Source organism: Boleophthalmus pectinirostris, unplaced genomic scaffold, assembly GCF_026225935.1.
Source record: "Boleophthalmus pectinirostris isolate CB_2022bp ecotype Guang Dong unplaced genomic scaffold, ASM2622593v1 HiC_scaffold_21, whole genome shotgun sequence".
In the NCBI taxonomy this organism is placed as follows: Eukaryota; Metazoa; Chordata; class Actinopteri; order Gobiiformes; family Gobiidae; genus Boleophthalmus; species Boleophthalmus pectinirostris.
Genome location: NW_026571175.1, coordinates 24,207,983 through 24,280,071, shown reverse-complemented (window position 1 = coordinate 24,280,071; position 72,089 = coordinate 24,207,983). Strand labels below are relative to the sequence as shown.

The 72,089-nt window shown below is 37.8% G+C and overlaps 1 protein-coding gene and 3 non-coding genes across 4 annotated transcripts; 1 reads left to right on the top strand and 3 right to left on the bottom strand.

Moving 5' to 3' along the window:
- Positions 1 to 20,427: 20,427 nt before the first annotated feature.
- On the bottom strand, positions 20,428 to 20,499 carry trnah-gug (transfer RNA histidin (anticodon GUG)). Its single transcript has one exon. It is a non-coding gene; the product is annotated as a tRNA-His (tRNA).
- Positions 20,500 to 21,064: 565 nt separating this feature from the next.
- Positions 21,065 to 21,136, bottom strand: trnah-gug (transfer RNA histidin (anticodon GUG)). The gene has a single exon. It is a non-coding gene; the product is annotated as a tRNA-His (tRNA).
- A 628-nt stretch (positions 21,137 to 21,764) lies between these two features.
- Positions 21,765 to 21,836, bottom strand: trnah-gug (transfer RNA histidin (anticodon GUG)). The gene has a single exon. It is a non-coding gene; the product is annotated as a tRNA-His (tRNA).
- Positions 21,837 to 22,165: 329 nt separating this feature from the next.
- On the top strand, positions 22,166 to 66,803 carry dennd3a (DENN/MADD domain containing 3a). Its single transcript, XM_055157494.1, has 30 exons — positions 22,166 to 22,350; positions 27,689 to 27,776; positions 28,822 to 28,968; positions 31,558 to 31,690; positions 32,320 to 32,435; positions 32,837 to 32,955; positions 33,031 to 33,142; positions 33,763 to 33,882; positions 34,609 to 34,707; positions 34,804 to 34,923; positions 37,326 to 37,441; positions 39,958 to 40,113; positions 40,208 to 40,304; positions 42,478 to 42,581; positions 43,817 to 44,025; positions 45,469 to 45,628; positions 47,427 to 47,583; positions 48,742 to 48,964; positions 51,327 to 51,406; positions 52,407 to 52,586; positions 52,676 to 52,846; positions 54,775 to 54,904; positions 55,958 to 56,065; positions 60,682 to 60,779; positions 62,992 to 63,146; positions 63,833 to 63,899; positions 64,038 to 64,110; positions 64,191 to 64,309; positions 64,830 to 64,967; positions 65,536 to 66,803. Exons 2-30 carry the CDS (start codon positions 27,699 to 27,701, stop codon positions 65,728 to 65,730), a joined length of 3,780 nt encoding a protein of 1,259 aa, XP_055013469.1. The 5' UTR covers positions 22,166 to 22,350; positions 27,689 to 27,698; the 3' UTR covers positions 65,731 to 66,803.
- Positions 66,804 to 72,089: the final 5,286 nt, after the last annotated feature.

The window sequence follows — 72,089 nt, the reverse complement described above, 5'->3', positions numbered from 1 at the left end:
GTTTATACTGTTTTAACTTGAGGTAAGTCTCAGGAGCTCAGTCAAATATTGATGCACATTTGATTTAACATAACATTAAAAAGATGCATTTTTGTCACAGTTGTGTATGTCTTAATAAACAGTGCTCTGATGATCATAGAAGCAGGACAACAACTAAAACAAGCTTGTAAAAAACTTTTAAACCTTTTTTCAGTTTAGGACATTGGGGTTTTATTTATTCTCTTTCTTTGTTACAATCTGCTAAATAATTAATATATCAATTCTGTAGTCTTAGCTTTAGTCCAATTATTGACATGCTTTAGATTTATGGTACTTGTAAGGATAAATATTTTTAAATGGTATGTGGCGTGAAATTAAAATGTTATAAAATGAGCATTAGTTTGAAAAAAGCAATAGGAACCGGACCTGAAGTTGATGATTTATACACCGATACGATACTGGCATAAAATATCAGCGCTGATCTTGAAAATTTTTCTGGATCGGATATCCGCTTCCAAATATTTGTTCAGTCAATATCCTGGTTGGGCCTATAAACTGATGTGATGACTAGGGGTGTGGAAAAATATTGAAGTATTGATATATCCATACAGTGCATACATACAGTATCAATATCGGAGACTGCTGTATCGCTATATCACCAAGAGTATTTTTTGATATATTTTACTAATTTATTTTGTTACAGCGCTACAGTCTTGTTGTTTGTGTAGAGGAATGAAATTCGTTTATGCAACACATCTGACATTTTCACTGTTTTGATGATTAAAATGTTTGTGTTTCATATGAACTTTGCACAAGAAGTGGTATAACAAAGACATTTAGTATCACAACCATGATGTAGCCTTTATTTTTTATTGAACCGCATTGAATTGATTTGAAATAAAGCTCACTGAACCGAAAATGCACTGGATTGAGATATGTATCGTATGTATCGAGCAACTTGTCAATGATACTCAGCCCTACTATTTACTGGTTGCAGATTTAATTTCTATTTACAAAGCGGTTCTTGTCTGTAACAGCGACATTTGGATCAGTTTTGTCTTATTTTACACTGGTACTGGCAGATATCTAAATCCATACTATAGCAATCTTTATCAGAACAGAAAAAGCTGGATCCAGGGAAGCGTGCAACCCTAGATTTTATTGAAAAATACAGTTCAAGTGGCTGAGAAAGTGTCTGTGAGTGGTTGGCAGATAATGTGAATTTGTTGAATCATAAAACCTCTTGGGTTTGCTGAGGAGCACATGTGAAGACAATAGGATGGGAGGCCACAGACAGGCAGCAGACCGGTCTTGAATTAAACTTTTGTTGCTGCAGAGCGCTGGCTGCTGAGTCGTCCCAGCTCTGTGACCTCTGCAGCTCAGTCCAGTGTGAATGATGATGTGTGATGTCATCTGTGTGGCTCCAGTCCAGGTGCCTGCCTCACTATCGCTACGGGCTGCTGTACTCTGTGTGTGTGTGTGTGTGTGCATGTCGGGAGATAGAGTGAGCTCATATTACCACAAAGGACTGTCCCAGGCCCATTATCTTCCCCTGTCTGCATTAAACACCTGCAGCTTTGTAAATTTATTCCATTGTAATTTGATATCACACTTTGCAAACCAGACCGTTTTCAAAGTGCTCCACATGGTTTTCCTGTTAAACGCAGCCTTCAGAATAAAATCAAACTTCTTGGCATTTAGTGTTTTACTCATCGATTTTGCAGAAGTCAGCAGTGTTTTTCAGTTCTCTGCTATTTCTTTTCTTTCCTTTCATTTTCATCCATTAGTAACTCAAACTTTTTACTTGCCTTAGGGGATACTTTTAAGTTCACAAACTCGCAAAAATCCAACCTGAGAGACCAATCACGAGTCAGATTTCCTCACATCCTCATCTGACATTTCTATCATCAACATTTCAGCTTGTGACAAAATTAGAGAGCGAGAGAGAAAACTCAGCACATGCGATCTATAGATGTCACGATAATCAAAACATTGTGATGTCGTATTGACAAAGGTCTCACAATAAGTTCGTGGATCATCACAATATATCAAGTAGCAGTTATGGTGCACCAGTAGCTAAAAACAAAAAAAAAAACAGAGACAACTACAATGACCATGATCCTTTGCTCCGTTATAGTGCAGACGAGAAGACGAAATAACTGTTATTAAGCACTTTTAAATCTGAGTTATTTGGATTATGACAGAACCAAAGTTTTGTCAGCATTTTAAGAGGAAAAGGCAGCATATTCAGAATTCTGTTAGCCTCTACAAAATATCACAATAAATATCATATTGTGACATGCATATCGTGAAAATATCGTACCGAGAGATTTGGACATTGTTACATCTTTAGTAGGACTGGGTTACCAATACATACCTCGATACACAGGCCACGATACAATACATCTCTCGATACAGTGAACTTTCCATTTGATACGTTATATTTCAAATCGATTCGATACAGTTCAGGAACAAATAAAGGCTAAATCATGGCTATGATACTAAAAGTCTTTGTTAAGCCACTTCTTGTGCAAAGTTAATATAGCACACCCATTTTAATCATCAAAACAGTGAATATGTCAAATGTGTTGCTTAAACAAGTTTCAAGCAACAAAACTGTAGCGCTGTAACAAAATAATTTTGTAAAATATACCAGAAAATACTCTTGGTGATATATATCGATACAGCATCTCACGATACCCATACTGTATCATAACATTAAACAAAATGATATATTGGTATTTCGATATTTTTGCACACCCCTAATCCCTGGTGATCTGTTGTGTTCACGACTGCAATCATTAAAAACTTTAAAACTGTATACAAACAAAAAACCCACAATGGGCCACATACTCTGCAGTGAGAACGTAGCTAAAGAGAAATGGAGAAATAAAAAAAGAAGACAAAAAAGATGTGGCTTCAAGTAAAGGAACCAGTAAGTTTTAGAAGGTGCTCTTGAAAAAAAGAAATATGTAAACCCATGAACTAAAATGACACATAAGTAATAAATGAATAAAAAAAATAAAAGAATCACAAATTAACAAACACAAAAATAATGGGGAGTGGGAAAACAAACAAAAAAAAACTACTGTAAACATTCATAAAGTAGGAAAAAGGAGCTCACCTAAGATTAAGCGATACCATTACTAAAACTTTCCATATCAGAGCCATTATGTCTCTGTCCCGTCCGCACAAAAGCACACAAAAGATGAATGATTTTGAAGTCCACACCGCAGAAGCAGCTAACGGCGCTGGCTGACTCACACTTTAATCAGTTTAAGCTGCGTTAAGCCATGCTTCTTGACCACAGCCAAAATTACATTGCACAATATTTCACTCCTTCTTGGCTTTCACAAACTCTCAATGTGTAATAGCAGACGTTCAATGCCAGGCTCGTTTTTAAGGGCTAATCACACAGTCAGCAAAATTTCCCATTTGTCAAACTGTAATTTCTCCTTCTTATTAAAGATCTTGTATTCACTGGGGGGTGTGAAGCTAACTGAAAGCACTATTCTGTCTGAAGCTCTGTTAGAATATAATCTGAGTTTTATTTTAACATAATCTGACCAGAATGAACCAAACAAAATCTTACCAAATCTCAAAATTTACAGTCATTTTTTCAGACTTTTTTGTCCGAGATTGCTAATATAGTAACTGCAAAACATACCACCAGGAGAGACGGATGTAGAACACCCCCAGCATGATGTCACTGCAAAGTATCAGTATAAGGTGCAAACAGCATTCAAACCCATTGTGGTCAAACGCCTGTTGTCATGTCTGAGCTGTATCCTGTCATATAAAAACTGTTGGGCAGCTGGATAAGAAAGAGCTCAGTGGGATTTGTAAACAATAGTGATATCCTGCTTATGAAGCTAAAACGAGATGCAATCACACGAGGCAAAGCAATGACCCATTTACTACAAACAGCACAGGGGCAGGGTGGTCTGATGTGGACTTGGAACTGGGATTTTCCAATTCAGGGGTAAAAGCCTTAGCCATTGTGTTATGAAGCAGTTAGTTTACTTTTTGTATTCATCTCATTGATAAATAACACAAAAGAATCAACACAAAAGAACAAAACTGGACCTTTCTTTAGTAGTTTTGGATCTATATCTCTGATCAGTCTAGAACTCGAATAAGACTACATATTAAAGAATAGGGATGCACCAATCCAGTATACATACTGAAAATATTATCTTTCATACTGAGTCATCCAATATCCTCACTGGACAGAAAGATTGATGTAATAAGACTATTTACTGGTTGTAAATAGCCCAGAAAGTCTCATAATGTTTGAAGGACATAAGTGATGTCTTCAGTCTCTGCACTGGTATCGGTCAATATCGGGCAGAGGTGGGACCGAGTCTTTGTTTTGCAAGTCTCAAGTAAGTCTCAAGTCTTTGATCTCAAGTCCGAGTCAAGTCCCAAGTCAAAGACAAGCAAGTCAAAGTGCAGTCTCGAGTCACTGGCACATAAGTCCAAGTCAAATCCAAGTCATCTGCTTTGAGCTTTAAAACAAATATAGCTTAGATTTTTTTTTAATTTATATGAATTTTAAACTAAATTGTACTTAAAAAGTCATAATATATTTATATGAGTATTTATAAAGTATATAAGAATTGTAGAAATGCAAATTTTTCCTTTTTAAATGTCTTGACAAGATCTTAGAGTGAATCATTACAGTCAGAATAGAAAGAATTGAGACTTAAAAGTGCTTCTCAAGTCTTCTAAAGTCACAGGCCTGAAGTCCGATTCAAGTCCTAAGTCACTGACCTTCAAGTCCAAGTCGAGTCCAAGTCTTAGTCCATTTTATCAAATCAAGTCTCAAGTCCTAAAAATAGTGGCTCAAGTCTGACTCGAGTTCAAGTCACGACTAGCAAGTCCCCACCTCTGATGTCGGGGGTCAGCAGATACTTAAAACTATTGTATCGAAATCAGTATCAGAACTGAAAAAGCTGGATCGGTGTATCGCTATTAAAGAAAATACTATTCTTTTTTATTGACAATTACTGTATATTCTATAAACACTGTATATTATTTCTCTATTGAGCATCGAAATCAGTATCAAGTAATAAGACTTTCCTTAAAAAAAAAATCAAGTTCAACATTTTTTAAACATGAATGCATACAGAAATTGAGAATTTGTTGTCATAAGGTCACGTGAACTTTACAGTAACACTAACTGACTCAATGTGGCTGGAGTTTGAGAGTAAACAGATTAACAAGCAGCTCCTAAACTATGAGTTAGGACGAGGACCGTGATATTGCCGGGTTTCAAATAGCATCACAACATTCTATAGGACAATATTATGTAATACAGACGGGGGATTTTTGTTGTAATACAGCATGGTCTTGGGTCTGGTCATTAATAGAATCACATCACAACACTCAATAGAGCAATCTGATTTAATACAAATGGGGACTGCTAAAATGAATATTGTTAAAATGCAGAGAACTTGGGTCTAGACACTGATGGAAATTATCAGGTTCAATATTTGTGCATTTACCTTTTGTATATTTTATGGCAAAGTACTTGAAAACTGTCTCTTGCCTCCATCTGGGAGTTTGACGTCATCACATTGCAGAATCTGAAAACTACCAACAGTGAGAATTCAAAAGAGCATAGACATAACGCAGAAAAACGTCAATTTAAGTCAAATCAACAACTTAAATAAAATAATGAATGCGTATTGTATTTTTTTCTTCAGTAGATGGATTTTAAAATGATCTTGAAACAAATATATATTGATTTAGACATTGCAGAAAAGTAAACAACACTTGAACTAATGCATAAACTTGGAATAGCCTACACCATACTATTTCTCATGTTTTCCTCCTCTGCATGTCTTCCTCTACTTCTCAAAATGACAGTGCTCAACAATGCCTGCTTTCTCCGTGTCCCTCTGTGACTCAGTGTAATGACGCTCCGAGGTCCTCACAAACCCTGGGATCTGTGAGAAACCAGGAAACCAGCCACTGCAAAAACAGCCCATATCTGCTCAAAAACACATTTCATTTCCATCTTATATCTTAAATCTTTTTTCAACAATTATTACAATATAGAAAACAAATTTAATAGGCAATATGTTTACATCAAGAACCATCATCAAACCTGTGCAGCGTGATAGCCAAGGGTACGGTTTTGATTTGTTTTTATTATGATTTTAATGTATTTCTTATTCTGTAAAGCACTTTGAATTACTTTGTGTACGAACTGTGCTATACAAATAGCCTTGCCTTGCCTTGCCTACGGTGGCTGCAAATGCGATTGGCTCAGAGCATTTACTGTCTCGTTCTTTTAAATCTATCTATGTATTTTGTCCTGAAAGCCAATTGATGCCAACTATATTTAAAGTGAAGCTATTAAATCAGATACAGCAATATTTCTTCTCACAATAATCAAAATTTGTATCAGTAATGTTTTAAATTGTGACATCCCTGCCACAAGAACTGCTCAGTCCTCCTCCCTCTTCTGTCATTCACTCATCCCTCCTTTCTCTTGCTCTCGCTCTTCTCTTCTTCGCCATCCTCCGCTCTCTCCCTCTTCATCCCTCCTCGCGGTGCAGAGCAGGGAGTCTCCTCACTCCTCCCCCCTGCTGTCTTCTCTCCTCTTTCTCCCTTTCCTACTCTTTCTAACCTTATCACCCTTCTCTTTCTCCCTCCTGCTCTCTCTTCCTCCTCTTTTTCTCCTTATTCCCCCTCCTCCTCCTCCTCCCCTCCTCACAGCGCAGAGCAGGGAGTCCCCTCACTTTTTTTCTCCCCTTATTTCCCCTCTCTCTCCCTCTTTCTCTCTCCTCCTTTCTCTCTCCTCTCTGACTCTACTCCTCTTTCTCTTCTTTTTTCCACTCTCTCCCTCCTCCTCCTCTCCTTACAGTGCAGAGCAAGGAGTCCCCTCACTCCTCCCCCTGCTCTCTCCTCTTCTTTCTCCCTTTCCTCCTCTTTCTCTTTTAATTCCCACTCTCTATCCTTCCCCTCCTCAAAGTGCAGAGCAAGTAGTCCCTTCACTCCTCCCTGCTGCTCTCTTCTCTTTCTTGCTCTCCTCTTCTTTCGCTTCTTATTCCTCCCTTCTCTCTCTTTCCTCCTTCCCCTCCTCAGAGTGCAGAGCACGGAGTCCCCTCACTTCTCCCCCCTGCTGTCTCCCCTCCTCTTTCTCCCTCTCCACCTCTTTCTACCCTTATTACCCTTGTCTTTCTCCCTCTTGCTCTCTCCTCCTTCTCTTTCTCTTCTTATTCCCCCTCCTCCTTCTCCCCTCCTCACCGTGCAGAGCAGGGAGTCCCTTCTCTCCACATTCATTCATCACTGACATTGCACCACTGGCCTGTGTGACAGAGGAGCTGCTCTGAGCTCAGGCCCTAAGGAAAGACCTGTCGCCCCATGATGTCACATCCTGCTTTTCCTTCCTCTTCAGCAGGACAGCTCAATTCTTTAGAGTTTGGAGTTTTTCTACTAAAGCAATAACATAGATTTTACAGTTTCAATGGGAGTGCAAAATACATTGTTTATAAAGAGATTTGTTAGATTTTCAAATTGTCAAAAAGTAATACATATCTAAAAATGTTGGGAATCTCATGGTGCAGAATTGCCCTGGTTTGAGCCCAGTTTAGACCTGATGTAGACGTGGTTTGGTCCTCCTCTAGTCCTGGTTTAGTTCTGAGGCAGTCCAAGTTTAATCTCAATCTACACAAAAGGAGACTGCTTTAAGATTGCTTTGTAAATTCAAAGCCATGTTCTATCTAAACTGACCTTGCACAAAGGAGCCAAGGCAAAAAAATATCTTCTACAGATTTTGTATCTGTTTGTACTGAACACTGCTCATATCTGATGCAGCTCAGTAAAGTCTGTACCACTGCAGGCCATAAAAATCTAAAATACATTTACACTTGGTCAAGAGAGTTAACAAAAGCTTGAGTTACCTTCATAATAAAATGTATTTATTTATTTATAAACTCTGACTTTTCTGCTGGTTCCGAATGACAACTATTAAAGAGCTCATATTACGCTATTCTCTGATCTATGTTATAATGTTGATCCAGCATCAAAAACATACCTGGAGTTGTGTTTTGTTAAATGTACACGTTTTAACACACAAACCTTGCAGTTCTTGTGATATCATGTGTGTTTTTAAACTCCATACGTCTTCACTAGAATTATTTGGATGATTTTATCCCTAGAATTGCCTATCTCTACTGAACACAAGGTAAAAGTTAGCTGTTAACATGAAAACTACGGCATCATAACATCACAAGAGCATTTTTAGCTTTGGAGAAGTAGAAAAACTAATAACAAAGCATTACTCAAACATGTGTGAATGACACAAGACACAACTCCGGGGTACATTTTTGATGAGATAACAGCATTATAACATGGCTTATTGGTCACAAAAGTCAGTTTTGTGTAATCTAGGACCTTTAAAAACAATAAAGCCTTTTGCTAATAATACTAAGTGGTAATCACATAAAAGTTTTAAACCAAATCTCAGTCAGCTACCGTCTACAATTTTTTTTTGTTCTTTGTTGTGAAATTATAATGCGTGAGTTACTGTGACAAAGTAGTTTTCCTAGTGGATCAATACAATTTGTCTAAATCTAAGATAAAAGTCCTTCTTTATTCTCCAAATGTGATCTGTCTTCTCACGTCCTACTTTATCTCCATCAGATCCACAGGAAGCTCTTAACTCATCGGCTCATCCTGCCACTTCCTCTCAAGATCTGGACAACACAGCAGTCTTAGTAACTGTAACAACAACATTAGTACTATTCCCATTTAATCAGTGTTTTATTGACAAATCAGTGTTCATAGTATTTGAAATATCAATTAACCCAAACCACGAATGGCCCCATTAGTAAATTGTAAAAAGGAGCACGAGTTTAGGTAATGCTGTATAATGACCTTTGCTGTGAAATTTATCCTCTGTCCTTGGGTCTTATTACAAAACTGTTTTCAGCCTGTAGTCTTGATCCCACATTATGTATAACAACTAGGAATGTAACAATATCCATATTTCTCGGTAAGATATTATCACAATATGCATCTCATGGTACGATATTTATTGCGATATTTTGAAGAAGCTTATGCAATTTTAGATAGGAGTTTTGCTTTTTGCTTTTAAAATACCTTGACAAGATTTCGGTGTGAATTATTTCCATCATAATCTCAAGAATTCAAGTCAAAAATATATTTCTTCGTGTTTTCTGCACTGAAATGAATCATGGGATATGTAGTTCCTGATGTTTATAAGCTGTTGCTACCATAAAACCATGCATTTAAGCAAAGGAGCTTGTGATTAGATATATTGCGACAGCCCACGCTATTATTGAGACTTTTGATGATACTATATTGCAATATTTTGGTTATTGTTACATTCCTAATAACAACTGATTCAAAGACGAGTTTAGCAATTTTACTTCAGTTTTTACTTCAGTTTTCTCTCAAATCTCGATGCTCCTTGACATAAACAGTAGATTTTAAATTCAGTCTGATTTATTTAAAGCTGCACTGTGTAACATCTCTAGTGGAGAGTCCGTCCCTTGCTTATCTCCATGTAAATGTTCCACAGTATAGATTAAACTTATCTGTCACTAGGGAGACAAGCAGGTTACAGCACTACGCTTCATTACAGTTCAGATCTGTGGAGAGTTGCCTCTATTCACAGAAGGAATTATTGTATTTTTGAGCAATAGAAACAACCATAATGAATAAATACTAAATGGATATTTTTAATGTGATAGGCAAAGCAATAACAAACTCCAAACTCCACAAGCAGGTAGCAGACCCTCTACAAGAAAAGTTACACAGTGCAGCTTTAAATTCATTATATCGAAAGTCAAATCAAATCTGCTCTATCTTCTAATGCATTCTCAAGTAAAACTCTCCAAATGTGTTTACTTTTATACTATTTCATCTCTTGTAAACAAATCTTTATCACCGCCGAGAGAAGATGTTTTAGCTAAGTGTTGCTTGAATCCAGAGGAAGAGGGCGTTTCCGTGACGATCCCAGGGGCCCGTGGTGTTTTAGGATGTACTGTAAGCGCAGGGGCCGCTTCCTGAAATCCTTCGCTCTTAATAAGCATGTGGGAGGATGCAGGGGAATGTGAGGTCCACTGTGAATTCATATAGGCAGGATGACAAAATAATACACACACCACTCAATTACAGGCCCGCACACTGAATCAAAATCACAAGTTCAGTGGCCACAGTTATCAATCAAAGAACATGACAAGAAAAATAAGAAAGTATTTGGTCTTCCAGTATACTTTCCAAAGAAAACTTCTTTATTTCAAGTTTTTCAAGTCTTTCTCAAGATGTACGTGTAAACACGGCACTGGTCTGTCAAAAAGAGCCTTTATTTGGAAAAGATATACCGTATTTTCCGGACTATAAGTCACACTTTTTTTCATGGTTTGGGTGGTCCTGCAACTTATACTCTAGTGTGACTTATATATTAAAATTTTCAGAATGACAGCCATGAGAGGGTGCTCTAGACTCGTGTGTCAGTTTTCTGCGTACGTCTCCTGCAGAAAAAACTGCTGTCCTGCTGCAAGTAGAGAAATATGGAGCCGAAAATAGTCATCAAGCAGCAGAAAGAAAGTTTGGAGTGATCGAGAAACTTCTGAGGGACTGGCAGAAAGCGGAGATGGAGAGTACAGCTTCACTGTATACGGGAGGATGCGCCATGTAACATTCCTTGAAGTCACTAGATGGATTGACAAAGTCTGAAGGACTTCAGTGACAACCGAAACCATCCTGTCAGGATTCAGAAAGGCCGGAATAATTCTAACTGGAACTGATGCCGAGTCTGACGACAGCTATGCAGAAGAAGAACTGGTGCTCCATTTACCTCCGGAGGTCGCAGAGTTGCTCAGAAGTGACACAGAGGATGAAGAATTCAATGGATTTAGTGATTTAGAGTGAGATGGAGAGTTTGGTAAATTTGTTCTTTTCTGTTGTTTATGATATAGTGATCTGAAGAACTGTTCATATGTGATGTTAACAGTCTGTTGTTCTCTAGTCTATTGTTGTTACTATCACTTGTCTGTCAAGATGAAATGTCGGTTCCTGGTCTCTGATTTTATAAAATAAATTTCTCACAAAAAGTTATAAAAACGTATACACGCTTTTTTCATCTTCATTACGCATTTTTTAGCTGGTGCAACTTACGGGTACAAATCTTGTTGTACCCGTCATCAGATCTATACAGAAAATTCTGAAATGTTTGTATTAATTTATGAGTATACACAGTTTCAGTTCTGTTTTCTCTTGAATGCACTTTTTGGGGGTCCGTCACCCTGGCATTCTGAGTGTGAGCGGGGTTGCCTCTCCACAGATCTGACCTGTAATTTACTGTGAAACATTCCAGGCAAAGCGATAACATCTCCACAGAGAAAAGCACTTGACGGACACTCCATCAGAAAAGTTACAATGCACCCTTAAAATGTGCACAAATCATGAAACAGAATCTGAACAGAATCCTACTTTTTAAACATCACAAATCTAATCGCAAACACACACAGTCCTTGTCAGAAAAAAAATATTTCTTCCAAAAATGCAGCTCTACTCTATAAGTCATATTGCCAGAAGTTACCGAGTCAATACAAAGAAGCCAGTCAGCAACTCACAACTGTGCATTCATGTTTTTCCCTCCCTGAAGTTAAGTCTGCAAATATATTTATGCAAGATGTGAGCTCATTTACAGTTGGAACAAATGCACCAGTCACCGAGCAAAGCACTATATTTACATAGAAAACAAGCACACATGGTGAACGTTAGGGATGCCCCCACACTAACACTACCACACTGGAATCAAATATTTGTGCCAGTAATGAAAAATCAGCTGTATCGGGTATCGGTGTCCTGATATCGGTTCAGCAGATATCCTGGTTGGCCCTTGATTAGATGTAACAAGAATATTTAAAGGTGCACTGTGTAACTTTTTGATTGGGGGTCAGTCACCTGCTTGTTTCTACGGAGATGTCATTGCTCTGCCTAGAATGTTCCACACTATGACATTAACCAGATCTACCTTACATTTATTAAATTACAGGTGGTTTTATAGCTCAAAATACCTAGAAAAACAGACATTCTGACTGTGAGCGGGGTTTCCTCTCCACAGATCTGACCTGTAACTTGGTCTGGTTTGATCTCATTCCAAACAAAGCAATAACATCTCCATGAAGTAAAGCATTTGACAGAACCTCCATCAAAAAAGTTACACAATGCACTTTGCGAGGCTGATTTTGGCCAAGAATATCTCATATTTTTAAAAACTTTTATTTATATGAAGGGGCTCTAAATAACAGTTGCATAACACAGTTGGATCTCTTGTGTAAATGGTACAATTTTCTGTCCCTACGGATGTAATCGGTGAATCGGATATCAAACTCGGATATGTAACTTTTTGGCTGAGGATCCGTCACCTTCTTGGTTCTATGGATATGTCATTGCTCTGCCTGGAATGTTCCACTGTATGACATTAAACAGCTCTAATTTACATTTATTAAAAGACAGATGGTTTTATAGCTCAAAAATATCTAGAAAAAAACAGCATTCTGACTGTGAGTGGTGTTGCCTCTCCACAGATCTGACCTGTAAGTTGGTCTGGTTTGGTCTCCATGAAGATAGAAAGGTTTAATACCATACTGTGAAATATTCCAGACAAAGCAATAACATCTCCATGAAGTAAAGCACCTGACAAACCCTCCACCAGAAAAGTTATACAATGCAGAACTTTTAACTTTTATTCAGTATGAAGGGGCTAAAAATAACTAAATCTCTTGTGTAAATGGTACCATTTTCTGTCCCTACAGAAGTAAACGGTGAATCAGATATTAGCAGATACTTAAAGGTGCACTATATAACTTTTTGGTTGCGAGTCCATCACCTGCTTGTTTCAATGGAGATGCCATTGCTTTGCCTGGAATGTTCCACAGTATGACATTAAACAGCTCTACCTTACATTTATTCAATTACAGGTAGTTTTATGGCTCAAAAATATCTAGAAAACAGGTATTTTGACTGTGAGTGGTGTTGCCTCTCAACAGATCTGACCTGTAACTTGGTCTGGTTGGGTCGCCATGAAGATAGAAAGGTTTAATATACTGTGAAACATTCCAAATAAAGCCATAACGTCACCATGAAGTAAAGCACTTGACAGAACCTCCATCTGAAAGGTGACACAATGCACCTTTAAAGTCAGATATCTGTAATGGAACTGAAAAAGCTGGATCGGTGCATCCCTACTAAAAATGCTAATTGGATAAAAGTAGCAACAGAGTGTAAAGAACATTTTGCCAATGCTTATTTTTTAAAGATGTTTTCTCTCAAAATCAGTGGAAAATTAAATGACATACAGATTAAAAAGTAAAAATATTGTCAATTTCCAATTTTGTAATTAATCTGTAAATGCTACATCTACTCTATTGTATAAACATAACAACAAGTATCTCACAAAAGTAAAAATAGATCCAAAACTTTCAACTAATTTCTTACCCGAATGTTTTACTTTGAACTCAACGGGAAACAGGTAGCATTTAGATTCAATTAATCTTTCATAATCTGCTGTCCAAAGTTGTTACGCTTTGAGCACTTTTACATTTCCATAATCCAATCTCCCCACTCCACTAAAAAGCAAAAGCAGACGGAGCAGACATCGTAAGTGCCGTGCATCATATAGGCTTGTCTATAACATGAAAAGACAATGCGGCTCACTGGGTTCTCTGTAATGTGGTAAGCTCCTTCTGTAAGAGCCCAGTCAAGTGATTCTATAAATACAGGCCTCCTGCGCTGCTCTGCAATTTAAACACACAGAAACCCCAACACACACATATCCGCACATACACACACACACGTACGCACACAAGGCAAGGCAAGTTTATTTGTATAGCACAATTCATATACAAAGTAGTTCAAAGTGATTTACAGAATAAGAAAGATCATTAAAACCACAAGACAATCAAATCAAAACATAAATAATCATCATAAAATTAACACGAAAATAGAAGAGAGAAGGCTTCGTAATGAAAGCGGACACACAGAGACACACATATATACACACTCATATACTGCTGCAATGCCTGCCCTGTATTAGCCCAGGCAGGTTCAGTCAGGTGCAGTCTGTTGCTGTCAATGAACTGTGTATGAGGGTGGCAAAGGGAAGTGCATGTCTCCTCGGCTTTGACACTGTGAGATAAACTGTGCGCCCAGGGGCATGTTTTTAGTGGTGCAGAGCTGTACGTTTGAAGTCAACCTCAAAAGACTTTGGAAGAATTTTGGAAGAACAGAAAACAGAATGTATTGTATTGAATGTATCTGAATTTGTGTTAGGGTCACGTTAATGGAGGAAAAACCATGGCAGCATAGCAGTGTTTCCTCATCAAGGGGTCATTCACAGTTGTATTTTGATTTTGATTCATACATCTGTGAGTAATCCTGTATTGTCCTGCATCTGGGACTTAAGCACTCAGAAACATTTGTTTCAACTACCCCCTATCCCCACCCATTTTCGTGTATGAACTTGTGTTTGTACAAAATGCTACACTCTGGGTCATCCATATAGGATGCAAAATGATGTATAGTGAAGAAAAAAAAGAAAAAAAAACATCATAAAATATGTATTTTTTGCTGTTGTTGTAATGCAACTTGTTTAGGGGTGTGCAAAAATATTGAAATATTGATATATCGTATCATTTATCATTCTCCAGCTAAGTTAGTCCTGACCAAGCCTAGTAACAAGATCACGGAGATGGGTCCTCGGGCGTCTCATGTGCTGCCCACTGCTCCGGAAGGATGGATGAAATGCTTGAAGACAATTTCCCAACAGGGATAATAAAGTACAACAAAACCAAAAAACCAAAGACCCTATAATTAAAAAAACAACAACAAATAAATAAAAAAATGAACCAATAATTAGCCATAGAAGTCAATTATTCCACTCCTTACAGCTCAAATTTTATCGTATTACAATAAAAATACAAAAATCTCTCCATTTTAACAAAGAAACTGTACCCATGATAAATATTGAGTAATGTAATGTATTGTTCCAGCTTTTATATATTGCATGGTAAGTCAATATAAGTGGATCTAGTAATTATCATGACAGACCTACTATCAACATTTTAGATACGTGCAAATTTTCATCACAATGAAAAGGATTTCTTCAAATGCCAGCCTTCTTTAAGTGCCTATGGCAGATTGGAAAACTTGTTTCACCAAACCATAGTTAAGATCATTATATTTAGAATTTTACTAAATATTATACTTTTCTTTTCACAATTCTACTTTTTTTTTTTTTCATTTAAAATTTGCTTCCTTGATGAATAAAAATGTAAAAAAACCATGTTTGTTTTGTTGATATAAAGTTTTACAGTATCATATATATATATATATATATATATATATATATATATATATATAAATATTCCTTACCTTTAAATTGTGTCAAACTTTTGGACAGAATTCTTCCAGTATAATGTCATCAGTGTGGGACTAAAATAGAACTCTCTACTTCCTGTAATTTGCAACATATTTTTCAAGATTTCTTCAGAAATTGCTTCTTGATTAATGGAAATCTATAATTTATATTTACAACGGGTATTGTTCAAACAAATGTAGTCAAAATTTGAGAAATCATCAGAACCTGTCATACGCGCTTTAATATTTGAAAGAAGAGCAGTGATTTCTCCCCTCTAATCTCAAGCGTACTTAAGGACTCATTTATGCAAAGCAACAGCAGAGGAGGGTGTAACTGGCCGCAGAGCCTGGTCAAATCCTGATGATTAAAAGCAGTTATTCATGTGGCGGTGTAGCGTTTGGTCACAGCGAGCGAGCTGGAGACGAGCAGCTGGAGCGGAACGAAACACAAACTCCACACAAATGAATACGAAGTGATTAGCCACGTCTCCTTCGTATACACTCAATAAGAAACACGACGGCAGGCCTGTCAGGAATTAATGATTTTACTGTCAATGCCATACTTCAAGAGTCCATGTTACGCTGTTTTCTGATCTATGTTATAATGTTGTTTCCTCATCAAAAACATACAGGTACTTTGAGTTGGGTTTGTTTCATTCACACATTTTGAGCTTTGGAGATGTAGATAGACTAATAATGCAGAATACTCAAACATGTGTGAATGAAACAAAACACAACTCTAGATCTGTTTTTGAGGAGGTAACAACATTATAATGTGGCTTTACCTTTGAGATTCTGAGTGGTGCAAAGATGGAAATGACCTTAGTGAATGCTATATTTCCTTTACATACTATCTGAACTTGAAGTGACAGAAAACAAAATTTTAAACATGATTTCAATTATTGTCTTTACTCATATTTGTGGAGAAGTCAGATAATAATTTCTGTGTACATTTGAGGAGTTTTGCTCATTTTGACCATTTCCTAGTCAAGCTAGCGCCACCTAGTGCCTCCGCTCAGGAATCGGAATACACTAGACGATTTGCAAGAACCCCAGAAGTTGTAGACCGGCCAATCAGCAGAGAGGTGTGTGGTACAGCACAACAGTAAACAAAGCGGTCGAGATGGATGTAGACGAAGCCATACATTCTGTGCTGGCAACACTTCCCGAGATCGAGGATTTAAAGCCGAAATAAAGAGAATGTTTGGTGAATTTTATCAAGGGGAAAGACGATATTGCCCTTCTTCCTACGGGATTTGGAAAAGCTCAATATACCAGTTAGCCCCATTAGTGGCGCATTACATACGTCACGACCAAATAGCAGCGATTGGTTAAATAAAAACCTACCGTCGAGCAAATAAATCCTAATACTGTGAGGTCAGCTGGTTTCCACAAAGTGAAACTGGCTGATGAATCAGGCTAATGATTTCCAACCGAGAAGTCAAATTTTAAACCTAAAAACTGCAGACTGTGAATGTTTTTTTTGTTTGTTTGTTTTTTTGCTGAAATCTTAATTATAATTATCTTAACTGCGTTTTAGCCAAATGAATAGTCTATCTTGTCATAGGCACTTTAACCATGCATTCTGAAACTTTTCCAATGAAGGAACCATTACAAGTTTGTTCCCTTAGAGACAACTTGGCAAAGCTACTTAAGTTTAATGCCCTTCAGGGGATTCATTCCAACATTCCAGGCAAAGGGATAACATCTCCTTGGAGACAAACAGGTAGCACACCCCCCACCAGAAAAATTACATTGTACACCTTTAAACCTTTATAACTCATCCATAAATATAAAGCACACCACAGGATGATTTGGGTTAGTTTTGTTTAATGTAAGTGTATTACAGCAATTCCTCAAACTCTATCATCCTCTTGCCAATTTCAAGCCTCTTATAATCTTGCAGAAGGAAGGGCATCCAACTTAGAACCTATTCCAAATCAATCTGCAAATTACGACCGCATATTAGAAGTTTTACAATGAAGCAAAGAAGATAGATCTATTGAAACTTCTTCTTCCAATTTACTTGCAGGGTTTACTATTCAAAAAGTCTCAAAGTCTCTCTTGCATCTTAATTTAAAAAACAGCAGACCTCGTTAGAGTCACGATAATTACTATATCGATTTATCAATCAGTATATGAAAGCTGGACCAATATATTTTGAGGATCAGTAGTTATCATGTGTTTTTGCAATACTGGAAATTTTTTAATTCTTTGTTGGCTATGCAATAAGATTTGACATGCAGAATGTTAAATACATAACTTCTATGACTCATTACAGATGCAAACTAAGTACTAAAATGTGTAATTCTAAGAAGTTTAGAAATGTGTTCTGTGGTTTAAAGGTGCATTGTGTAACTTTCCTGGTGGAGGGTCTATCAAATACTTTTCTCCATTGAGATGTCATAGCTTTGTCTTGAAGTTTCTACCTTCATGGAGACCAAACCAGATCAAGTTACAGGGTCAGATCTGTGGAGAAGCAACCCTGCTCACAGTCAGAATGCCTGTTTTTCTAGGGATTTATTAGCTATAAAACCACCTGTAATTTAATAAATATAAGGTAGAGCTGTTTAATGTCATACTGTGGAACATTTGAGGCAGAGCAATGACATATCCATAAACAAGCAGGTGAAAAGTTGCATAGTGCACCTTTAAATCTTCTATATTTACTTCTGCAATATATCACACTTGAAATGTTGTTATTGTGAAAGGACAAATAAACAGCAGCATAAGAAACGACATGTCAGTTTAAACAAGTTATTATGACCACGCGTCGTGACCTTACATGAGTCAATTACGGCCCAAATGAACACTCCAGGCTCGGTTTGTCTTTGAAGTAGGCACATAAGCATTCTACATCACTCCTGCTGGGCCACTGTAGGCCCTGATCACTTCACTGACCTCAGGATACTGCAGTTCATTAGCATTTTCTTTGCTCCATGCATACAAAACACAATTTCAACTGCACCCATACCGTGTTAGAAAATGCAGATAATCATAAATTAAATATACAGTGAGGTGTATGGGGTATGGTTTTACTATGCTGAACAGGTAAGCTTTGAAGCATCAAGATATAGATAATGAATGAGTGAACCAAAGCTGGATATAAGTGCCCAAGGTGAAGTTATTTTGTCTATCCCTGCTTGAGAACTAGATATACTAAAGTCAAAACATAGATAGATAGCATTTAACTAAATAAATAATATCCACAGTGTTGTAAATGATAGATTATGGGTAAGGTGTAATGTTAAGGGGCCCATATTGAACTGTTTTCTGATATACTCTATGTTTTAATGTTGTTTCCTCATCACAAATATCTGCTGGAGCTGTGTTTTGTTCCATTAACACACAAACTATTCATATTTACGCTGAGTTCTTCTCTCATGTCATAATACATAAAGCGTTCCTCTGTGTTTTTAAATTCCATATGCCTTCACTAGCGTCATATGGATAATTTCAGCCCTGGACGTGCCAATCTTGACTGAATTAAAGGTAAAAGGTAGCTGTTAACGTGAAAACTACCATTACATGACATCACAAGGTGGACTATTTTGAGCTTTGTAGACAAACGAATAATAAAGAGTTACTCAAAAATGGATGAATGAAACAAAACTCAGTTTCAGGTATGTTTTTTGATAAAATAGAAACATTATAACATGACTTAAAGCTCACAAGAGTTAATTTTAAGTAATGTAGGACCTTTAAATGTGTATTCTACTAGACAAAATTAAGTCTTAGTTGTCTGAACAGTAAAATTTCCAAAAAATAAGAGTCAAGTTGAGGTAGCAAGTTCACTCCTGAGTCGTGTCACAAGTAGAATAGACAAACGCATGGTAGAGAGATTTGTGAGTTAATGTAGGTTAATCCGACGCTTTTAAGAGTTCAAGATACTCCACAAACTGCATTGCTTCTCCATGTGACTGGATTGGCTACGACTTCTGTGCCAGTGGGTCACTTTCTTCGCGCATATTCCAAGTTGCTGAGTCAAAATTACGCATACAATAATTTCCGACAAACATAGAAAACTTAACTTAAAGTGAAAACTGTTCTAACCATGAGTATGTAGGTTGTAAACCTGCGATGATATTACAGAGGAAACAGCCATCCTTGCGCCAGCCAGGAGTACGCAAACCTTCTATATTTTGGTGGAGCGCACGAATAACGTCAAAAACATGTTATTACTTACAGTGTCTAGGTTGTGGTCACTTCCAAGTGGTTTGTGAAGGCTTTCCCGCTGAGTTGAAGAGTTGGTAATCGATATATAGTCCTCTGGTGGTAGTTAGGGGGCTGGGAATAGCGGTATATGGTCTTTTTTCGTTCCCGTCTATCCCACTCTCTGCGCTCGGCTGTTCCTGCTTCCCTTCCTCTCTCTCTCTCCACATCCAGCATTCCAATATGGCCGCCCCTTCGGTCCACACAGAGCAGAGCCAGAGCGCACACACCGGACACACCGCAGAGAGCTCCCGGAGAGAGGAGGTCTGCCCCGGGCACAGCCGACCAAGCACCAGTCATGAATGAATAAGTGTGGGTACTTTACAGGGTGTTATTTGAGAGTTTTAAAGGGAGGTGGTTCCAGTCTTTAGATTCTTTTAGATTCACTAATGTAGCCTAAAATGTTTCTTCTTTGAAGCCTGGCTCCGTTAGGCTTTTTGAAGTTTTGTCGCTTCTTTGGTTATTAAACCTGTACACTACACTGGCTCTTTGATGTTGTCTTGTTGTTGTATATGTGTAAAGAGTTGGCCAAATAAGCTGAATACTAATGTTAATATAAAATTTGATATTGTAGACAATATTACTTAAGTTGAGATTTCTGTTTGAAACTGAAATCACTCCACATTACTCCACTTGATCGTAATAAACAGCTCTGATGCGACATCTGGCGGTGCGCGCCTCTCATTGCGAGTAACACAGGAGCAAGTGGATGATAAGATAAGGATTTGCGGTAATTACGGTTAGTGTAACTGTAACACACAATGCTACTTAAATGTAGGTCAAGATTTACCGTATACTGCGCTGTAATGAGTTCAAAACAGGGCATTGTCCTGCCGTGACCCGGATTCGAACCGGGGTTGCTGCGGCCACAACGCAGAGTACTAACCACTATACGATCACGGCGCGCCACTGACCCATGAAAAGTCTGTCTTAGCTCCAGAAGGTCCATCGTTTTTATGCATCAATACAAAGATTATAAGATTTCAAAATCAGATTTTCATCCCCAGTTCTCCCGATTTGGTCGTCAGTTAACCTCCAACTTTACACCCAACCTATTCTTCAGCAGCAGTTGACTACAGATGTAATCAGATGTAATGTAGAGGTCATGGTGCAGAGGACCCTGGGTTGAAATGACTCTGAATCATCCCTTTAAATGCGGTATAAAAATAAAAATGACTTGAATTACTTTCATTTTGAGAAACATCTTAGAAATAATAACTTAAAAAATTAAATTAAATAAATAATACATTTAAAAAACAGGGCTGAGGGAACATAGGGCTGACCCCATTGTGTGCATGACTTGTACATGAGGATTTGTGGAAAAGAACCTGGTTGAGTGGCCAGTTTTACAGTGATATGAATACTTTGAGACATTTTGATATGCTGAGTTCTCAACTTCTGTGGTAACATAACTTTTTGGGATACCACGGCCTTAATTTTTTAATTGTCCCATCAAAATTGTCCTCGATGCCGTGACCCGGATTCGAACCGGGGTTGCTGCGGCCACAACGCAGAGTACTAACCACTATACGATCACGGCTCGCTTATCATGCTGTTTTATCTCCAAAAGGTCCATCAATTTTATGCATCAACACAAAGATGAGAAGATTTCGGGATGACATTTACACATTATTTTATTAATCTTCAAAGAAACAATTTTAAAACCTGAAGATTTTTTGACCAGTATGCATCATCCTGTTGAGAATGTTTGTGACATAACCCTGTGTTCCCTCAGCCTTATGTTCCCTCATTTCCTTTACCATCAATTTGCATCAGATTTTATCCCCATTTTTCCCAGTTTGGTAGTCAATTACACCCAACCTATTATACAGCAGCAGTTGACTACAGATGTAATGTAGAAGTCATGGTGCAAAGGACCCTAGGTTAAAATGACTCTGAATCATCCCTAGAGTTTCATTTTGATAAAAATCTCAGAAATAAGAAAAATCTTAGAAATGAGGGAACATAGAGCTGACTCAATTGTGTGTATGGTTTTTACATGAGGATTTGTGGCCTATTTTATGGATAGTGGCATGATTGTTTTGAAACATTTTGATATTCTGAGTTCTCAGCTTCTATCGTAACGTAACTCTCTGGGATACACGCGATACGTTTTGATAGTACGTATTAATTTTTTACTTGTCCTATCAAAATAGTCCCCTTCTAAATGCCGTGACCCGGATTCGAACCGGGGTTGCTGCGGCCACAACGCAGAGTACTAACCACTATACGATCACGGCTCGCCACTGGACAACATGTTTACACTTGGACTTCAGTACAGTGGTAGTCTGATTAAAAATGTGGTTAGAAAGTTGTTTTTTTTTGGCTTAACACATGCAACACTTATATATTGTCTTCTAAATATGCTATTCGCCTGTGCGTAAACAAAACATGGATGTAGGCTTTTAACGCAACATGGACTCTAAACCTCCACGCCTCATACGTGAACGAGTCCATCACCTAAAAAGCGACAGGTGGGGATATTGGCTTCCTAATCTTGCCCTGCATATAACAAGTATTTTAAGTTGAAATCCACTCCACCGGAAGTACAGCTGACGAAGCCGCTGCGCTAAACTTGAGCCAAACTTTACTCCCAGTGCGCCAGTCTGTTACATTGAATCACATCGCGCTCCCAGCTGGACAAACATCAAACTTTTGCGCGTTTTCTCACTTTATTAACGGACCCATTTACACGAGGATTTACCGATGACAATTTATATCCTCTGTACGGTGGAGGTGGATCAGTAAAACCAGGTCAGTGTTAAATTTGAACTTTATAATGTCAACAATCGCGCTTGATCGTTCATAACCACTCCTGATTCATGTTGGTGAAACTTTAACTCTGATGGTTTATTTTTTGCCTCCTGAAGCCTCCTGGGCACGTGTCACTGTAAGCCTAGTTATTGCCAATGTGCGCTGGTGCAGGTAAACCACGTCCAGTTTCATATCGCTGCAGTGACACGTTCTTTGTTTTGCACAGAATGAAACAAATCTATTATCAGCAAACCGCGTTGAAGTGCGTTGATATACAGATCTGGTAACAGGCTACAGTGAGGCTATTGTGTTCAAATAAAGGTAATCTGAACAACTGACATATTTTCATCTATTGCAGAACTATGAGCCAGACGCAATTTCCCTTTGCAGAACTTTGCATGTCAACCACTTTTGTGTTGTAACCTATTCTTCTGCCACATGTGTTTTCAGTTGTCTTGCCAGCTACTTGAAATAGTTTCTGCGTTTATCTAAGTTCCCTTTGTGAAAACTATGAAGTCAGACCTGTTTTAAAGCACGTCAATTACAGCAACACGTTTTGTCCATTCCTTGTGTGCTGTGAGCTGCATGGATTCTTAATTAATACTTTGGGAAAATATGCAGTTGAATATTAAAATAGAGAAATAATCCACAGTATTGGTTAGTGTGTCACAATCAAAACTGAGCAATCAAGACCAAACCAAGGCTACAACATGGTAATAGAAACTAATTTGAGCAAAAATCTTAAAGGTGCACTATGTGACCGGCTTGTTTCTATAGATCTGTTGTTGCAGTGTGACATTAAACAGCTCTAACTTACATTTATTCAGTTACAAGTGGTTTTATAGCTTCAAAAAGTTGCCTCTCCACAGGTTTAATCTGCAATTTGTTCTGGTTTGGTCTCCATGAAGATAAAAAGTTTTAATACCATATTGTGAAACATTCCAGGTAAAGCAATAATTGATGTACTTTTCTTCATAAAAGCTACACAGTGCACCTTTGACTAGCCCAAATATTTGATTGGGAAAGGTTTTTGCTTTTATTTTCAAACCAGTGTCATACATCTATATTCATTTCCATGTGCAAGTCTTACTGCAAAACACATGCATGACTAGCACTGCTTACAGCCGTAACAAAGTGTAGTGGTTTAGTTAATGAGCAGCTCACGGAAAAAGCTTGACAAAAATAGGAGAGTTTAGGGGGAATGGACTGCTTTTATGTGTCTTTGTGAGTTTGTTGCACAGCAGGGACGGAGGTGAGCTGCCGGAAAAACCTGGGGACTTGTAAAGATGAGTTACTAGTTAAAGGTGCACTATGTAACTTCTAAGGTGGAGGGTCCGCTCCTTGCTTGGCTCCATAATGTTCCATAGTAAGGCATTAAACAGATCTCCTTTGTATTTGTTCAAATATAGATGTTTTATTGCTCAAAAATACCTCCAAAAAACATTAATTCTTACATGTGTTTTCAGGCTTGCTTCTCCATAGATCTGACCGTTAACCTGTCTCCATTGTTTATTTTTCATTCATAAGTTTATTTTCATACTGCAGAATAATCAAGGCAAAACAGTGATATCTCAGTGGAGACAACTACCAGAAAAGTTACACAATGCACCTTTAAGAGAGGCAAGACAAAAGACAGAAATAAGTCTTAATAAGTATGATTGAAAATAGTTTTTTTCTTGGTATTGGTCTGAAACAGTAATATAATAACTAATATATTAGTCAGATGTTGATTCATATCACTTGATTGCAAAGATCTGAATAAAAGAATGTGTTTATACATAAGTCTAAATGCAGATTTATTGTTAATAATATTGGTTTAATCTTACATCTCATAGCTGTTCCCAGAAAGCTTTATCTCGAATAATGAAAGTAACAGGTATCGCCCGCTGAGTTGACAGTTTTCAGTTTATTGTGATGCTGTTTTTGTGACTTAGTTGTGACTACATGTCTTTTTAATTCTGTTTTTAACATTTATCCATGTATAAAGAATGATTAAAGTTCCTTTATTACACAAAATGGATTCTCGTGAGCTTTAAGTCATGTCATAATGTTGTTATCTCATCAAAAACATACCTGGAGTCCTGTTTTGTTTCATTCTCACATGTGTGAGTAATCCTTTTATTATTAGTCTGTCTATATCTCCAAAGGTCAGGATGTGCTGTTCCACATTGTGATGTCATGTAATGGTAGTTTTCAAGTTAGCAACTCCTTTTACATTTAGTTCAGTCGACATTGGCAATTCCAGGGCTGCAATGAATGAATGAAGGTGTATGAAGGTTAAAAAAAATATTGGAGTTCTGTATTAAGTGTGCATTAACAGTGTTTTCTATTTGAGAGAAGAACTCAGCGTAAATATGCAGGATTTATATGTTAAACATGTGTGAATGAAACAAAACACAAATCCAGGTATGTTTGTGATGAGAAAACATGATCAACAGATCAAAAATAGCGCAATACAGGCTCTTTAAAGTACATTTGTAAGGTACTTTTGGGACGGAGTCTACATGGAGTAACTCTGGTGTGCACTTGGATTACTATGGTCCCCCAATTGAAAAACATGACCCACTTTTGACCCACTGTCCCATATGGTCTGCCAGACACAAGGGCACAGACAGGAGCTCAAACAGTCCCTTTAAAGGTGCACTGTGTAGCTTTTTGTTTGGGTGTCCGTCACCTACCCGTTTCTATGGATACATCTTTGCACTGCCTGGAATGTTCCACAGTATGACATTAAACAGTTCTTCCTTACATTTATTAAATTGCATTTGGTTTTACTGCTCGAAAAACAAGCATTCTGGGTGAGCAGGGTCGCCTCTTCACGGATCTGACCTGTAACTGATCTACTTAAGGTCTTCATAAGGACAGAAAGGTTAAATACCATACTGTGAAACATTCCAGACAAAGCAATTACAGTAAAGCCTTTGACAGATCCTCCACCAGAAAAGTTACACAATGCACCTTTAATATGAATCTAAGATGAGATGACTGTACTCATGTGGGCTGTTATACTCACTGTTGCAATAGCTCTGCGTGACCACACCAGTTTTACAAGCTAATACTGTGCTGGCCCTCATTTCCTGTATGCTTACTGTTACTTTGATGACTTACTGTTCAGACTAATAAAGTTTTGGTCGGCAGGATGCAGTAGCTGTTTTTTTCTGTGCACCAGTGAAGCGTTTAGTTTTCAGTTACATTTTTGACAATATTACCTACCTTGGCATAAAATTTACCTAAAGCAGCGATAAAGCAGAAGTACTGACCAAAACAGAGCACACCAAAAGCAGGTCGCACTCAGGAATGTTCTCCAGTTTATTAAAGGTCCTATATTTCACCAAATTGATTGATTTTAGCCATGTATCTCCACTGGTATCACCACAAAAACATACCTGGAGTTGTTTTGTTTCATTCACACATGTTTGAGCAATCCTTTATTCTATGTCTGTCTACATCTCTAAAGTTCAAAATGCACTGTTCCACCTTGTGATGTCATGTAGTGGTAGTTTTTAGGTTAACAGCTACTGAGTGTTTTCTGTTTAAAAAAAACAGCCTAAATATGCAGGGTTTGTGCGTTAAACATGTGTGACTGAAACGAAAAACAACTCCAGTTATGTTTGTGATGAGGAAACAACATTATAACATAGATCAGACAATAGTGTAATATGTACCCTTTTAAAATAGGCTTTTGCACTACTATGTTAGACCACTTTGAGCATTTTAAAGGTGCACTGTGTAACTTTTCTGGAGAGGGTCTGCAACCAGTGTGTCTCCATGGAGATGTTAATACTTTGGGTTACATTCTCCACAGTATAGTATTGAAATAATCTGTCTTGCATTTATTATTTATAGCTCAAAAATATCTTAAAAAGTGTTCATTCTTACTGTAATTAGGGATGTAGCAATAACTAAAATATCATATCGTATTGTCCAAGGTCTCACAATAATAATAATGGACCATCAAAATATCTCGAATTACAAGTCTCTTCACTTAAATTAATAGTTATGGTGCAGCAATAGCTAAAAAAAAAAAAAAAAGAGGGAACTACATAGACCATGTTCCTTTGCTCCATTACAGTGCAGACAACATGAAGAACTGTTGGATTTAGTCATTTTAAGGCATTTTAAGAGGAAAAAGTAGCATATTAACAGTTTTGTTAACATCCACAAAATGTTCCAATAAATATCGTACTGTGAGATGTATATCAAGAAACTATTGTACCGAGAGATTTGAATATTGTTACATCCTTAATTGTAATGACCAAGTTATGAATTTAGGGTACGTTCAAACTTATAAACACACAACAACAAAACTGGGACTTAACTCGAATAAACCTGGACCAGACCAGAACAAAATCAGGTCTAGAACTGGACCAAAACAAATCTGCATAAGGACTCAAACTACGGCTCAAACCAGGGCCAAACTAGGCCAAGTGCAGACTTGACCTAATATGGGATATTGAGAAATAGCGGGTTGAATGTAGGACATGATCTAATGGTTCCTGTAAGGTTATCTTCAGTCATATGTTAGTTTATTGTCATTTGCATTAGAGCTGTGCACTTGTAAATGAGTCACTAAGAAAAAAATCATCGTTTTATAATGCTTTCCTGGTTCTGTTCCTGATTATTTGAGTGAAGTTTTCCTTTTGGCTTGTCCCTACAGGTTGGGTAACATCAGATAGTCATCATCTGTTTGCGGCATCTTGCAAAAAATTCAAAACTAAATGTGGTTTTACATCTGTTACACCCAAATTGTGGAATTCTCCTCCCCTGATCTGAGATGAGTTAGTCGCTTCACAAAGAGCGCAAAATCTCACTTTATTGACAGGCTTTTGCTTTTATATTTACATATTACACATTATTTTGTTGTGGTATTGTATTTAATAAACTTTTTTTTGCATCGGTTTTATTTAATATATTCCTGTAACTCAAAAACACTTCACAAAAAAAGACAGGGCAGACAAAACAAGTAGCGAGGAGTCATTTGTGGGGGTTGTAGACTATGAGGAAAAGATGAGTTTTGAGCTTTTTTTTTTTTTTTTTTTTTTTTTTTTGGAAGGTGTTTATTGACTGATGTAGAGGGGAAGTTGCAGAAGGTGGGGGTAGTCTCCCAAGGGCTGGTGTTTTCAGAGGTGGTGGGAAGGCGGTGGAGCTTGACAAGATCTGTGAGGTATGGAGGGTTTTATAGGTGATCAGGAGAATGTTGAAATTACTGTGCTTTTGGATGTGGAGCCAGAGGAGTCATAAATTAGCTTTGAATCTATTTACTTTACTATGTAGTACTGTGGTGTAGTAGTATTGACGTTTGTACCAACCTATAAATGCATGCATATTTTTGTTATAGGGAGTGTGTGATGGAGCTTCCGTCTGGACTCCTGGAGGCCTGTGTGGTGGTGGGAGCCTCCAGTGATAAACTCCGGGACATTTACCAGGTAAAACAGTACACATTTGCATTTCTATTTAAATACGGATAACATATTCACATACGGAAACATATTCATAAGGAGGGCTGAAGGCTGGTGGTCTAAACCAGCGCTGGGAACAAGTCATTATTTTGCAAGTCTCAAGTAAGTCTCAAGTCTTTGACCTTAAGTCTGAGTCAAGTCCCAAGTCAAATACAGGCAAGTCCAAGTTGAGTCTTGAGTCACTGTCCCAGAAGTCCAAACCAAGTCCAAGTCATTTGCTTTGAGCCTCAAGTCATTTCAAGTCTATATGAATTTTAAACAAAATTGTGCTTAAAAGGTCATGGTATATTTATATATTAGTATTTCTATAGTTGTAGAAACGGTCATTTTTCCTTTTTAAATGTCTTGACAAGATCTTTCGAATCATTATGGTCAGTATAGAAATAATTCAGATTTAAAAGTGTTTACAAAGGATCATGTTCTATGTAGTTCCCTCTGTTTTACTCTATTGTAATGCATATTACTGTAGTACATTTGAGTATCACAGTACTTCAGTTTCATCCAAAGTAACAAACGGAGAAGTGGGAGGGACATATTCCAGTGTGTTCCTTTAAAATTAAGCTCTGTGTTTATCAACTGTAAAGAGAAAAGTATTTTCTAAAAACATATATATATTTAGGAGAATCATCAAGTCTTCTCAAGTCACAGGCCTCAAGTCCGAGTGAAGTCCCAAGTCTTAGTCCATTTTACCAAGTCAAGTCTCAAGTCCTAAAATTAGTGACTCAAGTCTGACTCGAGCCCAAAATATGACTTGCACGTCTGGTCTAAACCGCTAGTCTTTCAGTTCATACGATGTGATGTTATTGAGATTAAAGTTATAGAAACACAAAAGCTACTGCCTTTCATCATTTGGGGCAGTTCTGTGGGAGGATCCTGGCTCTTGTTTGGACACCCCTGCCTTAGAACATTTTTTTGGTTTTAGTTTTATTTTGCTAACATGGCTTGCCACAGTGACTTGCCCCACACTGGCAGAATAAAACTGTGTTGTAATGCAAGTTTGTTTTGGTTTCAGATTGTTCAGCAGAGTAAATCCAGTGAGTTCCCCTCTCTGGAAGCTGAAGTGCTACAGGTTCATGCCCCTCCATTTGTGTCCAAGGAGACAAACTCCAGCCAGCCAGCGTTCAGTCGTGTGCAAAGACGAAAGAGTTTCATTAAGAAGGTAACTTTGGGTATATACAGCACAGTTTTAATAATGCATTTTCTGAAATTGAAAACCATTTTGGATTGAATGAGTGCACCAATTATTAGATATATATTTGTATTGTATTATATTTTATTTACTCGTCATTAGGAATGGGACAAGATCTCTTGAGACAAAATTGCCACAAGATTGTGCACACATGAGAAAAATGATCTCGTGAGATTTTTCCCCCCCGAATTTACATTTGGCTTGGACTAAAAAAAGAGTTAAGAGCTGTAGTCTCAAAAAGCAGGACTACAATGATTACCAAAGCGTTACATAAAATAAATAAAACTAGCGAAGCCAAAATTGTGAAATGGATTGCACTACCCATTTATTACAAATTATGTACAAATCTCAACTTGTCTCATTTTAATGGCCTCAGTCTCGTTAAAATTGCGTCTCGCCCCACCCTTACTAGTCATTTGTCTTTTATGTTCACTAATTTTGTATTAATTTTATTGATTAAACCTTTTAACATATTGATATATTTATTTGATTTTTTTTTTTCTAACTTTTTTATTTCAAATATGGACTAGTAGAATGAACTAAAGTTTTGTGTCTTTTTTCTGGCTTTTATATTTGTACTGTGTTTTTTTTATTAGAAAATGCACTACAGACTTATTGTGACATATGTAGGTGTAAGTCTTGTTAGTGATTTTAAACTTGATGCTCAGATTATTTTTTTTGTTTGTTTGTTTTTTTCAAATTCGTCAAGTGGCTTAAGTTAAACCTGTTCTTTCACGGCATCACCTGGAGATCCTCTTAATCCACGCTTTTGTCACTAACCGCTGAGACTATTGTAATGCACTTTATACTGGGCTTAACCAAACATCACTCGCATGGCTGCAACTTGTCACATCACGGCCATTTTAAAGGTGCATTGTGCAACTTTTTGGTAGAGGGACCATTAAACGCTTTTCTGCAGGGACATGTTATTGCTTTGTTTCACAGTATGGCATTAAACTTTTCTAGCCTTCATGTCTGTTTTTGTAGCTATTTTTGAGCTATAAAACCACCTGTAATTGAATAAATGTAAGGTAGAGCTGTTTAATGTCAAACTGTCGAGCAATGACATATTAACTGAAACAAGCAGATGACCAGTGTTGGGAAGGTTACTTTTAAAATATATTCCCCTACAGATTACAGATTACATGCACAAAAATGTAGTTTGTAACGTAATCCTTTAAATTACTTAAAGTGAGTAATGTAATCTGAATACTTTGGATTACTTGATATTGTCATGCTTTTTAAAATTACATGAATATAGCAACCACATCCTGAAAATTCATGTTCTTCAAAATCTCTGTTGAGCCCAAGTCTCCATGAACAGGCATTTGTTTGCTGTGGAGTAGCAAATACTAGGATTTTAACATCAGAAGTTTTGTCTGTTTAAAGACAATAAAAAGCCCAGTCTTTCCTTAACCAGATTAAAAATATTATTGATAGAGAAATGTTTTCAATATGAGATCAGTGCTGCCTTAAAGTATGTCCATCCTACTGTTAGGTGTCATATTGTTTAGTTCTGTTTTAGTCCTGGTTTTAGTCATGGTTTACTCCTGGTTTTAGTCCTGGTTTTAATCATGGTTTACTCCTGGCTTAGTCCTGGTTTTAGTCCTGGTTTTGTCCTGGTTTAGCCCAAAATGTCAAAACAGGAACATACCGTCACGTAATCCATTTATTTCAACAAAGTAACTGTAATCCAATTACCACTCATTGAAACTGTAACTGTATCTGAATACAGTTACTCATAAATTGTACTCTGATTACTTAACGCCGGTACATGTAATCTGTTACTCCCCAACGCTGCAGGTGACGGACCCCCAACCAGAAAGTTACATAGTGCACCTTTAACGTCCTTGCGCTGGCTCCCTGTCTCTTATCAAATTGCTTTTAAAACCCTTCTACTTTTTTAAATGCCTCCATGGTTTTACTCCTCAATATCTGTCTGTCCTGCTTCAGCCCAGGTCAGTAGATGAGATATTTTTTGCCGTTCACTGAGATATTTTATTACTTATTTCTATTTTTTTTATTCTTACTTGTACATATAGTATACATTTATATAATTATGCCTTATTTGCCTGCAGAATTTCTTATTACCATTTATATTTTTCTCTTTGTTTATTATAATATTTTCTGATATGTGAGCTACTGTGTCCAAGTAATTTCCCTTGTGGATCAGTAAAGTTTGTCCAAGTCTAAGATCACTCCTTTGGTCCCAAAATCAAAGAGAAAACTTAGAGGGGGCCGCTCCAATCTTTTCCAAAACTCTGGAATGCACTGCACCTTAGGAAGTCTACGTCACTTTTGGTTTAGAAATCAGCTCAGAACAGCTTAAAACTCACCTGATCCTTTTAGCATTTGATTGTTGTTGTTGACTTTATAGTGTACATGTGTATTTTTAGAGTTTTTGTGTTTTTTAGTGTCTGTTTTTTTTTGTGTTTGTGTCTATTTTAGTGCCATTTATAATTATTGTTATGTTTTGCTCTTTTGTCAGCTGTGCATTACAAATAAAGTTGTATTATATTGGATTGTGTATAAATATAGTGTATTTAATTTCCATTATAGAAAAGGCGTGAACGAACAGAAACTGTGTCTAATGGAGAATCTTCAAATCGAGCTGAAGTTTCTTCGGTAACGGAGGACATCAGCGTTCCCAAAGACCTCGATCTCATTGCTTTACCTCAGCTGTGTTTTCCAGGTAAAATTACTGCTATCCTTCATGCTGTACAGTGTTGGAAGAAGTACTCCATTTTGATACTTGAGTAACAATACAGATACCAAAAAATGCTCAAATAAAGCTTAAGTAGATTTTTTTTTTTTAACTTATACTAATACGTAGAGTAAAAAGTAAAAGTATTTCATGCAGACTTTGAGATCTAATAAAACGTCAAATGCAGAGATGTTGATAATGATTTTTGCTGTTTTTTTTGCTCAAACCATGAACATGTTAAAAATAAACCCTCAGGCTTTTCGGCAGGTTTCAGATAATCATTTTAAAAAGTACTTTTAACTTGTCAGTCCGGTGCAAATATGTAGCAGAGTAGAAAGTAAAGACAAAAAAAAGTTAAAAAATAAACTAACAAACAAACAAGCAAACAAAAAAGTATAGATACATACTCTCAAATCTACTCAAATCTAGTGACATAAAAGTAAACTGTAAATTCTACCACCTCAATTTCTTACTTAGTATAGTACTTTACTACTTTTACATTCTACCACTGATGCTATAATACCGCCGCTGCATATATCTATACAAAGACCAAGCATATTTTATTTTAGCACTAACTAGTTTTTCTTGCATGTTTCTCTGTTCCGTCTTTGAAATAGGTGGTCTTCAATTGGCCAGTGAGCAAAAAGAAGACACTTACCACTTCCTGGTTTTTACCGACTTGTTTGGAAACCGAACCCATGGAGTGGTGGCTCAGTACTACAGGGCTGTACAGGTTAGTATGAATACAGTAATTACTCTCTTTGTATGAAGCAATTGATACTTTGCAGTGACATCATGACATCATGCTGGGGGTGTGCAACCTGTATGCATATTGGCGGTATTTTCACCAGTTGCCATGGAGACACGATGCACACATTTGCAAACACAACCAGATAGAAATGAATGTCAAGAAAAAATACAAAATGGATTTAAGGAACACATTTTCAGAATACTGTGATCAATACGAGTTCATGGTCTTGTTGAGGTGTTGCCAAAACAAAATTGACATGTTTAACAGCACAAATCATTTCTTTCTGGTCAAACTGTGTTAAAATAAAGCTCAGATTAAAGTCTCGGACAGCGCAGAGCCTACAAGCTATAAAATATAAAACTAACAATATATTTGTATCATAGGCTTGTCAGGAGAATGGTCACAGATGGAATTCAACCAAACATCGTCTTTTCACTCCCTTTGCAATCTGTGTCATCTCCAAGTTCCCCTATTACAACGCTCTGAGAGACTGTTTATCATGGTAAGACTCATTTAATATTGATGTCGTCTTAAGATAAGCCTCCTTATTGTGTTACTAAAATGCTTTGTCATTCAGTCTTCTGGTCCAGCTGCGGCCGGCCCGACAGTCAGATTTTGAAGAGAAAATCAAAGAGTTTTCTGCAAAATTATCACTAGTCCCATTACCGCCTCCAGGACAGCTCCATGTGGTAAAGATCCATATTTTCTTTTTTTTTCTATATTACACAAAATGGATCATTGTGAGCTTTTAACCATGTTATAATGTTGTTATCTTCTCAAAAACACACCTGGAGTTTTGAATTTGCTAACTGTGCAGATGTGGAGAAAACAGGATTGTGTGACTTGTTTTGATGTGAAGGGGGAATTGAGGTGAAAGTTAAAAATGACGCCAAGGTTTCTGGCAGCAGGGGTGATGCTGGGAGCGAGAGGGCCAAGACTATTGATGATACGGAAGGTGAATTGGGGGGAAATTATTAAAATGATTTCAGATTTGGGACTGTTGAGTTGTAGAAAGTTCTGTGCCATCCAACTGTTCACGTCATTGAAGCAGTTTAACACAGTTTAACACAACAGCCAGACAGAGTGGAAAGAAGAACTCAGCCTAAATATGCAGAGTTTGTGTGTTAAACATGTGTGACTGAAACAAAACACAACTCCAGGTATGTCTGTGATGAGGAAACAACATTACATATTATTGATCATAAAATAGCATAATATGGGCCTTTTACAACTTATTACAACTTAATAATAATTATAACTTAATACAACTTTTTATTAATATCATGTTTTTTTTTGTTTTGTTTTTCAGTCGTTCAACCTTCAACCTCTCCAAGTGGTCCTTCCGTCCAGAGAGGATCAGGACAGTCCTGTTATAGACCTTGACCTCCATCTTCCTTTTCTTTGTTTTTCTCATGCAACTTTACTGCAGGTAATTGAGAACATATTACAATCCTACCTGTTTTTGTCATTACAACATTGCAATTGTTTAAAAATATGCCTGATACTAAACAATATATAGTCTATGTCTCAAAGGCTGTATACTGGTATATACGTAAATGGACATAGCTAACCCACTAACTGCTGCATGCCAAATAAGAAGTGACCATGGGCATGCTTCCAGCTCCACTGACTGGATCTAGTTCACTTTGTATTGAGAAAATGTTACCCCTCTATCTGTAACTGTTGCTGTCAGGCTGCTCATTTTGGACTTAAAATGTTTGTATTAACCACCTACATGATCCTAGTGTTTTTATTTCATATTTCTTAATATGGAGCTGGCTCCAAATTCGCTCCTATAACTGCAAGCCTCATGAGTTTCATTTGACTGGATCCAAATGCCAAGGGAGTATACAGTCTATGCTATGTTTACAGTCTTGTACTAAACTATAGGTACATTTTTGCCGCGAAGCAGTTGGTTATAAAAAGGGCGCAAAGAAACATACTTAGGTTTAGTTGACATTTTTTGAAAGAACAATACACAAAAGTAAATACAAAAATAAAATCAGTAAATTCCAATGTTATGTGACGGTATAAGATGTTTTCATCAATAGTCAAAAACTTCAAATGGCCACTTATTTCTTGTTATTTGTCCTATCCTATTTAATAAACTCATTAAACTGGGAGCTACAAACACGTTTTATTTCTCTTTCTTTAGATCCTCTCCTGCCTCCTTCAAGAACAAAGGATGGTTTTCTTCTCCTCTGACTGGTCCAGATTAACTCTAGTGGCTGAAAGTCTACTCATATATCTGCAGGTCAGCCAACAGCACTTTCATTTAGATCAAATTTACATCAAGGCCTATGTAATGTTATTAAACGTGCTTTTATAATGTGTTTGTGTCCTCTCTTAGCCTCTGTCCTGGCAGCAGCCCTATGTCCCTGTACTGGCCAGGGGAATGCTGGATTTCCTCATGGCTCCCACTGCTTTTCTTATGGGCTGTCACGTCTGTCATTTTGAAGAAGTGGCTGCAGTGAGTTTCCTGTTCACATAAAACCACAAACCACAAAGACATATTGACATTGTAGTGATATTTAAACTTTTAAAGGTGGTCATAGAGGTCATGGTGAAGTTTTGCCTTTGTCAAACACATACTTGAAGTTGTGTTTTGTTTCATTCACACATATTGTAACACACAATCCATGCATATTTAGACTCGAGTTCTTCTCTCAAGCAGAAAACAACCACCTTGTGATGTCATGTGGTAATAATGGTGTTCTCTACTTTGTTTTTAAACTCCATGCATCTTCACTATAGTCATGTGGATAATTTCAGCCCTGCAATTGCCATACTCTCCTGACGAAAAGGTCAAATGTAGGCGTTAACTTGAAAATTGCTACTACTTCATGACATCACAAGGTGGAACAGAGTATTTTGAGCTTTGGAGATGTAGACAGACTAATAATAAATGGCTATTCAAATGTGTGAATGAAATAAAACACAACTCCAGGTGTGTTTTTGAGAGAGGAGCAACATTTTTACACAGGTTAAAGTATATTTTGCAACAAAGGACCTTTAAACTAAACCCTGTTTCAAGATAGCAACAAAAACACCTTTAACACGATATAGATCAGTTTAATGCCATACGGTAGAACATTCCAGGCAAAGCTGTAACATCTCCACAGTTCCACAGTGCACCTTTTAATTCACAAAATATTTCCTGATCCGGCGTTCGTGTTGTTGCGTAATGTTAACAGATTATATTTTAAAGCTTTGATTCATGTAATTTTCATCTCCGTTGTGACTGCGCCCCAGTTTGCACAAAGGGCCCAGACAAAGATGGACAATCCAGCAGGGATCTTGTACAATGAGTTGTGACATTTAGTAAATGTTAGTATGCAGTCAGTGTAATACAATATGCATGCACATAAGAACTCTTCTTGCAAAACAGTGAAAATGATTTTTTTTAAAATGCACATATAACAGATCTTTAGAATTTCACTAGTTTTTCAACTCAAATATTATTATGTTTAGTTATTATTTGATCTCAAATTAAGTTATCTTTGAGATCTAAAATGCTACATACCACATTTTCCAATTTGTGTTTTTGTCTAATTGTAAATAGGGGTGTAACAATAACTGAAATATCGTGATATCCTATCGCCCAAGTTCTCACAATAATATCGTGGACCATCACAAAATATCGAATTACAAGTCTCTTTGCTTAAATTAAGAGTTATCTTGCAGCAATAGCAAAACAAAGACAGAGGGAACTACATCGACCATGATCCTTTGCTCCATTTCAGTGACTACATGAAGAAATAACAGTTCTGAGCACTTTTAAGTCTTAGTTCTTTGGATTAAGTCTTGTCAAGGCATTTCAAGAGGAAAAAGTAGCATATTAACAATTCTGTTAGCCTCCAGAAAATATCGCAATAAATATTGTACCGTGACGTTATTGTATCATGAGACTTGGATATCGTTACATCCCTAATTGTAAAGTATGTTTCTGTTGTCTTTGTATTATCTTTATTTTATTGAGTATGGAACGGACTGGACCAGGACTGGACCAGGACTGGACCAGGACTGGACCAGGACTGACCAGGACTGGACCAGGACTGGACCAGGACTGGATCAGGACTGAAACAGGACTGAGTGTCGGGATGGGCCTGGAGGTGCACCCGCGTAAACTGTCGGGTGATCAGAACTGAGACCGGGACCAGACCGGGACCAGACTGGGACTGAGACCGGGGACTGAGACCGGGGACTGAGACCGGAGACTGAGACCGGGGACTGAGACCGGGATCAGACTGGGACTGAGACTGGAACTGAGACCGGGACTGAGATCGGGACCATGTTGCTTAAAGTTGTATTATGTAACTTTTTGCTGGAGGGTCTGTCAAACACTTTTCTCCATGGAGATGTTAATGCTTTGTCTGGAATGTTTCACAGTATGGCAATAAACCTTTCTATCTTCATGGGAACTAAACGAGACCAAGTTACAGGTCAGATCTGTGGAGAGGTGACCCCGCTCAGTCAGAATGCCTGTTTTTCTAGCTGTTTTTAAGCTATAAAAACACTTGTAATTTAATAAATGTTAAGTAGAGCTGTTTAATGTCATACATGGAACAGTGCCAATATCTGCTTTTTTAATGTGAAAAAAGTCAAATTGGTTCAAAATAAATCATGAAATAAACCGGTCTTAGCTTCAAATGTGATAAAATCCTGTAACTGTATTGTGTAGATGTGCACTTTTAAATCAAACACTGCTTTCACTCTGTCCAAAGCCTTCAGCAGCAACCCGAGTATGTTTAAGTAATTGCGTTGAGGTTGCATTTTAAACAGTGGCTGCATTTATCACTGTTCTGACTGTACACAATGCTCAGTGTTAAACCCATCAGATAAATGGCTGTCTTTGTCGTTTCTTGCTCACAGGAGACAGAGGACCTCATCTTGGTGAATGTCGATGAGGGCGTGATTCAGTCATCCTGGTCTGACAGCATTGAACTCCCAGCTGTCCCTTTGCACGCTGCCGAGAGCTTTATTTCAAGGTGTTTTTAATGTGGTCATGTGTTTTAAAGGTTGTATGGAGGATTTTTTTTTGTTTTTTTTGTTTCAAGTTGTCAATGATAGCATTATAGAGGTGCAGTAGCCTTGTAATTATGATGACCAAAAAAAAGAGAATAAAATTCATCAACTCTGGACGTGGTGGGGCCAGCTAAACATTTGCCAATAGATAACGACACGGCCTCGTTATCTGTTAGCTGACAGGCTATCAATCAAACTCCCTACGTTTCTAGCGTAACTGACCTGCCTGCGCGCCGCCGGTACGTGGTTTACGTACGCCTGTCACGCAGTCCACAGACGCAAGACGCACAGACGCTGTTTACTCCACCAATGCAACAGTTCTTAGCGGCTTTTTTTGACCTATATCTTCCTCGCAGTTAGCACAAAGTTTGTTGCAATGGCAGACAAGAATCCAGGAGCAGTTAGCCGCAAAAGAAAGTCCGTTTTTGAGGTCGCTGAAAGAAGAAGACAAGGGGAAAAGCAGCGAAGCCAAACTAAGGTGATTCTTGTAGATTCATTCCAGCGATGGCGCGACTGAAGCAGACGCAGGGTCTAAAGACTGACGCATTGGTCGCCAAATTACTCCTGGACAGGTAACTTCTGCTTATTATGAAAACGTACTTTATTTCCAAGAGCTAGTCAAACGTTTTTCAGGACACGAAAGCGATATCCTATGTCTGAAAACGTAATTTTCAAGGCAAAGAAAGAGTCCGCTTGCTGCTGCGTGTTGTAGCTAGTTCATTCGCACTGAATCTCCGCGCAACCTTCTCTGCTCCCCTTTCCTACTCCTGTCCCCGCTGCCCGTTCCGCTCTTCCCCTTCTCCTCACTTCTACGGGCACGGAATCTCCGCGCACCGCTCCCCTCTCCTCTCTCCTCTCCCCTCTCTCTCTCCTCTCTCCCTGCTCCGCTCTTCTCCCTGCTCCTCACTTCTCGTCCGCGAACGAAATGTCCGCACACCCGCTCCTCACTTCTCCGCCTTGCCTAACCAACACTGTAGTTAGTTGTTTACAAGTCATGTGCAGCTCACCGGCTGTAAACAAACCTGTTTCTGGCGTAGTGAGGAGGCGGGAGAAGGCGTTTCTACGTAGGGAGCTGTAGGGGAGGGGGGGTGGTTTCACGCATGCGCAACATTTGAAAAAGGACAAACAGTCGCTGGATTTCTCGTTCCTTGGAAAATCCTCTATACAACCTTTAATCTAATTTTAAACAGTACACACATGTTTACTAATTAGCCGATTCTATATACAGGGAATTATGAGGTTTGTGAGTCAAGCGTCAAGGAAGAACTCAAATCAAAGGGCCCTTATGAATCCATGTATCATTTGTTCATTAGTTTTTCAAAATAAAACCAAAAATAACAAAATGGAAAAAAAAAAAAAACTTCATTATTTGTCTCCACAACCAAAATGAAAAAAACAAGTAATGATTTGTTTTTTCAGTTTTCAATTTTGTGCTTAAATGAATAATGGAAAAAACGTTTCTCGTTTCCATGACTTAAACTGCGATGCCGGACTTTTGCGCCGCATATGGACTGAACCAGGACTAAAACAGGACTGAGTGTTGGTATGGGCCCGGAGGTGTGCCCACGTAGACTGTCAGGTGATCAGGACCAGACCGGGACTGAGACTAGGACTGAGACTAGGACTGAGACTAGGACTGAGACTGGACTGGGACTGGGACTGGGACTGGGACTGAGACCGGGACCGAGACTGAGACCAGACCAGGACCGGGACTGAGACCGGGACTGAGACCAGGACTGAGACTGGGACCAAACCTGGACCAGACCGGGACTGAGACTGGGACTAGACCAGGATTAGACCGGGACTGAGACCGGAACCTGGTTTAGTCCTGATTGAATCCTGGTTCAGTTTGGCATCGCTGATTAAGTCATGGAAACAGGAAACAGCCGTTATCCGTTTTTTTCCATTATTCATTTAAACACAAAATCGAAAACTGAAAAAACTAAAAGTGTTTTTCATTTTGGTTTAGGAGACAAATAATGAAGAAAACAGTTGCTTTTTCGTTTTCTTATTTTTGGTTTTATTTTGAAAAACAAATGAACGAATGATACACAAATTCATATTACTGATCTGATCTGTGTTATGATGTTGTTTCCTCATCACAAACAAACCTGGAGTTGTGTTTTGTTTCATTCACACGTGTGTAACTCACAAACCCTGCATATTTAGGCTTTGTTCTTTTCTCAAACAGAAAACACTCTGTTCCACCTTGTGATGTCATGTGATAATACAGCATTTTCACTGCATGATATTAATCTTCGCTTAAGGAAAAGTAGATTATGGGTGAACATATATTTAAAGATGCACTGGGTCACCTTTCACACAGTTACTTTTTACTGGAAATAGTTTGTGAGTCAAGGATCAAGGCAGAACTATAATTAAAAGTCTTGAAAGCATGTTACTTAATAAAGCTCTATTGACTCATTGCAGCCAGTTAGGAGAGTATGACTTGTGTTTTTTTTTTTTGTTCTGTTTTCAGAGTGGAGAGTCTTCAGATTCACTATGATTTAGAGCTGTGCCATCTTGGATCAGGGACAGACGTGAACGTGATAAGGACCCAGCGCAGAGACTGGCTGCGGAGACTCAACACTCAGATACAAAACATCGCACTCGAGCTGGTTGTCAACATCTTCAAGTATGAGTTCTGTGGGGAATTTCTGGAGTGGCCTTAAAGTAATCAAGTAATCATTAAAATTGCTATAATTTTTGTCTTTTGATTTTTTTATTAGGGGTGTCCAGGACTTCCTTAACCATGAGCACAGAGTTTTCAACAGTGAAGAGTTTCTTAGGACCCGTGAACCAGCCGACCAACTATTTTACAAGAAGGTATTACATAATAAAGGAAATGATCAAAACCAAGCCTCTTTCAGTATTATGAGCAAATAATGTCACTATTTTTACGACACCTATAAGTAGCAGCAGATTATTTATAGCCTTAGTTTTTCATTAGTAATGTTTTGTGATCAATGTTTTAAAATATAATGTTTATTTATTACGCCATTTTCTGTTGTGTTATGTTTTGTTTCATTTGCACAACTCCTGCATATTTAAGCTGAGTTCTGCTCTCAAACAGAAAACACTCTGTTTCACCTTGTGATGTCATGTGGTAATACAGGAAGTGCTCCACTGTGTTTTTAAACTCCATACACCTTCACTAGAATCATTTGGATGTCTTCAGACCTGGTATTGCCAATCTCTGCTGAACAAAAGGTATAAATGTAGCTGTTAACTTGAAAACTGCCACTACATGACATCATAAGGTGGAACAGAGCATTTTGAGATTTGGAAATGTAGACAGATAATTCAGGATTGCTCATGCAAGTGTGAATGAAACAAAACACAACTGGAGGTCTGTTTTTGAGGAGGCAACAACATCATAACAAGGCTAGAACACAAGAGCCAATTCTGTGTAATAGGTTAAAGAGGTCAGGTTCTGAAAGCAGAACAAGCACCCATAACAGCTTGGTTTTATTTTCTCGGTAACACTTTATTATTTTCTCGGGTACACTTACTTATCTAACTACCTGCTAATTAGCATAGTTGTAGATGTTTAATTTGTAATTAATTAGTATTTATTCAGCCTTTATTAATGTCTAATTGCCCATAAGATTATTCTGCTATTAGTTAGACATTTACAAACACTTTAATATTTATACACTTTATTATTGCTTATTATTTTGATACTAGGCCATTTTTGTTCATGAATTTTGATTCTAATAAGCTTTTGGTAATAAGCATGTTGTTAAAGACTAGTAGCATAAGAAATGTAGTTTTTACTTATTTGCACTTAATATATTTAGCTTACTTAATTTATGGTTATTTGGAGTAACACCTAATAGAGAGTGTTTTATTACATAAGACTAAGCTACATTTATTAAGTGCAAATAAGTTAAAACTACATTTCTTGTGCTAATAGTCTTTAATAACACATTATTACCAAAAGCTTATTAGAATCATAATTCATGGACAAAAATGTCTTAGTATCAAACAGCAGTAATAAGGAGTGTATTAATATGTGTTTGTAAATGTCTAACTAATACCAGAATAAGCTTATGAGGAATTAGACATTAATAAGGGCTGAATAAATACTAATTAATGACAAATTAACCATCTACAACTATACTGATTAGCAGGTACTTAGATGTTAATAAGTGTACCCTAAAATAAAGTGTTACCATTTTCTCTGTATTTTTTTAATTACATTTTTAAATGTCCAAATCACAGTTAAAATGTGTTTACTTTACAGCTTAATCTATAAATGTAAATTTTATTATGCAATTATTATTAATGCAATGGTCTAATGTACCAAAGTTCTAAATCAAAGAAATGTTGCTTAAAGGTGCATTGTGTAACTTTTCGGTGGAAGGTCCGTCAAATGCCTTTCTATCTTCATGGAGACCAAAGCAGACCAAGTTACAGGTCAGATCTGTGCAAAGGCAACTCCACTCACAGTCAGATATAGGCCTGTAACAGTTCAGCAATGGTTTATTCAAGTGCACTTTTGTTAACAAGTCCTTGCTGTGAGCCAGACCACATTAGGCTATTTTTATTTAGGCCTGTTGTTTTTTCTTGTTTTGAAGTTCCTGTGTTAAATGTTCTTTAAAAAGTGAGGTTTACTGATCTATGAGAGGGTGTATTTGCATTTTTATTCCATGGTCATTATATTAGTTGAAAATTGTCTCAAAATATCAATATTAACATTTATCGCAATAAATTCTTGGTCAGTTAATCGTCCAGCAAAATCTGTTATCGTTACAGGCCTAGTCAGAATGCTTGTTTTTCTAGGTATTTTAAAGCTATAAAACCACCTGTAATTTAATAAATGTTAAGTAGAGCTGTTTAATGCCATACTGTGACACATTCCAGGCAGAGGAATGACATCTCCATAGAAACAAGCAGGTGACGGACCCCGCTAGAAAAGTTACAGAATGCACCTGTAAATAAGTCTTTCATTTGTTCCTGGAGAGCCCAGCCACAATAAAGCCTTTTGTGTGCTCAGGTCTTAGAAACCCATATCTTCCACTCGTTCTTGCGGGACAGGCTGAACAGGAAGAGCGACACCTACAGTCGAATGGAGCAGAGCATGCGTAACCATGCCCACAGGTGAGTTTCCATGGTTAGACCTAACAGGGACTTGTATCCGGGCAGCAGAGAGGCCATAAAAACGCACAGGGTTATCTTTACGATGGACAAGATCTCACTTAGATGATTGAGCTTAGTCATAATGGTCACTTTCACCAGAATCATTTGGATAATTTCAGCTCAGGCATTGCCAATCTCTACTAAACAGAAGGTAAAAGGAGCTGTTAAATGGACAGTTTAGAATTTTGGACATAGGGCCTCATTTCCTAGTGAGCCAGAGAGTTGGAAACGCATGGAGACACTTTTTTAAAATATTCCATCCAGTCCTTGTATTTGCAGAGGTCACTGGTGCTAGGCTAGTGCATGTCAATGGCCATAGTTAGCCTGCCACTAAAAACAGTCTTACCCACTCCACAAAGCACCTGAAGCAAATCTATTATTACACCAGACTGTCGATGTGAATGTTTGTGTTGATTGAATAATTTTAGAAGTAAAACCAACCTTGCATTTGATGGATTTATGTCTGAGCAGCAGCAGAGAGTTGTACTTCCTGATAGAAAGCTCGGCAGCAGCGGACTGATGTGAGAAAATAGTCCCTCAACGTGTGACTATTTCTCGCGATGCAAGGCTAGTTTTATTTCAAACATTATTCTATCAACACAGACATTTACATCGACAGTCTGGTGTAATAATAGTTTTGCTTTGGGTGTTTTGTGGAGTGGGTAAGACTGTTTGTAGTGGCAGGATAACTATGACCACTGACATGCACAAGCCTAGCACCAGCGACCTCTGCAAATACAAGGACTGGATGGAATATTTAAAAAACTGTCTCCACACGTCTTCAACACTCTGGCTAACTAGGAAAAGAGGTCCTATGTCCAAAATCCCGAACTGTCCCTTTAACTTTAAAAACTACCATGTCATGACATCACAAGGTGGAACAGAGCATTTTGAGTTTGGAGATGTAGACAGACTAGTAATAAAGAATTACTCAAAATTTAGTTGAATGAAACAAAACACAACTGAAGGTATGTTTTTGAGGAGGTAACAGCATTATAACATGGCTTAAAGCTCACAAGCCAATTTTGTGTAATATAGCCCCTTTAAATGTAAATATATAAAGTTTAGAAGCATGTTTTTCAATTAGAATGTAGAGTAACGTTAGGCTTTAGTTGCTGTTGCTGTGACTTCATCTTCTGTGTAATTCTCTATTGTCCATGCTCTCTCACTGACGTCAACAATGTGACCTTTTGTAGAAACCGCGCCATGACCGAGACCCCGTCACGGCGCCCCCCGATGTCCGAACTGTCCCGCAGCGGATACAGCAGCTACACCAGCCCCGACCACAGACTGAGCAAGAAACTGGGAGCTAGCATGCCCAATCTGCAACAGCCCACAGCAGACACTCTCACTGTCGTCATCCCCTGCCGACCTGCCTCACTCAGGAAAATGACTCCAGATATAGGTCAGAAAAAGACCAAAAATCTATTATATTTAAAAGTTTATTGGTTGGGTTCATCACCTGCTTGTTTCTATGGATATGTTAATGTTCCACAGTGTGATATTAAACAACTCTACCTTACATTTATTCATTTACAGGTGGTTTTATAGCTCAGAAATTCCCAGAAAAACAGGCATTCTGACTGTGAACAGGGTCAAATCTGACTCTAACTTGGTCAGGTTTGGTCCTTATGAAGACAGAAAAGTTTAATGCCATACTATGAAACATTCCAGACAAAGCAATAGCATCTCTATGGAGAAAAGAATTTGGCAGACCCTCCACCAAAAAGTTACACAATGCACCTTTAAACGACCACTTATTAATGGCTAACTAGTAGAAATTGATATGCAAAGTTGATATTTGTTAGTGTTTACCAAGATATTATGACATATTTGATATTTAACTACTGTATTACTACTACTACTGTACTATTTAACTACTGTATTTAACTATTTAGCCATTAAATATACTGTATATACTCTTTTCATTTAGTAATTTTCCACATTATCTCAACTATTATCCTAATACACATTAATAAGTGCTTCATAAACCTGACCGTATACCTAAATGACCACTAAGTCAGTGTTTCCCAAACTTTTTTTCTGGGGACCCATATTTTAAAAGTCATAATCCTTTGCGACCCAAGTCAATAGACATTATTCGTAAATCACAAAATAAAGCTGGATTTGACCATTATTGAAAGAGGATATTTTATTGTTGACTGAGTGATCATGTCTCTCTGAACAATTAGTATTACTCAAGTTTTAAACAATGAAAACAGTCATTGAACAAGCAATAAAAGGATTTATAAGTCATCTATTTGGACATTAAATGTAGCCCTGTATATTGCAGATTGTGACAAGCCAACACCCCCAAAAAATTCTTGCGACCCAGTCTTTGGGAAACACTGCACTAAATAACATACCAATAATCACTATAGATTAATATGTGGTCCACATACTAACGAACAACAATCTCCTAAACGTAATGTTAATTCTGCAATGTTATTAGAATCCATCCACTTAAAGGTGCATTGTGCAACTTTTTTGGTGGAGGGTCCTTCAAATGCTTTTCCTCATAGAGATGTTATTGCTTTGTCTGGAATGTTTCACAGTGTGGTATTAAACCTTTCTATCTTCATTGAGGCCATACAAGACCAAGTTACGGGTCAGCTCTGTGGAGAGGCAGGCAGTCTTGCTCACAGTCAGAATGTCTATTTTTCTTGGTATTTTTGAGCTATAAGAACGCCTGCAATTGAATAAATGTAAGGTGGAGCTGTTTAATGTCATATTGTGGAACATGACATATCCATAGAAACAAGCAGGTGACAGACCCTCCACCTGAAAAGTTACACAGTGCACCCTTAAATAATGCAGTTTTAAATGTGCCTTTTCTGTTTCTTTACAGGTTTAAAATTTCAAAACAAGCCAGTCAAAATGTTCAAGCTCCCAGATTTCCCCCCTCCGTTGGCGTATCATTATGTCCAAAAGTATTATCTAAACATGGTCGATGCACTGAAGAGCGCCATCGACTCCACCCCACCTGAAGAGGCAGCACTGCTCGCCAGGTAAAGAAGCTCTTGTTGTAGATAAACCTGTTCATGAAATACAGAACATCATCCACACTGACAGGGGAAGTAAAAGAGACGATGAAAAAAAAATATTGTTTGGTTATTTTAATCCTCAATATTGTATTGTAGGAAGCGTTTACAATTTCGCAGACACCACTGGGACTAAATCAGGAACTAAACCTGGAACACCCAAAGAAGCAATAAGGTTGGGAAGTTAAGCTTGAGTTAAGCTGAAGGTTAAAGATCTTATATTACACAGAAAACAAAACACAATTCTGGGTATGTTTTTAATGAGGAAACAAGATTATAACATAGCGTGCAAATACAAATAGCGTAAATATGGGCACTTTAAAGATGCTTTGTGTAACTTTTCTGGTGGAGGGTTTGTCAGATGCTTTTCTTCGTGGAGATGTTATTGCTTTTTCTAGAATGTTCCACAGTATGGTATTAAACCTTTCTATCTTCATGGAGACCAAATGAGACCAAGTTACAGGTCAGATCTGTGGAGAGGTGACCCCACTCACAGTCAGAATGTTTGTTTTTCGAGGTGTTTTTGAGCTCTAAAACCTCCTGTAATTGAATAAATGTGAGGTAGATATTTTTAATTGTATTACTGTGGGACATTCCAGGCACAGCAATGACATCTCCATAGAAACAAGCAGGTGACGAACCCCCAACCAAAAAGTTACACAATGCACTTTTAAGGTATATTTTATTTAGTGCTGTCAGGCGATTAAAAAAATTGAGAGATTAATTAATTATGATCTGTAATTAATTAATGTAATTAATCTCTTTTTAATCTCACCTAAAAATTGCTGAGAAAAGCCTTCAACTTGAGGTATTTTCATTTAAATTCATTATTACATTATTATTATTACATATAAACCATGAACACTCTAGAGCCACATCAGCTCGTTTGAAATTATAATGTGTTTAATGCTGATTTGTGCAAGTCTCACAGAAACGAAACTTGAAAAACCGCATGGCTAATTTGCATAAACTAAGCGAGAAAAAAAAAAAATGCTCTTGTGTCGCTGATGCGGTTCAGAGTGTTGAAGGTGAAGGTGAGTCTGTTCTGTGTTTGTGTTGTGATGTTTTCAGAGATCAGACGTGTGCAGGTTTATCGCAGATGCGGCGAGAACGAGAAAGAAAATCACAATTGTTTGCGGAAGCGAAGTGTTATTGTCCCAACAACACATAAAAACAGATTTTATAATAAGGCAACTCGCGTACAGAAACAGTAAAGTTAGAGATTAAAAATGAGATTAACGCGATTAAAAAACATAACGCGCTAAATATGACTGTAATTAATTAATTAATCGCAATTAACGCGATAATTTGACACCCCTAATTTTATTATCTTCTTTGGGGAATTTGTCTTCTGCAAAAGTTAAAACTGGTTAACTTATTTCTTAGGCTCTGTTTATATGATGATGGTCTGAACAGAAGACGCAAATGTGGCGTCGCATCTTCATTTATCGTGCATACGGTGACGCAAAAGTGTGTGGAATTTAATTGGTTATGCATACCATGCAGTTAGGTGGTGATGATCTGACCAGAGTTTTGTGTCTTGGGCAGTGAAGACAGAAATGCTACGGCAGAGTGTATTCAACTTTTCCACTCTGGAGGGTGGTTTCAGATTTTTGCATTTTCAAACCCCAAAAATGCCGTCACCATCCAAACGAAAGGCACTTCCACTAAAATATTTTGTTGTTTTTACCCACAAGCGTTCTCATGTAAACAGGCCCTAAGTTCATCGTTATCATTATCTTATGTCTGACTGGTTTGTGTCCAGGTATCACTATTTGCGTGGTCTGGTGAACACCGTGTCGAATCGGCCTCTTGAAGCTCTTGAAGATTTCCAGAGTCTTTACAAAACAGACGCTGACATCTTTCCCTCTCAAATGGTCAAGTCTCTAGTCGACTCGCTGCCTGAGACCGAGCGCATGCTGGTTAGTCAAATATTTATACTTCCATTTGTATTGATTTTATTATTGAGCCCTGAAGTTAACCCAAGGAGCAGCACGGAGCTCAATAAACTTACAAATGTACTATTTCTGCACTGTACTTTGAATAAACAGGAAAGATTTTCTATCCATCATACATATTTAAAGGTGCACTGTCTAACTTTTTGGTTGGGGGTCTGTCACCTGCTTGTTTCTATGAATATGGAATGTTCCACAGTGTGACATTAAACAGCTCTCTCTTACATTCATTTGATTACAGGTGGCTTTATAGCTCAAAAATTCCTACAAAAACAGGCATTCTGACTGTGAGCAGGGCCGCCTCTCCACAGATCTGACCTGTAACTTTGTCTGGTTTGGTCTCCTTGAAGATGTAAAGGTTTAATGCCATACTGTGAAATATTCCAGACAAAGCAATAATACCTCTGTGAAGAAAAGCACTCTCCAACAGAAAATTTACACAATGCTCCTTTGAAAGTGTTCTCCAATTAATAAAACAATAAGGAACATTTAGACATATTTGAAGCAATTTCATTTATTTGTTCGAATTACAAATCAGTCAGGTCCTTGGCCCAAACTAAATATTGGCTTCATAAGGACCTTTAATAACAAATATTGGTCAACAGCAAATGTGGTATAGATTAAATTATTACCTAAAACACACATTGAAATTTCATCTCTGTCAATTGAACCTTTTTTTTATTTATTTTTAATTCAAAATTTTGGCCTGTCCCTGCCTATCAAATAACTTGGTCATTCAATTTAAAAACAAAACAAGCACAGCAGAATTTGTCATTTTCATTTCTAAGTTATATACAGTATTTACACTTAAAGCAGAATTGAAAAAGCACTAAGGAATTTCATATCTCATACCTGGAACCATAAAGTACATTGGGCCAAAACTGCTCTAAAGTTTACAGAAATTATAATCTGATGAGAAAACACCTTTATTTTACTGAAATAATGTTTAAAGTAACTGAAAAAAGTGACTGCGTGTAAATTTTGCTGAATTTTCATCATATTTCTCAACTTTTCCTCGCAAATTACTTCTTGATTCATGTAAAACTATAATTTATAAAACAGAAAATTAACAGGCCAAAGTAAGTAGAAATTAGATAATCATAAAAACTTTAATTTTCTTCACAGATGGAAAAACGGCCTGAGATCAAACGCCTCATAAGCCGACTGAAACGCGACCAGGAGCGAGAGCGAGCGCAAAATGGTAAAAGTTACGAAGACGGGACGGTGAAAAGGTTCAAACTACCCAAAACCTACATGCACCTGGACGAGTTTGTGAAGTGTGTCCAAGAATCCGGCATCGTCAAAGACCAGGGCACCATTCAGAGGCTGTTTGACGCCATGACCGTAGGTAAGAAGTATGGTTATGTAAAGCTCCACTACACTCTAATGTGGAGCTACTTTTTCCTTTTTCCTGGCAATCATTTATGCTCTGGGTTAATTATTACCTCACCCTGTCTTTAAGGTTCTCTGTGGTGTAACCAAGGCTGTATAAATAGAAGTTACTAACCAGGAAAATATGTTTTAGTGCCTTAAAAGATAAACTTCAAGTAAGAAAGTAACCGATGAAAGGTGCATAGACTTTGTGTATACTTTTTTTCATCTTACTTATCGAGGAATATGTTTGGACAAAGTGGTACTCTGCTTTTTTAACCATGTCTTTCAAGCCTGTTTGGCTGTTTCCTGATTCACTTTTAAAAGTATCAGCAGCAATAATAGTAAGTCTATAGCATAATATTGATTTTTTTTTTTTTTTTTGCAATTACATCATGCTAATTGAAGTGTGTGTATAGCAGAATGTTCAACTGTTACCATAGAGACACAGTGCACACATTTGCAAACACTGTCAGAAAGTTTTAAGATAATTTGAAAGCTCAATAAATAATACAAAATTGATTTAAACTATCTAATCCACTTTATTTATTTAGCACATTTTATAAACATGACAGTTTCTAGCAAATTAAGACAAAAAAAGATAAAAGACAAGTTTAGTTAGTTGCATTTTGTATACTTACTAATACTATGCTATAATATATACTAATATACTTTCAACCATGATGTACTTTCTCTCAAGAACTCTTTTGTTGTGTAGCTTTCTCAGTTATTTTATTTTGAAATGCCAGTATACTACGACGTCCTCTTGGGTTCACCTCTGGTAGTGACTCAGGTCTAGTTCATGACGTAGCTTCTTTGGTGCATTCAAAGTGTCATCCAGATTTAGAGCCAAACTAACCTGGTCACATTCCTGTAATCTCAGATCATTCACAACAACAAGAAACCACAAATTGCTACTGTATCAGACGAAGGAAATGTGGTTTTGCGGTGGATGTTTGGTTAAGGAAGAAACTGTGTGGTAGATAAACTAGAAAAGGAGGGGAATGTTTTTAATATGGTGTGAACGTGTCCCTTGGAGTTCCCATTTGGACATAAGTGCTGGAATTTATCTTATCTTTCTCTTCAAGCTGTACTCGAGGAAACACTGGCCAGAAACAGCAACTGATAGACTGTTCTTGAAAGCAACAGTATATTAGGCCATTAGTCAGTTGGTCTATTAAGTCTTAAAGGGCCCATAATACTCTATATTTTTCTGATCTGTGCTATAATGTTGTTTTCCCACCAAAAACAAACCTGGAGTTGTGTTTTGTTTCATTCACACATGTTTAACACACAAACTGTAGGATATATAGGCTGTGTTTTTCTCTCAAAAAAAAAAAAAAAAAAACACAATCTGTGAAAATCACCACTTTACGGCATCACAAGGTGGAACAGAGCGTTTTGAGCTTTGGAGATGTAGATAGACTAATAATAAAGGGTTACTCAAACACATGTGAATGAAACAAAACAATCCTCGTTTGTTTTTTGAGTAGTAGCAGTCTCGAGTCAATTGTGTGTAATATAGGACCTTTAATATTATAATTATTTGTGTTTTATGCAGTTTTTATGCCTTATTGATCATCTTGGACAGGAAAAAGTCCAGCAAAAAGTGTTTAAAGGGACAGTCTGGAATTTTGGACATAGGACCTAATTTCCTACTGAGCCAGAGTGTTGGAGACATGTGGATGGTGCTAGGCTAGTGCATGTCAATGGCCATAGTTAGCCTGCCACTAAAAAACAGTCTTACTTACTCCACAAAACACCCGAAGCAAATCTGTTATTACACCACTCTGTCGATGTAAATGTCTCTGTTAATAGAATAATTTTAGAAGTAAAACCAACCTTGCATTTGAAGGATTTATGTCTGAGCAGCAGCAGAGAGTTGTACTTCTTGATAGAAAGCTTGGCAGCGGCGGACTGGTATCACCTAGCACCTATCTTACCGACAATGTAAAATTTCACTGCTGCTGCTGAGAAAATAGTCCCTCAACATGTGACGATTCATGTGGCGCAAAGTTAGTTTTATTTCAAACATTATTCTATCGACACAGACATTTACATCAACAGTCTGGCGTAATAATACAAGGACTGGATGGAATATTTTAAAAAGTGTCTCCACACGTCTCCAACACTTTGGCTCACTAGGAAATCAGGCCCTATGTCCAAAATTCCAGACTGTCCCTTTTAAACTAAAAGATGCGTATACAGGGGTTTAAGTTAACTTGACGTTGACAACTTGACAACTGACGTTTAGCTGTATAAAAAATTAGAAACCCATAGTTATTATCTTGTAAAATAATGATCTAAATTCTGATCTAAATTGTGTTGTTTTCCAATAGGACACCAGAAACAGGTCAGTCCCGACTTGTTCCGAGTGTTTTATACCATCTGGAAGGAGACAGAGGCTGAAGCACAAGAGGTCTGTGTAAACTTGGATAAACTTACTAAAAATACTAAAGTTTTAGTATATTATAATATTACATAATGTTACACTCTTAAACATACCTGGAGTTGTGTTTCATTTCATTCACACGTAATTAACACACACCCTGCGTACTGTATTTAGACTGAGCTCTTCTCTCAAACAGAAAACACTCTGTTCCAGTTTGTGATGTCATCTGGTAATACAGCAGTGCTCCACTGTGTTTTTAAACTACATACACTTTAATAATAATACACTTTATACTTAAATTTGGATGATTTCTGCTCTTGGAATTGACCATCTCAACTGAACTAAAGTTTAAAGGGGCTGTTAACTTCAAAACAACCACTTCCTGACATCAGAAGGTGGAACAGAGCGTTTTGAGCTTTGGAGATGTAGACGGACTAAGTAGACAGAGGAATCTTAGTATCTTATTATAAGATTACACTCTTAGATAGTAATCAACATAATCCAGAAATATTGTTGCAAATATTGTTTATTTCATATAGTTTTTTTAATCCAGGCTCAAAATTAATTTAATCAGACTGGCTTTCAACACTCAGTGACATTTTGTACAGTCTGTTTTATATAATTGTTTTACGTTTTTGCATATAAATAAAGATTGTTTGTATTGTTTAAAGGTGCACTATGTAACTTTTTGGTTTGGCGTCCATCACCTGCATGTTTTTATGGAGATGTCATTGCTCTGCCTGGAATATTCCTCAGGATCTACCTTAAGTGGTGTTATAGCTCAAAAATACCTAGAAAAACAAACATTCTGATTATGATCGGGGTTGCCTCTCCACAGATCTGATCTGTAACTTGGTCTGGTTTGGTCTCCGTGAAGATAGAAAGGTTAGAACCATACTGTGAAACATTCCAGAGAAAGCAATAACAAGTCCATGGTGAAAAGCATATGACAGACCATCCACGAGGAAAGTTACGCACAGCAGCTTTTAACTTAAGTTTTTAACATGTTTTTGCATTTGTTTTTCAGGTTTGCCTCCCTGCATCAGTGTTGGAGCACATTGACCCATCTGAGTGTGTCTTTAAGCTTTCCTCCTCAGTAAAGACGAGTAGAGGAGTGGGAAAAATCGCTATGACCCAAAGACGCTTGTTCTTGCTCACTGACGGGCGCCCCGGGTACGTGGAGGTGGCTCAGTACAGAGACTTGGAGGTAAGACAATATTTATATCCTGAAACAAAAGCTATCATGTTTTGACAAGGTTTTAGGTTTCAACTGTATTTATTATTTGATTTTTCTAGGAGGTGAAAGTCTCCTCTGCTCCAATTCTGCTGTTGAGAATTCCCAGTTTGAAGCTGAGGGTGCGGGGACGGAAAGATGCATTCGAGGCAAATCTGAAAACGGAAACAGAGCTGTGGAATCTGATGGTGAAAGAAATGTGGGCTGGACGGATCATGGCCGATCAACATAAGGTACAGGTCATTTTATATGGGAAATATTTGCATGTATGAATTTTATAGTTCTAGTTTTATATGTTTGCTTTCTATGTTTGCTTTCTAAAATATTTGTCAACAGGGTATTGCTATTTTAAAGGGCTCATATTACACTATTTTCTGATCTATGTTATAATGTTATTTCCTCATCAAAAAATACCTAGAGTTGTGTTTTGTTTCATTCACACGTTTCACACAGAAATCTGCATGTTTAAGATGAGTTCTTCTCTCATATAGAAATTACTCCATTCCACCCTGTGATGTAATACAGGAAGTGCTCCACTGTGTTTTTAAACTCCATACATCTGCACTAGAATCATTTGGATGATTTCAGCTCTGGAACTGCCAGTGTCTACTGAACTAAAGGTAAAAGGGAACCATTAATTTGAAGACTACTGCTTCATGACATCACAAGGTAAAACAGAGCATTCTGATCTTTGAAGATTTACACAGACTAATAATGCAGGATTACTAAAACATGAAACAAAACAACTCCAGGTATGTTTTTGAGGAGGAAACAACATTAAATCATGGATTAAAGCTCATGAGAGTCAATTTTGTATAATATGGGATCTTTGACAGTAATATAGAGTAATTGGAATTAAATGTGTAGATTTCACCACTTGATGCTTTTTAACTTTATTATTTACCTTATTTTTAAGCAAAAATATAAATACATATATGCCACTTGCTACTACTACTTTTTCATTGACTGCCTCCAAGGTTAATATGGTTGATTTGAAAGATTTTTTAAATAGGTGTGTACCTGGCTAGCCAGGCTGGCGCCACCTAGTGCCTCCCCTCAATTTAATTTCTCTCCAGCAACTAGGTCAGGAATTGGAATACAGTAGACGGCTTGCAAGAACCCAGGAAGTTGTAGACCACGCAGTGGCCTATCAGCGAAGAGCTGTGAAGCCATGATTGGGTCCCTTTTGTGGTACAGCACAACAGTAAACAAAGGGGTCAAGATGTAGATGAAGCCATACATTCTGTGTTGGCAACAATTCCTGAGATTGAGGATTTAAAGCCAGAATAAAGAGAATCAAGGGGAAAATCGTTATTGCCCTTCTTCCTACGGGATTCGGGAAAATCTTAATATACCAGTTAGCCCCGTTAGCGGAGCATTACATATGTCACGACTAAATAGCAGCGTTTGGTTAAATAGAAAAAGTACCTGCCTATCGTCAAGCGAACGAATCCTCATGCTGATGAATCAGGCTAGTACCTGGCAAGATCAGATAGCACAGTCACAGCCAAAGCCCCTCCTTGTGTTACAAAGTAAATTTGTGTTGACATGCAATAACACTGATTACTCTTAAAAAGCCCCAGTGAAATGCACCCACAGTTTTGTTTCTTGTAAAAATATTGAGAATATAGTCTGCCATGTATAGTATGTAAAGTAGTGCGATTTAGGAGATAATGATTAATTGCACATATTTAAGCCCAGTGACTCTGATACAATCCTAAAGAGTTACATTAGTATGAGTTCTGGTAACACTCTCACACTCCCTCCTTTTGAGTCTGAGCTGCTCTCTGTGTCTCTGTGTCTCTGTGTCTCCGTGACCTTTGTGGGTGTGGCTGCTTTTCCTCAAAACCTCTAATATGAGCGCACACAGAGAGCCCTTTGTGAAACTCAAGATTTTAAATAGCTCGCTTTCACTTTGCAATCAGATACTTTCTATGTTTTTATAAAGAAAGAGACTTCAAGATTGACCAGTAGTTTTTTTTTTTTTTGTTGTTGTTGTTTTTTTATCTATGTGTAAACCCGGCACTGAACTCTGAGTTGTAAAAGAGGAGGAATTGAGGAGTTGCCAAATATTTAAATTATTTATCTGTTCTTACCACAAACTCATTTATTTTGTCTGTGTGATCTAAAGGTGCATTGTGTAACTTTTCTTTATCTCCAGGACCCTCAGTACATGCAGCAGGCCCTGACCAACGCTCTGCTGATGGACGCTGTTGTGGGGAGTCTTCAGAGCAGTAAAGCCATCTTTGCAGCTTCTAAACTGGCTCATTTTGACCGCATACGAATGGAAGGTAGCTTAAATAGTTTACTTTTTTTTTATTTTACTTGTTTTGTATTCTTTTTTATTGTTATGAAAAGCATTTTGAACAGCTATTTCCACATTATTTTACCCTAAAACTGTGAGTTTATCTGTGCCATCCGTACCACCATTTCTTAAAGTTTTTTTATTATTATTATTTATTTTATTTTTAAATTTATTATGATTACGTTTTTAAATTTTGAAGTAGGAGTAGTAGTAATAGTAATAGTAGTAGTTAGTAGTTAGTAATTAGTAGTATTTAGAAGTAGTTGTAGTTGTTGTAGGAGTAGTAGTAGGAGTAGGAGTAGGAGTAGTAGTTAGTAGGAGTAGTAGTTAGTAATTAGTAGTAGTAGTTGTTGTAGTAGTAGGAGTAGGAGTAGTTAGTAGTAGGAGTAGGAGTAGTAGTTAGTATGAGTAGTAGTTAGTAATAAGTAGTAGTAGTTGCTGTAGTTGTAGTTGTTGTTGTAGTAGTAGTAGGAGTAGTAGTAGTTAGTAGTTAGTAATTAGTAGTAGTAGTAGTAGTTAGTAGTCAGTAGTTAGTAGTCAGTAGTTAGTAGTCAGTAGTAGTTGTAGTAGTTAGTAATTAGTAGTAGTAGTTAGTAGTTGTTGTAGTAGTAGTAGGAGTAGGAAGGAGTAGTAGTAGGAGTAGTGGGAGTAGTTAGTAGTTAGTAGTAGGAGTAGTAGTAGTAAGTAGTTATTAGTAAGAGTAGTAGGAGTAGTTAAAAGTAATTAGTTAGTAGTTTGTAGTTGTAGTAGTTGTAGTAGTTTATGATAGTAGTTTAGTTGAGTATTTTTGTTTAGTCATGGTTTAACTAAAACTTATTTATTTAAGACATTTTTTTTTCTAATTTAATAGACTACTGTATTTAGACCAGAATTTGTCATAATCTGTTTTGAATAATATGCTGCATGAAAGTACACACTGGATTAATAATTTGAAATGTGTTTTTGCTAATCTAACCAGTATTGTATTTGCAGTGTGCAGCTGACCATATAATGTTCCTATTTCCTCCCAAGTGAAGTTTAACAATGCTTTCTGCCCCAGTGCCCATGATGGTTCCCACGACGACGGCAGAGACACTAAAACACAAAATTAACCCTTCGCTGGAGCTGACGGCTACTCATGCTGTAGATGTTCTCCTCTACACGCCAGGTAAACAAACAAATATCAGGGATGGTTCTCAAACTCTCCCCCCCCCCTTCTCTCTCTTTCTCTGTGCACCCCCCTCTCTCCCTCTCTGCCCTCATCTCTCACTCTCTCCCCTTCCCTCTCTCCCTCTCTTCTTCTCTCCCTCTCTGACTTTCTCTCTTCCCCGTTTCCCTCTTTTTGTCTCTCACGTTCTCTCTATTTCCCTGTCTCTCGCTTTCTCTTTCTCTCTCTTCTTCTCTCCCTCTCTCTGTCTCTCTCTCTCTCCCCCCTTCCCCTGTCCTCCTCTCTTTGTCTCTCTTCTTCTTACTATTTCCGTCTCTCGCTTTTTCTCCCTCTCTCTCTCTCTCTCATCTTCTCTCCCTCTCTCTGTCTCTCTCTCCCCCCTCCCCTGTCCTCCTCTCTTTGTCTCTCTCGCTCTCTCTATCTCTCTGTTTCTCGCTTTCTCTTCCTCTCTTCTTCTCTCCCTCTCTCTGTCTCCCCCATCCTCCTGTCTTTGTCTCTCTCATTCTCTCTATCTATGTTTCTCGTTTTCTCTCCCTCCCTCTCTCCCTCTCTGTCTTTCTCTCCCCCGCTTCCCTGTCCACCTCTCTTTGTCTCTCTCACTCTAGCTCTCTCTCTGTCTTTCACTTTCTCTCCCTCTCTCTCTCCTTCTGCCTCTTTCTCTCCTTCTCTCTCTCTCTCTCTCTCCTCCCCTCTCTGCCCCACCTCTCTCCCTCTATCACTCTCTCTCCCCCTCCCCTGTCCCCTCTCTTCTTTTCCCCCTCTCTTTGTCTCTCTCTCCTTATGTCTGGGCCCAGTACAGCTGATATGATACAGGAAGACTCTTGTGGGAGTTTTTTTACTTTACAAGGTTAAGTTTTAGATTTAGTGGCTGTTATTTCCTGTGACACTGGCCTATTATTATAACCCTTTATTATGAGTATTTAATTCCATCCATCCATTTTCTTCCGCTTATCCGGGGCCGGGTCACGGGAGTATTTAATTGTAGATTTTAATTTATTTTGAACACTTAAACAACAAAAATATTAAGTGCTTGCATTGTTTGTTTTCATTTGTATTTTCTCAGCATTAGAATGTGGTTACCTCATAAAATGTCAAATGATTCTTTCACACATGTTTGAGTAACCCTTTATTATTAGTCTGTCTGCATTTCCAAAGCTCAAAATGCTCTGTTCCACCTTGTGATGTCATGAAGGGATGGTTTTCAAGTTAACAGCCGCCTTTTACCTTTTGCTCTTTAGAGATTGGCAATTCCAGGGCTGAAATCTGATTCCAGTGAAGGTATATGATGTTTAAAAACACAGTGGAGCGCTTCCTGTATTACCACATGACATCACAAGGTGGAACAGACTGTTTTCTGCTTGAGAGAAGAACTAAATATACCGAGTTTGTGTGTTAAACATGTGTCACTGAAACAAAAAAACTACTCAAGACACGTTTTCAATAAGGAATCAATATGGGCTCTTTGAATAATCATTGCTGTACTTTGTACCAGACTTAGTGTTTAGTTTTGGTCTAATCTATTGAATTTACTGAACTGTGTAAATACTCTGTCATTTTCTCCATCACACTTGCATAACAGTTTCTCACAAAATGACCTTTGGTTTATTATGACCACTCCTTCACCTACACAAACTTCCTCTTTTGAGCTCATTACCGGAATATAAATGAGGGCTTTTGCTGTAAGGAAACAGGACTAGACATCTTAAGACAGAACATACAATTTATTTTTATGACATTTTAATTATTAGGATGCTTTCTCTAATTAAATTAACTTTATATAGTATCATGAATTGCTTTTCTAATTTAATTTGATCCAACTATACAATATTTCTTTAGTCCAACTTCACGTCAAAAGCTACTCAGATAATTAATGTACAATGTAACTGTTCTCATGCATTTAATTTCACACAGGAACATTATATTTCTAGATGCCTGTACATACTTGGTGCAGAGTGGTTTAATGAGCACAATGTTTGAGATTATAGCACCGTTGCTCATTGACAACAGATATATGCCTTTTCATTTATGGCAATTCAAATACTATCATACAATATTAGCTCTTGTTGGGCTAAATAGTTACACTTTTAGGTTTTATTCTCTCAAAACCTTTGCAGGAGACACACAAGGTTAAATCCTATTCTCTTCACCGCTGAACAGAGTCTGCTAATTTGAAACAACCTCACAGCCAAGTGTGATTTTGCACATGGATACTAAGAAGGGATGTTAGAACATTGTTACCTCTTCAAAAACACACCCGGACTTGTGTTTTGTTTCATTCACACATGTTTGAGTAACTTTGCATGATTAGTCTGTGTACATCACCAAAGCTCAAAATGCTCTGTTCTGTCTTGTGATGTTATGTAGTGGTAGTTTTAAAGTTAACAGCTGCAGTACCTTTTAGCCTCAATTGAACTGATTTGCTGTACGTTACTCTAGAACAGGGGTCACCAAACGTTTTTCTCTGAGGGCCACATTATCTTTCCTGACTGTGATGGGGGCCGGGGTCGGGTCGGCCGTATAACAGCATTGTACGACCCTGACGATGCAGATTATATTCTCTGAAAACCGCCACACTTTCTTTACATATCAGACAAACTGCACGGTCTTTACGCTGAACAAAAAAATACTTGGTTGTCCACTGTTCTTTGAAAACTCGGCACTCTGTCAACCTTTTTGTGCTTTAACATTCGCCATTTTTCTGTCCTTAACTGCACTACAGAACTCGTTGACTCGTTGATGCGTTGATATAAATATAAATACTTCATATAAATATCATTTTTAAATTGAAAAAATCAACAAAATACAAGAAAAAAAGTAACATAAAGTAAAGTAAAGTAAAAAGTACAAAAAGTAATAAAAAAAATAAATAAAAATAGGCCATGACAACGTTTTAGGATTGCCTCATAGGGCCAGTTCAAGTGGTGAGGGCAGTGGTGCTGGGAGGGGACCGGAGTCAGCCCGCGGGCCTTAGTTTGATGACCCCTGCTCTAGAATAACCATTAAAAAAAAAACATAAAAGTTTATTAAGAAAAACACAGTTTTACATTTTATTCAGTTGTTAGTCTTTGATATTTTCTGATGCACAATGGAGTGAAGAAAAGACTCAAACAACAGATGCTGCATAAAAGTTTGGCAATTCCAGTTTTGCATTATTCAGATGTTTCAAGTTTGAGAGAAGAACTCAGAAGAACTGGATCTGTGTGTTGAACATGTGTGACTGAAACTAAACACAACTCTACATAGATACACAATTTGCCCTTTAAAACTACAAAGCTTTGGTCTTTAGTGGACAGACATCTGCGTGCACTTATACACGGCTGGTGGCAGACCTCTAACAGACCCATCTGATCTGCCCCACACACTCACACACTCATAGACTTACAGGGGAGGGGGAAAAGGGAGGAAAAGTGGCTGAAGTCTTGTGTGATTTCTGTTTTCAAAAGGACAAACCTCAGCATTCACCTCCTCCCTCTATCTGCTCTGAATATAGGTCACTGAATTGAATTTCTGGACAGCAGCCAGTGTAGTCCTACTCCTCTCTCTCTCGTTCTTCCCCCCTCTCTTTCTCTCACGCCTCCTCTATCTCTCTCTCTCTCCTTTTCTCTGCCCCTCCCTCCCTCTTTCTCCCTTGACCCTTTTATGCCTGTCCACGTTGCTCTATGGCCCTGAATGAATCACAGGATGTTACTTTCTTCTTTTTCTGAGAGTGGTTTGAAAATAGCTCTGAGACTGTTAGTGGAAAACTGTCCGTTAGGTTGAGCTGGGCGGGGTTTTCAGTTTAAATATTCCCCTGGATGACCATAACTTTTGCTTTCAAGGCTAATACAGTGAGTGAGAGCTGTATATGAGAAACTGTGCAATGAAAAGAGCTGAATGCCCAAGAATATGTTCTCATCCATCCACATAAATGACTGCTTCGACTTCTAATGTAATGTTATATTACTTAAAAAGATCATTCCAGCTCATCTAAAATTAAGTAAAATTATTAAGTTCAAGTACTTTCTTTTAAAATGTAGATATGGGTGGAAAAAATCTTCAAAATGTAGTTTCAAATTTTACCATAAAGTAAACACAAAAAGTAAACACAAAAGTGACTCGTGGGCTTTTATTCGTGTTGGAATGTTGTTACCTCCTCAGAAACATACTTGGAGTTATGTTTTATTTCATTCACACATGTTTGAGTAACTCTTTATTAGTCTGTCTACATCTCCAAAGATCAAAATGTCGTGTTACAACTTGTGATGTCATGTAGTGGTAGTTTCCAAGTTAACAGCTCCTTTTAAACTTTTGGTCAGTACAAATTGGCAATGCCAGACCTGAAAATCACCCAAATTAGTCTAGTGAAGGTGTGTGGAGTTTATGTATTACCCCATGACATCACAAGGTGGAATAGAGTGTCTTCTGTTTGAGAGAAGAACTCAATTAGAGCCTAAATATGCAGGGTTTGTACGTTTTTGGTGATGAAACAACATTATAACATAGATCAGAAAATAGTGTAATACAGGCTTTTTTTCTTTTCTTTGCTGAATGTTAAAAATGACTACACTTACAGTTTTCCTTATATCAGTGATAAGGGAATGCAGTGAATTAATTTGTATGTTTTTATGTGTTTCCAGGGCAACTGTGGGTGTCTGTGAGCGGGGGGAAGGTGATGGTTTTCGACGCCTCCACATGGTCCCTCACTCACACCTGTCAAGTCGGGACCGCCAGACTGGTAAAGACATGCACATCTACATACGAGCTTATACATGACAGAGAGAAATGGTACAGGTTAGAAATATGCAGGTAAAAATACAAAATTCAAAAGGTAATCTGTTATAATTTATACAAAAATTTACAACTTAAGCGTGCACTGTGTATCTCTACTTTACATAGCTCTAAAATACCTAGAAAAATAGGCATTCTAACTGTGAGAGGGATCGTTTCTGCACAGATCTGACCTGTAACTTGGTCTGGTTTGGTCTCCATGAACATAGAAAGGTTTAAAACAGTGACAGTGACATAATGCAGCATATGAGAAGCCTTTTTAATGGTTCAATAAAATACATTGCACTCAAATTTTTCCTAAATACAACCTTTGCCATCAAAATTTGGGTTGTCATAAATGCTGATCTTTGACTAGTGTTTCTAATAACTGATTAATAAATATATAAATACCACATTTTTTTAAATTTATTTTTTCACTTGGGATCACAGCTAAACACTGTATGATACTTTGCATTATATAAAGAAATAAAAATATATAGATTTTTGTTAGATATTCTGTTAATAAAAGTAAAATAGGCTACCGCAATTTATTAAGGAAGTAACGCCCTCTATTCACTGTATTTTGAGGAAATCTTATCAACTTTAGTCATAACTTGCATGCCTTCAGAATCAGATACAGATAAAATTATTCTCCGTACATTTTTCCCTTCTGTTGATTTGGGTAAACATTGCAACTCCTCTATTCAAAGCTTGTAACCACATGTTTTTGAAGGGAAGACTTTTCAAAATAGTTTTTGGCTCGTCTTGATTCAAAACATCTGTACCAAAGTTCCATGGTAAAATATTTTGTTAGAGAAAGGTAAAATGTTGAAGTATAGTGTTAAAAGTAATAAAAGTATTTGGAGGCCCTGTGCAAATTGACCATAAATGTTCAAGTCACAGTCACATGAAGTAGGTTAACGTATTCTAAGGTATGAGAGAAGATTTTCAAATGTAAACCCACGTGGAGTTTATCACAGGGTCAAGAAATATTTGGATTTTCCAGCTGTTGAAGCGTGATGTCTGATGTGTACAATGAAGCAGTTGTAGTTTAAGTTACTGCTGAAAAATGTATGAATGCAAGAATTCATTCAGTTTTTGTGGAGATTCCCTATAGTGTCTCTATCTTGAGCAATGCTTCCCCCTAGTGGAGCCTTGATGTATTACAAAATATCATTGTTTTGAAATAATATAGATACATTTCAGAATATAACGAGAATGTACTCTTTTCTACTTACACAACTTATAAGGTGCATCAAGTAACTGTTCCTGTGAGGTGTTCGCTACCTGCTTGGCTCTATTGCTTCACCTGGAAAGTCCCACAGTATGGCATTAAACATATCTGTCTGGCTTTCATTCAGTTAGATGTATTGTATGAGTTAAAAAACAAAACAAAATGAGATTCCTTTGTGGAGGAGCTGGGCATTCCCTTAGAGATAGGGTGAGGAGCTCAGTCACATGGGAGGAGCTCGGAATAGAGCCGCTGCTCCTCCACATCGAGAGGAGTCAGCTGAGGAGGCTCCGGCATCTGTTCCGGATGCTTCTTGGATACCTCCCTGGAGAGGTGTTCTGGGCATGTCCCACCGGGACAAGGCCCTGGGGAAGACCCAGGACACTGTGGTAGGACTATGTCTCTTGATTGGCCTGGGAGCGCCTCAGTATCCCCCGGAAGAGCTGGAAAAAGCTGGTGGAAGTGTGTTTGGAGAGGTAAGTCTGGGCCTCCCTGCTCAGACTGCTGCCCCCGCGACCCGGCCATGGATAAAGCGGAAGAAAATGGGTGGATCTGCAGATTATTTTATTGCTAAAAAATATTTAGAAAAACATGCATTTTTACTGCGAGTGAGATTGCCTCTCAACAGATTTGACCAGTAACTTGCTCTTCTCCAGCAATATACTGTACGATTAATGCCATATTGTGGAATATTCAAGGCAAAGCAATTACATCACCATGGAGACAAGCAGACAAGCAGTTACAGATCCACTGGAATAAGTTACATAGCCTAACCTTGCATCTTAAAGTAAACAGCTTCTAGTTCTAGTAAAACAGCATAGCCTCAGATTTGATGAATGTAAACAGCGTCCACAGCGAGTTTTATTTTACTTCCAATATCAAAATGGTCTCAGGAAGTTATATTATGAAAGTCTCTGACTACCTTTGTGATGTTTGCCTTCTTTACCAGAACTGCATGCTGGGAGTGGACACAGACCAGGTGTGGATGGGGTCTGAGGACTCTGTGATCTACATCATCAGTTTGGTGTCGATGGTGTGTAACCGTCAGCTGACCGAGCACCGCGCCGAGGTCACCGGGCTCGCTCTGGACATGGATAAATACAAGTGAGGAGACACTGATTGCAAAATACTGAAATATACTTAAAGGGCCCATATTACACTATTTTCTGATCTATGTTGTAATGTTGTTTCCTCATTGCAAACAGACCTGGAATTGTGTTTTGTTTCATTCATGTTTAACACACAAACCCAGCATATTTAGACTGAGTTCTGTTCTCAAAAGGAAAACACACTGTTCCACCTTGTCATGTCATGTGATAATACAGGAAGTACCCCACTGTGTTTTTAAACTCCATATACCTTCACTAGAATTATTTGGATGATTAGCCTGGGAATTTCCAATCTCTGTTGAACTAAACTTAAAAAGTAGTTGTTAACTTGAAAACTACATCTGCTGTATCATGCTTTGGAGATAAATAAAGGGTTATTCAAACCTGTGTGGATGAAACAAAACATGACTCCAGATTTTCTTCATTCATCATGGCTTAAATCTCACAAGAGAAATTTTGTGTAATACAAACAAAGTATACATGGATACATAAAAAAATAATGCAAAGAGAATATGTCGGATATATTTTCCATTTACAAATTCATATTTCATAAACGTGCTTGTGCTAATCTTGTGCTTTGTCACTCAATTGCAATCATTTTCTGAATAAAAAACATGGCTTTTTAAATATATAATAATCAGCTCTTACTGCCTGTAAATATATGTGTACTTTGTTTTTCAGCCAGAAGGTGGCGTACTCCTGCAGTGTAGAGGGAACCGTTATGCTGTGGGACATCGCAACATTACAAGTGCGTATTTCTTACTAGAATGATAAAGGAGGAGAGCTTAATAGTTATAGTATTCTACAATATGTATTCCAATTTAGTTAAGCAATGTTCTAGCAATGCAGCAAATTTTTTATTCTGTTTTTTTATTTTTTCACTAAGGTAAAAAAGCACTTTCGTCTGAGCTGTGATCGTCTACAGTTTGTGACCAGTTACAATGGGACTCTGTGGTGCTGTAAGTCCCATAATTTTTTTTTTTATAGCTATTTAAGGAAACAATATAAACAACATAAACTCACCAGAGTGTATCGTCAGGTTCGAGGGACTGTGTGATGGAGGTGTGGAGGAGCGGCAACATAAGGCACCGTCTACATTTACCCGAACAGCAAAAAGGATCACTGGCAACTTTCAGCTCAATTCTGCTTCTGCCTGAGGTGCATTTTAAAATACTTTTGGCCCGTATTTATTTTTTTTTTATGTACTTTTTTACATCAGTATGATCAGTGTTGAGAAATAACTGAATACATTTACTGAGAATACGTTCTCTGAATACTAATTTTGAGCAACTGTATTCCAGGAGTTACTATTTCATTTGGTTTTATTCACATTACAGTTACTTTTGTAAAATCAAAGGAATATATTCTGGTATTTGATCATGTAATTACGTTTTAAACTGCACAGAATCAGTGATACAAATTGAAAACTCAGCTTGAAGTGAGTGCACGTGTGATTTTTCCATCTCCGGTTGGTGATAGGAAATGCTTTAAAAATGGTGAAACAAATATAAAGCTGTTTTTAATAAAATGTTGTGGATTTTTACACTATAATTTAAATGCAACTCGATGTAAACGTATCCAGAATACATTAGAAAATACAGTATTCTTCGCATCACTGAGTATGATGTGAAAATGTGACTCTGAGCTGTGTCTAATCAGTATATAAATGTTGTTTTAGATCGAGGAGATGTGGAGCATTTGTTCTGAATCTGGTGAGATCGCGATTTGGCACATGAAGGACAGGAGCAGACCATTTCACAGAGTTTTGCTGCCAGACTGCGTTGGGTGCCACTGTATAATCAAAGTCAAAAACCAGGTTTGTACACAGAATAATTCAAAGTTCTTTACCAAATAAGAAATACACTAAAATCACAATCAAACAAAGCAAAACATAACTACTTGTCATAAAATCAACATTAAAAGAGAAGAACCATTTCTGGTTTTAGGTAGATAGACTAAATCCCACTTTCACTTATAGAAACATGTATTTATTTCAGAATGAAAATACTTAGAGTAGTAAAGGAGGTTCGTTATGTCATATTGACTGTTAATATTTTAATCAGATTTTATTGTCTCTGTATTTGTTTGTGATCCTTTGAAAAGAAGTGAACACTGGATCATATACATAACATTAAAAACTGTTAAGCAGCAATTTTTCAGAAGCTAAAAGCACTGTAAATGATAATATGCTGCTTGTTGTGGTGAAATTAAGCATCTTTGAGTGTCCAAAAAAGCTCTATATAAGTCTGATGTATTAGTATTAGTATTATTATTAAGTAGTATTAGTAGTTTTGGATCATTTTGGTCAAACTGCAATATTGATCTGAGCATGTGATATATTTATTACTAGATAGAAGTATAATATGTCTTCTTCTGTTGTGTAGGTGTGGATCGGAGGCCTGGGCCGCAGTTCAACCAAAGGAAAGATTTATATCCTAGATGCAGAGCGCCACCAAGTGTTGAAGGAGCTCCATGGACACACAGACAGAGTGACTGGGCTGTGCTCTGCTGAGGACCGCTACGTGCTCAGTGGAGCAGCCAAACAGGATGGAAAAATCGCAATATGGAAAGTGGAGTAAAACCATTTTTAACTCATGAATGTTCAACACTTTATGAGGTCATTTGGCCTGAGAAAAAAACTGGGAAATACTGAAACGTTGTATAACGTTTGAATCTAACTCCAATGTGAATTTGAAATGAAGGCTCCATGTGATGGTCATGTGAAGAACAAAGATCTGTTTACAATAAAATCTCCAACAGAGCAGCCTCCACCTGCTGAGCAACTCCCAGTGTAAGTCCAACACAAGGATGACAAAACTTATGTAAAGGTACAGTTTGTAACTTTCTGGAAGTGGCAGGTCACCCGCATGACCCCATGGAAACAGGAAGTTAAAACATTACTTCGGAACATTGTCCATGGAGAGAAATACGTTTTGTTCCGTATTGTGGAATATTATAGCCAAAGGAACAACCATGGACTGTAGATCAGGAGGAGCCAAAGAGGAGGGTTTGTGGAGATGCAATCCAAAATGAAAAAATAAAAAAAGCAAAAACCTTATTTTATTTTAGTATTATTTTGGCCAAAACATTACATACTGTGGCTTTAACTTTGCTGAATAAACTAGTTCATTTATTTTTCATATTCAAACAGTGTTATACAGGAAGTGCATAAAAACTGAAACTGCATGTTCTATTGTTGCCTTTGTATCTCTGTCTATGATTGTTTTGGCTGGACTCAACATAAAGGTGCCATTACACAAACTGGAAAAATATACTTTGCACATGAAATGACAGATATTAAACTTTTACTAATGTATATTAAATGTCATATTTTATTATTTTAAGTATAACTCTTTGTATCATTGTAAACATTTTAGCTTTAACATAAACTATATTGTTGTATTATAAATGCTAGCAATGTAATTCTTGTGTAAAATAAGCGCAAGGCTACAAGTTGGTCAATTATTCACTACTCTCATGTTAAAAATTGTTTTGGACTATTATTATGCTTCAAGTCAACTGTAACAAATTTTATTTTAAAAGCAAAAAAGTCATACATGTTTTACATTAAAGTTTATATTTGACTGAATTCGATGATTGTAAAAACTGGATACATGTTATTATATTATAATCTGATAAAATGTATCAACAAAATGGATGTTTATATGTCTTCTATTCATTTAAAATTATGAATAGTCTAACATTTAAAGCTAATCTGTGCATACCTCCATGTTTCCATGGAGATGTTATTGCTTTGCCTGGAATGTTCCATGGTACGACATTAAACACATACATACATATAGCATTTGTTCATTACTAGTGTTTCTGTTGTTCAAAAATATAATAATCCCTTCTGTGAATAAGGGCGACTCTCCACAGATCTGAACTGTAATGTAGTGTAGTGCTGTAACCTGCTTGTCTACCTCGTGATTCTATACTCTGGAACATTTTACACAAAGCAATAACATTTCCATGGAGACAAGCAGGCGACGGACCCTCCACTAGAAATGCTACTTAGTGCACCTTTAAAGACGTTTCTTATCCGATCCATGTAGCTGCGTGTATTCTAATTCAATTTCAAGTTTTGGAGGATATTTAACCCACAAACTCTGAATATTTAGGTTAGTTCTTCTCTCAAACAGAAAACACTCTGTTCCACCTTGTGATGTTATGATGTCATGTGGCACTCCACTTAAGTAGAGTCATCTGAACTGAACAAACCTGAAAAAAAAAAAAAAAAACTGCACCAGGGACTACAGGTGGAAATTAGTGGCATGATGCATCTCTCCTGTTAAGGTTAAACCGCGGTTGAATTGGTTTGGTATTGGATAATGGATATTCGACACATTCAAAGACATTTAACTTGTAATACATATCACAGATTTTTTTCAAACAACTTGTGACGTCTTCATAATCATCCAGGGTATATATATCACAAGACAGTAATTGTTAAAAAAAAATACTTTGAGCTGATTTAGTGCATATTTGTGAATTCAACACTCATTTAACTTGTGATACAGATGTGGACAAAATTGTTGGTACCCCTCCAGTAAGGAAAGAAAAATCAAAAATGGTCAGAGGTCAATGTTTTTTTTTTAATAATTCATCAAATCAAACTTTATCACTTTTCATACAAAATTGCTTTTACAGTTTTCCGCATCCCGCATTTCACAACACACGCATCAGTCACAACAACCCATGGCAACATCACGGGACTAAAAGCTCACCTGAATACAGGCAAACAGTGATCAGACAGCAGTCCTCCAGTTTGAAAAAAATCCTGTGTGATGGTCTCCCTTGATGAATGTGTTGTCTGTGTCTAAATATCCAATATCAAACCAATTTAACCATGGTGTTAAGGTTAATGTATATCGTCCCTGTCTCATAAACTAACTGACTAAATAAACATAAAAGGTAGCTGTTAACAAACCTCTATCACTCCATGACATCACAAGGTGGTACAGAGGATTTTGAGCTTTGGAGATGAAGAAAGACTAATCATGCAGGGTTACTCAGACATGTGTGAATGAAACAAAACACAACTCCGGATATGTTTTTGATGGGGTAACAACATTCTAACACGACTTAAAGCTCACAAGAGTCAGTTTTGCGTAACGTAGGACCTTTACGTTTGGCTGTCACATGTTTTGAAATGTCTAGAATAAGCAGGCCTATTGAGTAACCTATATAGTCTAAAATAATTCATTTACAGCAATACTAATGTTGGGCACCTGTCAGCGTTTTATTAGTATTAAGCCAACTGATGGAATCACATTACATAATAAACCATGCGTCAGTGTGAACACATAAAAGCGTGTGCAGAAATATGAGTCCTTATATTGAACGTAGAGTATAATCCTATGAAGAGCAGGTTATTACCGGTCACTTCACATAATGTTCCCGGGACGTAACTTTAGCCTGAAGTCTCCTAAAGTGCATCCCTGACACATAACATCATCGCTGGCTGCTGCTGCCATATGCCGGGTTTAGAGTTTCCTCTCCGGTTTCCGCGCGCAAAAAGACGCACGGACGGAGGAACGCGCGCCCGGAGAGTGTCTGCGTGAGAGGAAATCTGATTCTGCAAAACACCAGACAGTTCAGGGGATTTTCTTCCTCTTTTCTCAGCGGTCTGATCCCAAACATCATGGGACAGCGGCTTTGAACCTGCTGATTTCAGACGTAAAAAAACAGACGTGAAAGTGCGCATCAGCGAGTCTGGGCAGATCTCGGGTCAGCGGTCAGTGCGTGGTGTTAGCTTTTCTAATGAGGGAAGTTCTTTCCAAATTACCAATGCTTTTTCTTTGTCCTGCTGCCTTTTATGGTAAACATACACTGTGTCTTTTGCACTCTCTTGCACTAACTTCAGGTCCCTGTTTAGTGCATCCATAAAGCTTAAAAAAAAACACCTTAGATGTTAGAGATTTTTCACCTCTGTGCTCTGGAACTTGGATAAACTGTGCCTTTTAGTTGTATTTGTTATTTGTACATATACATTTATATAATTATGCCTTATTTGACACCAGTCTCTGGCTATTTTTGCTACTTATTTAGAATTTATTATTACCATTTATATATATATATATATATATATATATATATATATATATATATATATATATATATATATATATATATATATATATATATCTTTGTTTGATATATAACACGGCGGAAATAGATATATGTTCGCATGTACGCTGTGGCAGGGTATAACACAGAGCATACTGGAGACTGAGAGGTACTGGAAAGGCATATGGGAAAGGGAGGCATACATAACACGATGCACAGTGGCTGGTGGATCTGAAAAACCACAGCAACCTCCCTGAACAGAATCCAGTCACCATCACAGTGGCAGACATCCAGGGAAGAGTCTCAGGTATGAAAAATTGGACCGCACCGGGCCGGACATATCCATGTATGGCTAAAGAAGCTCACTGCCCTCCACGAGCGCCCTGGCAGCACAAATGAACCAGCTGTAAGGGATGGGATCTCACCTGAATGGTATACGATCCTGATCCTGATCCTCAAAGGGTGCCCCATAACTATCGCCAATATGTGGAGCTATGCATATTGTAAGATATCACATGATCAATACATGAGCGCAGCACAGAAGTATTTTTGACCGTGCCCGCGATTGCAGAACCGTAAGACCAACCTTGCACTGCCTATTGATTACAAGAAAGCCTACGACTCAATGCCACACACATGGATCACTGAGTGCTTGAGCTTACAATATCAACAGGACTAAGGGCGTTCATTGCGAACTCGATGCGGTTGTGGAAAACTTGAAGCCAAGGGGAAGCCACTTGTTTGTCCATCAAATGTGGCATATACCAAGGAGACTCACTGTCCCCACTACTGTTCTGCATAGGCCTGAACTTCAGTAATCGACCGCATTATGGATACCGATCAGAAACGGGGCCACCATTTTCTACATGGATGACATCAAGCTGTACGCTAAAGAGTGAGCAGACATGACTCACTGATCCAACCACAAGTCTACAGTACAGACATTGGGATGTCATTCGGGCTTGAGAAATGTAGCATTGACAAAGAGAGGGAATAGTCACACAGAGGGGGTTCACTCCCAGAGGAACAATAGCAGACGTTGAGGACAGTTACAAGTACTTGGTTCACAAGCATGGCAACGTCGAAGAGGCAACAAGGAAAGCGGCTACGGCCAAATACCTGCAAAGAGTAGGCAAGTCCTTAGAAGCCAGCTCAATGCAAGAACAAGGTGCAGGCAATCAACAGCTACGCCCTGCCGTGATCAGATACCCTGCAGGATTGTAAGCTGGCAAGGAGGAGATACAGACCACAAATGTTAAGACACGAAAGCTCCTGACCATGCATGGAGGGTTCCATCCCAAATCCAGCACCCTGAGACTGTACGCAAGCCGGAAGGAAGGGGGCCGAGGACTAGTGAGTGTGGGAACCACTGTCCAGGATGAAACATCCAAGCTCCTTGAGTACTCAAGGACAAGGCCCCGGCAGATGAGGTGCTCAGAGAATGTCTCAGACAGTGGGGTCCAGAGGAAGAGGTGCTGGAGGGACCATCATGGCAGGACAAACCCCTACATGGGGCGTACCACTGAAGTGGCTGATATCAAGAAATCCTACCAATGGCTTGAGAGGGCTGGTCTGAAGGACAGCACAGAGGCACTGATCCTGGCTGCTCAGGAGCAGGCCCTGGGCACTCGAGCAATAGAGGCCCAGATCTACCACACCAGACAAGACCCACGGTGTAGACTGTGCAAAGAGGCTCCTGAGACAGTCCAGCACATAACTGCGGGGTTAAAGATGCTGGCAGGGAAAGCATACATGGAGCGACATAACCAAGTGGCGGGCATAGTGTACAGAAACATCTGTGCAGAGTACGGGCTGGAGACCCCAGGATCAAGGTGGGAACACCTCCAAGGGTTGTGGAGAATGACCGAGCCAAGATCCTGTGGGACTTCCAGATACAGACTGACAGAATGGTGATGGCGAACCAACCAGACATAGTGGTGGTGGATAAGAAACAGAGCAGAGCCGTGGTGGTTGACATCGCAATACCAAGCGATGGTAATATCAGGAAAAAGGAACACGAGAAGCTAGAGAAATACCAGGGGCTCAAGGAGGAGCTGGAGAGAGCCTGGAAAGTAAAGGCATCAGTGGTGCCTGTGGTGATCGGAGCACTCGGGGCTGTAACCCCAAACTGGAAGAGTGCTACAACAGATACCGGGAAAAACAACGGACATCTCAGTCCAGAAAAGTGCAGTACTGGAACAGCAAAGATACTGCGCAGAACTCTCAATCCCAGGCCTTGGTAGAGGACCCGAGCTCAATGAGGGTTACCACACATTTTATTTTTTATATATATATATATATATATATATATATATATATATTTCTTTGTTATTATAATATATTGTGATGTGTGAGCTACTGGGTCCAATAGGGGTGTGAAAAAATATCAAAATATTGATATATTGTATTGTTTAATGTGATGATATAGTATCGATATCATGGGCTGTTGTATTGCTATATCACCAAGAGTATTTTTTGGTATATTTTACTAAATGATTTTGTTACACGCTACAGTTTTGTTGCTTGTTTAGAGAAAGGAAACTTGTTTATTAATTAATCATTGCATTTATATAGCACTTTTCAAGATACCCAAAGTGTATTATAGTTCATTATTCATTCACTCCACACTTGGTGATGGTAAGCTACTACTGTAGTCACAGCTGCCCTGATGGAAGCAAGGCTGCCAATCTGCGCCAGAGGCCCCTCCGGCCACTCCACGCACACACCACTTCCATACTAGGCAATGTGGATGAAGTGTCTTTACTAAGGACACAGCAACAGTTTTTGCACCCCACTTTGGCAACTGTTAATTTCCAGTGGTCTCCCATCCAAGTACTACCCGGGCCTGGCCTTGCTTTATGCAACACAT

Coding starts and splice junctions, on each gene's coding strand:
- dennd3a (XM_055157494.1), top strand. CDS start 27,699: ATGGAGCTTCCGTCTGGACTCCTGGAGGCCTGTGTGGTGGTGGGAGCC. Junction 27,777..28,821: donor AACTCCGGGACATTTACCAG/GTAAAACAGTAC, acceptor TTTTGGTTTCAG/ATTGTTCAGCAGAGTAAATC. Junction 64,310..64,829: donor CAATTCTGCTTCTGCCTGAG/GTGCATTTTAAA, acceptor ATGTTGTTTTAG/ATCGAGGAGATGTGGAGCAT.